Source organism: Zalophus californianus, chromosome 2, assembly GCF_009762305.2.
Source record: "Zalophus californianus isolate mZalCal1 chromosome 2, mZalCal1.pri.v2, whole genome shotgun sequence".
In the NCBI taxonomy this organism is placed as follows: Eukaryota; Metazoa; Chordata; class Mammalia; order Carnivora; family Otariidae; genus Zalophus; species Zalophus californianus.
Genome location: NC_045596.1, coordinates 92870495 through 92942583, shown reverse-complemented (window position 1 = coordinate 92942583; position 72089 = coordinate 92870495).

The window sequence follows — 72089 nt, the reverse complement described above, 5'->3', positions numbered from 1 at the left end:
TAGTAATTAATAAATGAGAAAAAATATGGAGAAATACATAAAGAAATAGTGTAAAAATCATTTTTAGACACCACTAAGAAAATATGTGAATACACATTATTCTATGCAATGGTTTTGTTTAAACGGGACTCCTTTTGCTGAATTCAAATATGTGGAATTTAGGGGCGCCTGGGTGGCTCAGTTGTTAAGCGTCTGCCTTTGGCTCAGGTCATGATCCCAGGGTCCTGGGATCGAGCCCTACATCGGGCTCCCTGCTCAGCGGGACGCCTGCTTCTCCCTCTCCCGCTCTCCCTGCTTGTGTTCCCTCTCTTGCTGTGTCTCTCTCTCTGTCAAATAAATAAAATCTTTTTTAAAAAATGTGGTATTTAGAATCTAAACTCTAGAGGAATCCAAATTAGAGTATATCTAACTAAGGTCACATCTGCATTTTGTTAAGGAAACTGCTTTCCTTTCACTGATATTAAAAGAGGTGAGAGTATATTCAAGTAACTACATACCTGAGTTATTCTTTGTAATATTTCTTTCCATTTTAAATAAGAATAATGAGCCTGAGCCCATCAGGAAAGGCTTCACAATCCCATCAACTAGATTTCTAGACTAAGGCTAGAAAGATTCAGACAAGGGTAGAGAAATGCCTTTTCCTTCCCTGAGCAAGGTGTTCCAAAATGTTGAAAGTACCCCCGGATGGTCACTTCTTTCAATGTCTCTCAAATGAGAAATATATGAGCCAACAGTCATGATCAACAGGGCAGCAATTCTTTCAAGGGGAGCTGACACTTCCTGGAGAAAAATCACCTTCTGTTTCCTCCCTTTTTATCTCCTGATGTGTCAACTACACACAAAAAATTTATCACCCTTGGAGAATAGTCTGAGTAAGTCATGAGCTTAGATATCTAGGCCTGTGTTCTTTAGAAAGGAGAAGGAAAACAAGTGTATTATTTCATTTGTTTTCATTATAATAAAGGCCATTTCCTCATGATAATTTCCAAATTAATTTCCAAATCTAGAAGCTAGAACTTTGATTTCAAAAATAGTCAACACAAGTTTAAAAATAGTTGGTCTCAGTGAACAAACCTGACAAACAGTATTTCAGCCAGATGACTAAGGTTCATGTCAACGGTGGTAAGTTATGTTGATAGCATTACACTTGACATGTTGTAATGAGAATGGCACTTTATTCTCTAATCTTTCTCTCCAAAACATCCAATCCAATCAAATCATGAGAAAAACATCAGACAAATTCCAATGGAGGTATATCCTACAATATACCTAATCAGTACTTCTAAAATTCTCAAAGTCATCAAAACAAGAGAAAACTAAAGAAGTTGCCACAGCCAAGAGAAGACTAAGAAGACATGAGTATATGTCATGTGGTGTCCTGGATGGGATCCTGGAACAGAAAAGGTGCATTAAGTTAAAAACTAAGGAGAGCTCAGTAATAATATAACCAATAACTATAATTAATAATAATTTATTATTAACTGTAAGAAATGTACTATACTTTTGCAAGATGCTAATAATAGGTGAAATGGAGAGGGCAAGGGGGAGATATGAGAATTCTCTACCATCTGCTCAACTTATTTTTTTTTTAAAGATTGTATTTATTTATTTGACAGAGAGAGAGACAGTGAGAGAGGGAACACAAGCAGGGGGAGTAGGAGAGGGAGAAGCAGGCTTCCCGCAGAGCAGGGAGCCCAATGCGGGGCTCGATCCTAGGACCCCAGGACCATGACCCAAGCCAAAAGCAGACGCTAAATGACTGAGCCACCCAGGTGCCCCTCAACTTATTTTTTTAAATAATCTCTACACCCAACATGGGGCTTGAACTCAGAACCCCAAGATCAAGCGTCACATGCTCTACCAACTAAGCCAGCCAGGCATCCCTGCTCAACTTTTCTGTAGACATAAAACTGATCTAACTATAAAGTCTATGAATTTTTTTTAAAAGATTGGCTTCTCCCTTGATGAAATAAGTCAAAATATATTCTTACCTTTTTGATCTATATGTTATGGTTTATAAATTAATACTATGCTTAGATATTAAATATCTGTTCTTTTGAGATACTTGAGAGGGATACACATATTTTCTCTATTACTCCAAAATAGATTAACCAGTTCAAAAAGTAAATACAGAAGGAACTAGCTCTTATATTATTCTTGGAAACAATGAGAATAAAAACCTCTTCCAGAGACAGGAGGCCTAACACCTTCTGGAGAGGCATTCTGCTGCTGCTAACTGAAACACTGAGCAATGGGAATTGCAGTGCATTGGTGTTAGAGGTCCCAAACAGATGTTCAACTCATTGATCAAAAAGATGTGCAGTATGGAAAGCTGAGCATCCATCTGTCCTCTCCCACACAAAGACAGATCATCATCAGTGCATGGAAATTTTTAGGGCTAGAGAGACCCTTAAGAGATCATCTGCTCTAATCCCTTCATTTGCACAGATGAGGAAATTTCAACAGCCAACTCATTTCTGATAAGCATTCCCCTTAATACTTTTTTGAAATGTGAAAAGTAAAGAAACTGATCCTAAGAGTAAAAAAAAAAAAAAATAGGCCTATTTCTTTATAATCATGTATGCAAACAATTTTTGCTTGAGACAAGTGATCTTTTTCACTTGAACTCCTATTATGGAGAAGGGGCCAATGAAAAAAAAGCAAGGATAAAGACATAAATCAGAAGCTTTGAGCAAAGAGGGAGAGAACTGGTAGACTAGGTCAATGAACACAAGGCTCATGGGAAACCCAAGAGAGGGAAGAAACATCTGTCGTGGAGGTTTCTTGAGGCAGATATGGTTTTCATTTTACCTGAGTGAAAACCTGAATAATCAGATCTCTATAGAACTGGCCAGTTCCTCAATGACCAGTCATCAGAGAAGCTCAGGGAGAAGGTCCGGCTATAAGAGAAACAGGACTTGTCAGATAGCTGGAAGAGAACTAATGAGAGGGTGCACTGGAAAAGGGAGACTGAAAAAAGGCTCTCATGATTGAGGAATAATCTTCCCCTGCACTTTAATTGGCCTGTCTGCACATAGTTAATAAGCTGACAGCATCCTTACACTTAGAGGTAAGTGGTTTGTTCTCCTCTACAGAACAGTTTTACTATGAAGTCAGTGATGACTCAGTGGAAGGAGATGCTCTTACGTCAGTGGCCATAGCCATGTTTCCAAGGTTGAAGACAGAGAGGAGAATCTGATAAGGTCTCAGGTTGGTGACAGCAGAAATGACAACCGTATGAGCCCAGCACTTATAAGGTTTTTTTCCCAACCAGCCCCCTAGCAGCAATAACAAACTTGACCGAAAGATCTTTAAAGTCCTTTGTAGTATCTGAGATTAACTAAAGGAGAACTCAAAGGCTGTCTTTCTCTCTTTGGAAAAGAGGGTTACCAGCACCCACACATTCACTCATCCTTTCTGCAAGGAAGGAAAAGGCTTGTATCCCGCTTTCCTCGATCCTTTTTTCTACCCCTTCTCTATCTTCTTCTGTTGAAGTGATTTTACTTTGTTTCCAATGCACATATTTTACCTCTCAAAATTGTTATTTGCTTAGACAAAGCAAAGGGCTTGGCAACAGACTGCATGTAGGAGAAATTCATGTTTGCACTTGAGAATATGTCCCTAGTGAATAAACAACTTGGCTCTAAACAACGTTTTCAGACCATAGTCTATACCACACAAGGGGGAAAAAAAAAAAAAAGATTTTGAAAGTGCATTGTACCTCCTTCCCCTGTAGCTGTAACATGCAAACAACTGAGCTCTCTAAATCACCAATGGACGTTAAGTCGGGGCTTTGCTCCCAAGTCCAGCAATCCTGCTGACCCTTCAAAGCATTCTAACATGAGATCCTTGTGCTCTGCTGGAGTTTGGGCATAGTGGCCTGGCCTGGAGCTGAAGCAGTAGGGTGACAAGAGAACGAGAACAAATGCTTCCATTGTGCAGCCTGCTGGGATGAAATGAGAGTTGGACTCACAGACATAACCCAATTGGGTTGCAACGCAGAGGACACAATGTGCCAACATTGAAACACACACGGTTTAAATGCTTTCACTTTGACACTTACTCTCAGAGTTGAACAGTTTTCTAGCTTGTTTCTGAAATTATTGCCAACCAAGAAAACTATTTTTTTAAAGATTTTTATTTATTTATTTGACAGAGAGAGACAGAGCGAGAGAAGGAACACAAGCAGGAGGAGTGGGAGAGGAAGAAGCCGGCTTCCCGCGGAGCAGGGAGCCCGATGTGGGGCTGGATCCCAGGACCCTGGGATCATGACCTGAGCCAAAGGCAGATGCTTAATGACTGAGCCACCCAGGCGCCCCAAGAGAACTACTTTTAAGCTACTTTTGTTCGTATTTTGATTTTGGAATTCATAAATACTTAGGAAAATAGACTTGATGTCTTATCTTGTTTGTTGTTGCTGTTATTGTTGGCATTTTTTTAAACATAGGAGTCCTGCATTACTCTCTAGTTTGGGAACATATTTAGGGGCAATAGGCAGAATTTCAAAGTAACTGAACTACGCAATGCAGTTGCTTATGAATTAAAAGTGTTCCTTTGGGTTCTTATGATGATTGTATCACCTGTCTGAAAAATACAGAAATGCCAGCATCTGAAAGGTCTGATGCTATGTGAGCATAATAGTTAAAACTGTGACCTCAGTGGGGCAGTTTAAAAATCTATTTAATTTCCCAAAGAATAGATAATGATAACTTGCTGCCACTATGGAGAGAAACTGATGACATTCTTCACCTAGAAGATCATAAAATTGGTGGAGAAAGTAACCTCGATCTTCATTAATAAATGAAAATTCCTTTTGCAAATTCCACTTTGAATGATTTTTTTCTTTTAAATTGAAAATAGGCTTGCCTACTCAAGTCTGTGAAAGAGAGGATTTAAAGTCTTTATGATCAGTGTTATCGATAGCTCCCGAAGTACTCCTGTATTGATGCATCCACTGTGACATTAGGCTAATAAGCCTGTTTTTAGTACCATCTGTATCTTTGCCCAGACAAATGGAATATGATAGCAATGATACTAAGTGGCTCAAAGCTTATCACAATAAAAATCTCCATTAGGAAAATACATTTAAGAGTATTCAGGATAACTAAATTACCATTAGGTCATTTACCAGCACACTGATGCTTCATTTCTAAGCATTTCCTTTGGGAGTGGCCTTATTAAACTATTGCAAAAAAATGTGTCTAATGCACCAGCATCCTGATGTCACCAGTGGTATAATTTGTTCATTAACCCTGCCAGGCATTTAGTGAATTACTTGAAATTTTATCACTTGGTAGTCATGAAGACCCAGGAAAAAAAGAAATATTATACATCAAATCTGGCATTCAGATCATGCAACTTCATCATATCTATGAGTTCTGCTGTTCTAAAGCCTATTTCATTGATGTGACTCAAAGTAACCATGGCTAAAACATGAGTATAACAAACTTCCCTCTTGTTTTCGTTCTTGTGAAGTCATGCTGCAGTAGCTAAGGGATGGTGGAAAAATTGGGGCAGTGAATTAATCCAAGAGAATATCATGCTTCCAATGAAGAATGACATGGATCTTTGAATGTCTGTATTTTACCATGTTTTCCAAATCTAACTCTTAGGCAATTATGGAACATTATATAGCACACTCAGAGAAAATAGTGATTTTATGTCAGTCAATGATTCCAATCTCCTTAAAAATAAAAGACTAGCAGATACCTTCTATCTGTATAAATGCATGGCATCCTCTTTCCCCACTAGACTGAATTTCTCAAAGATAGAGCCAATGTTGTATTCACTTCTGTATTACTGGAGCCTATGACTTACCTGGCACATAGTAGGGCTCAAGAAATGAAATAACTAGGTTTAAAAAAAGAATATGCTTATAGTAGTCAACTAAAAATCTTGAATTGGAACATCACAGAGCCTAGAGAGTAGGAATCAACATGACATGGTAGAAAATGCACAAGCTTTGGGGTCAAACAGGCTTGTGTTTACATTCTGACTTTGCCGTTTCCTAACTGTGTGATGTTGAGTAAATAATTCAATCTCCGTGGAGATTTTCTCCAACTCTAAAAAGAGAAGAATCTGCAAGACCATTACAGAATGGAGACTATATGCAAAATGCAGAGTGATAAATGGTAATTATTATGATAGTATGTCCTGAGGTTCTTTATAGCAAGTTAAGACTTAAAGGTGCATTATTATTTTATTCACAAAATAATAATATCTCACACTGGTGGGTATAATATCCTTTTCTAACCTCCTTATAAAGGTTATTATATTAACCCAGTCAACAACCATGTGAAGTGATACTATCTCCATTTTATACCTGAGAAGATTGAAGTTCAAATTCCTAGGCATATCCACAAGATTAGATTTAGAATATCAGAATGAGCTCTAAGGGAAACACAAAAAATTTTTAATTAAAAAAGAAAAACTTAGACATTTAACCAAAACGTAATGGAAATGAGCATTTGAGGAATATATTATCGGTTTTAATGAATAACTTGCAAAAAATATGAGTAAGATACTTAAAAAGCATGTTAAAATGCACGAAGATTTACCCTCTCCCCACCTTAAAGGCCATTGTCATGGCAGTATTAAGTATATGGAGTCAAACTGTTTTTTCAAAAATTGTAATTAAGCTCAAAAGCACTAAAGCCTCATCCTATGACCTCAGGATTCAAAGGGGTTTAAAAGAAGAGGAATAAAAAGCAATTACGCTTTAAAGTTTAACCTCAATACACTCTTAGCATACACATCAGTCACAACCTTGACTAAATCTTCACTGTTCTGACCATGTGAACACAGAACACCACGATTTCCTCATAGCAGCATACCCAAGGGCCAGGGCTTGGAACTAGGACGATGTCAGCACTCACAGCAAGTCCCTATCTTGTAAAGCACTTTACATTCACAAAGAGCCATCAAATACTTGACTTCAAAATGCTGTGAGTCAGGTATCGTTATGATCCTGAAAAATTATAAAAGCTCTCTTTTGTTTTTACCAAGAACAAACATTATATACGTGCATACACACACATATGCACACACATACTCCGTTCTGATCCTTATGACAGCTCCATAAAGTAAATATTATTATCTCTAGCTCCCAAATATGAAGCAGCTGAGGCTACTTGCCCAAGGGACCTGCCCTTATTCTAGTCTTATTTCAAGGACCAAATTTTCCTGCCACGCCAAAGCTATTTTTCTTTTCCTAGCATACAGTGCCAATAAAATCTTTGTGCAAATAACATTCATCTGAGGGCCTCTTCCATTTCTACCTCTTCCTTCCACCTGGAATCCAGAAGAGTTTCACTGGCGCAGAGCTGTCTGGAACATCTCACATCCACCCCACATCCCATCTGAGATGTCTTCCCAGGAATTCCATGCAATATTTCTCCCACGCAAACTCCCATCCTCCCATTGCCATCATCAGAACTTACCTAACCCATCTCTCTTCTTTTATATCTCTTTGAAATACAAATTATCTTTGTCACACAAATGGATGCTAGTGCATATTCATTTTTTTAAAAAATACTTGTTGAGAACTTATTCTGTAGTACTTCTGGAAAACTAATGGTTTAATTCTAAGAAACAATGAAGCTGTACTTACATTCAAAAAGTCTTTGGATAACACTCAAAGAAAGTACAGTTACAGAAGTCATTTTCTCTCTCTATGTATAACAATAGATAATACCAGGTTTGTACTCTGTTTCAATGATATACATGTATTACCTCATTTAAAACTCATGCTCTTATAAAATAGGTACTAATAATATTATTCCTGTTTTACATGTGAGAAAACGGAGACACTGTGGTGAGGCACTGACAAAAATCATTTGGCTGGTAAACTAGAACCAGGGTTTGAACTTAGCTCCGTCACAAAAGCTGCTATTCCTTTTGTCTCTGTTTTTGCTTTTGTTTTATAACTAGGACATGTATGCATCCTAATTTGCCAGGGATACTTCTGGTATAAGCCTGTTTTTCCAGAATAATTACTAGCACCCCTTTCACTCCTACACTGTTTCTTTGAAGAAGAAATTAAATTTTCACCCTATTTCCAATAAAAGAGTGATGGTTAACCAGGCATGGCTGGGATAGAAAACAATAAAACAAGATTATTAATTTAGTAGATTTTATTGAACCGGATAGAGCCATGCTAACAATTCTATAACATATTCACTGGGACATAAAGGGAATATGAAAAGGAAGGAAAAACAAAAGACTAGTAGTTGAAAGAAATTGATTCAAGACCAGGCTCTGCTAACCAGTTAGTTGTATGTCATCAGGCAGGTCACATAACCTCTCTGCATCTCCATTAATCTTATCTGTAACATAGAGTTAAAAACCCTAACTCCCACAGCTGTGGTGAAAAGCAAATAGATTACATAGGAAAAGTACCTGGGACAGTAAATTTACACCTGGTACATACAAGATCTCAAAAAAAATAGCTGTTCCGTTATTCTTTGGAACACAGCTTCTCTTATACTATACATGCTTTTTTCCACTGCAAATGAAAATGGGTTCTTAGAGGGATTAAACAGCCTTTGGATAGGCGCCTAACATTACGGGGCCAATAGAAATTTATAGCATTAATTCTCACTACAATCTTTATTCTTCAGAGTGATAGCATTGGGAATTATGTATGAAAACAAATCCATCTCATAACGCATTCCTTCAAGGCCACGTAATATTCTATGGCCCAAGTATCTAGTCATTGTAGGTGGTCTTACCACGTAGGTTGAAGTAACAAAACCACACCATGCTTTGTATACTTATTTTCATTCTTATTTATTTGGATATTTATTTAATCTAAGACTTCAAAGACCAAGGAGCCAAATTTTAAGACTCGTTTTGAGGGAAGAAGAGAGGAAATCCCAGAGCAGCAAGGTAGGATAAAGCTCTTTCCTTTTCTCCCACTGTGAAAGAGCAAAACTATTTGGCAAGGAACAGTATGTGTGTACCTCCTTGTGCTGTGTTTAAAGGAAGAAAAAGAGGTGAGAAAGGATGGAGGGGGTCTGAATATATTGTAAACTACTCAATATTATTAGTTTAACATTTCCTAAGCCTATTTAATTGTTTATTTCATCTTTTAAGTAGTCTTTCTTCATAGCATGGCTCTTTTAGGTAGTAATGAGGCAAGATGCTAAAGAATGATGTGTTTTCACTTAACAAGCTATAAAACAAGAAATAAACTTAAAACGGCACTCAACTAAGAAAACATCACAGTTCCGCAGACCTTTGCAACCCTGAATCCTTGAAGAATGTGGATTCATCCAACACTGGCTAACGTTACATTGTGGGGTGACTGTGCTTCTTTAAACTCAAATAATTCATGCCAATTAAATAACTCATGCAACTCCCCCTGGATTTAGTAATTCCCTAACAGCTGGGATGTGAAATAAAGACCATAAACTTGGTTCTTTCCAAGGACAAATTAAAACATAAACCTATTGAATCATGACATGCTTTACTAGTAAATAAAACATCACAGTGTACTTTCATTTCTCACATTAATTTTGTAAAGTAGAAATTGGTTATTTAAAAAAAAAGAAAGGAAACCAATCAGGAACCCACAAGAAGAGAAGGAAAAAACATAAAGAAAGATCTAAAAAATATATGATAGCCAAAAAATCTAAAGTAGGACATCTAATGTAAAGGTGAGATACGTTTATTCTAATCTACTCAGTGTAGCTGTACAGAATTGTGGGCTACATGGTACCTAGAAAGATTAAGATAGGCTGTGTGGCACAGACATCCCTAAACGCGTATCATAGTCTTTAGTATTCTATTATTAAAAAAAAAAAAAAAATCACGCCTCCTCACCACAGTGAGAAAAGAGGGCAAAATCTCCCACAAAAGAGATGAGTATAGGGGCGCCTGGGTGGCTCAGTCGTTGGGCCTCTGCCTTTGGCTCAGGTCATGGTCCCAGGGTCCTGGGATTGAGCTCCGCATCGGGCTCCCTGCTCCGCGGGAAGCCTGCTTCTCCCTCTCCCACTCCCCCTGCTTGTGTTCCCTCTTTCGCTGTCTCTCTCTCACTGTCCAATAAATAAATAAAATCTTAAAAAAGAGAGAGAGACGACTATAGGCACAGTGTTCAAGTGGATTTCAAGTTTATCTTTTTGAATGAGTACTTCAAGCGAAACAGCTCTCATAGAATTCAAGAACTGTTAAGTGAAATAGTTTCCATTAAACAAGCTTAATAAACTGGGGGAAATATTTATTTTAAGGAAACCTTCGTAAATTGGCATTTCAAGGAGAAGAAAAACATGTCATTGATAGGGGAGTTAGAAATTGCAATTCACAATTTTGTAACACCACTTGATGTTATCTAGTTGATAAATGACATAATCTAGGGGACCAAATGTAATGTGGAGTTGATGCCCGGATTTCTTTTTTCCACCACAATTAACAGGCCTTCCAGGAAACCACCAGAGTTAATAAGGTTCAGTGTACCCGGGTCAGCATTCTGAATCATCCTCTTCTTTGTTTGGCTGTCCTGACATGATACATGTTGGTACCACAACAATGACAGCTGACAACTGCTTTTCCCATTTGAAAAGACTTTACCATTCAACTTGGACCAAAAACATTTGTCATGTTGTAGGCAGTGGATTAGCTCTAATCAAACCAAGCCAGTAGTAGTGCCAGTGCCAGATTGAAAGAATCTAGTAGAACAAAGGCTGGATTTATCTCTTTGAGCATTGCTGGTTTGTTTCTTTTTTGGGGGGTGGGAGGGTGAGAGGTTAGAAAACAAATAGGGCTCCCTTTCTGTAGAGTCAAAAGAAAATATCAAAATTAACTTAGAGCTTACATCACTAAAAGTTCAGAGTTTACATTGCTAAAACTTTCCCCAAAAAATCTGCTTTGATATTGGGTATTTATCTTAGTTGTATTTTAAAAAATGCAAACTTCTGTGTATTTTCAGAATGCAAAAAAAAATCTCAGATTTTTTTGTTTGAAAAATTTTTATTAATTATACAAAATATCAACTCATTCTGACTCTGTGAACCATTCTCTATAACTTTCTGGAACTCATTTTTCATCATCTCTAGTGATTAGATGATCTCTAGGGTCCATTTCAGCTTCAAAATATGATGACATTAACATTCTATTAACCACTTCCATCCTCTATATAACTAGACAATTCCACACCAATTGATTTTTTTTTAACTTATGAGTTGTTATCAAAGGGACAGTAAAAATACTGTCAGTGTGATATGTATAATTAACAATAAAATGTACAGGTAAGGGGCGCCTGGCTGGTTCAGTCGGCTAAATATCCGACTCTCAGTTTCGGCTCAGGTCATGATCTCATGGCTGGTGGGATCGAGCCCTGCCTTGGGCTCCCTGCTCAGTGGGGAGTCTGCTTGAAGATTCTCTCCCTCTGCCCCTCCCCTCACTCTCTCTCAAATAAATAAATAAATAAATCTTTTTTTTTTTTAATGTACAGCTAAAACCATCTTGAAACTAAGTAACAAAGGAAAAGACTACTTATCTTAAATTTTGTTAAAATATAGATTTTAGTTAATATTACAAGTTTAGTTATATTACAAGTAAAATTTCTGAGAAAAATTATTTTAAAACTCTGAAAGCTTTTCCCGCTGAGCGTGGAGCCCAACACGGGGCTTGATCTCACAGCCCTGAGATCATTACCTCAGCCGAAATCAAGAGTTGGAGGCTTAACCTACTAAGCCACCCAGGCACCCCAAAAGCTTTTTGTTTGACACTCAACTGGTTTAAGATAAATTATCATGAAATAATAAAATGTCTATCATATTTATCAAACTTTGGCCAAATACTAGCCAATGTTAGACATCTAATAAATATTTGCTAAGCTTTTACTATGTGCCAGAAATTGATGAAAATAGAGAAGATACAAAACAAAGTTTCTATTCCCAAAGAGCTTGCATTCTAGTGGAGAGATAGACATACATTTATATTCAATATTCTGGGATAAAAACAATAAACAATTACTTTTTCCATTTATACAACGGGAGAAAAGACCAATCGCTTCACCCTGCTAATTTGTGGAAACCTCTATAAAAACTCATGATCCATGATAACATTGAGGATTTTCCATTCACATAGAGCTGTACATGAGTAAATACAAAACACAAAAATTTCAAAAGGTGAACATTTTTTAAACAACAGTATATAGAACACATACATCTTTTACTCATATATTCAAAAGTAATTACTGAGTGCTTACTATATGATTTTGGTGGGCAAATCCATTAGTGACTAAAAAGATTTAAAGAACACAAACAGGAGCGCCTGGGTGGCTCAGTTGGTTAAGCATCTGCCTTCGGCTCATGTCATGATCCCAGGGTCCTGGGTTGGGAGCCCTGAGTTGGGCTTCCTGCTCAGCAGGGAGCCTGCTTCTCCCTCTCCCTGTGCCCTGCCCCCTGCTTGTGCTCTCTCTGTGTCTCTGTCTCTCTCAAATAATAAAATCTTTAAAATAAATAAATGAAAATTTAAAAAAGTAAAAACAAAAACAAAAAACCCGACCTCAACCAGGAAAAAAAAGTATGTATGGAGGTAAAAATAATATAATATAATGTAATATAATATAATAAGGTACCCTTGGAAGAGACATAAACCAGTGAGAAGTCAAAAAAGAAATAAATTATTTCAAGTTGGAGGAATTCAGAGAAGCCTCTTGAAAAACTCCTACCATTTGAATAGGAACTTGAAGGATATAAATAACAACAAAAAGGAAAAAACATGGAAAAAGACCTACAGACTTTTTGTGGGATGGCAATATCTGGGTCATCTCAGGTACTGCTGTTATTGACTAACTTTTTTTTCTTGATTATGGGTCTCGTTGTTCTGCTTCTTTGCATAAATAGTAATTTTTTATTGTATGGTGAACATTGTGGGTAATACATGGTAGGAAGTCTAGATTACGTCATCTTCCTATAAGTGTGTTGAGCATTTTTCTGAAAGGCAATGAAATTACTGACAGATTTGTTTGGTCCCATCAGAATCAGCTTTGCAGGGGCGCCTGGGTGGCTCATATGGTTAAGCATCTGCCTTCGGCTCAGGTCATGATCTCCAGGTCCTGGGATCAAGTCCCAGGTCATGCTCCCTGCTCAGCGGGAGTCGGCTTGGGATTCTCTCTCTCCCCCTCCCTCTGCCCCTCCCCCCACACACATGTTTCTCTCTCTCTCTCTCTCTCTCTAAAATAATAAATAAATCCTTTAAAAAAAATCAAAACCACATCTCTGAAATAATAATAATAATAAATTAATTCATGCTAATCAGGTGAAAGAGACTGAAGTTACTTAAAAGAATTTGGTGGCAAGGGCGACCAAAGGGCCAAAGGGTCTGGGAAATTATGAGGGAGACAGAGGAATTCAGCTGATTTTCGATTAAAGATAGAACAGAAGACATTCCATGTAAAAAGAAAAATGAGCAAAAAAATGTGTAAGCAGTTATGAACACAATGTGTTTCTGTAATACTAACACAACCTGATTAGAAGGTTGTGAGGAAGGTAATGGTGTATAACTAGAATGAGGTCTAGGTCAGGGGTTGGCAAATAAGGCCCTGAAGGCCAAATCCAGCCTGCCATATGATTTTTACAGCCTGTGAGCTAAAAATGGTTCTTAAATATTGAAATGGTTGAAAAAAAATGTAAACAAGACTAATATTTCATGACCTGTGGAAACCATATGAAATTCAAATTTCAATGCCCACAAATGGTTTTATTGGGATACAGCCATACTGATTCATTTACACATTGTCTACACTTTGGGTACAAGAGCAGAATTGAGTAGTGACTATATGATCTACAAAGCCAAAAATATTTACTATCTAACCCTGTAAAAAAAAAAAAAATGCAATCCCTGGTCTAAATAACCAAATTCATGATCTATTCTATTATTCACAGACTAACAAGTTTAATAATTAAAGTCAAAATCGGCCCATTTGTTTCATTTTTGTGATAAGACTACTTAAGAGAATTTTAAAGGCTACAAATTTGTATTGTTGAGTATCACTTTTTTGAAAACCTTTTATCAGGATTTTTTTAAGTTTTTCTATAAGTACCAAACATATTAATACATCTAAGTAATATTTTCATACTCACTCAGGGGAATTTATAAAATGAGACTACATTTAGTTGAACCTTCATGGCTTTATTTTTTAAATCTCTATGGGAAAACAATTACTCTTCTATCTCTTTATCTAGAGCAATCAGGCCCAGGTGTTGATTATAAATTGAAAAACTTAGAAATGAGAAACATAAAAAAGATATATAAATAACTTAAACATTTTAAGTTCACTGGAAGTACGTTTACTTACTATTTTATTTAGTAGGGCCAAAGCCCATTGTTTGATCGCATGTTTGCAAGACGTAGTCCAAGTCTTCTTCCTTGCAATGTCCTATTCCAAATTTCAGCTTCTTTAAGTGGAGGGAAAGTATCAAGCCAAGTGAGAAGCAATTTGAATACGGATCTTTCAAGATTTTTGATGAATTTCTCCCTAATCTTTTCAGTTTCGTAGCCCACCTTTATTCACCTTTATCACCTGACAAAGCATGCCATTTTTGATAGAAATAACTTTTTTTAAACAAGTTTCATCTGCCTATGTAATACTTAACTAAATTGCATAATTATGATAACAAATACAAGTGAAAGGAAACATACGTGACTGTGAGTAGGCGCCCACCTCCCAGGCAAACCAGAAAGTACTCACTAGCTACATACATTCAGCATATTATGGCTCCATTCAATGTGTTCTCCATGGGAAAGAAGATACAGGCTGATCCAGATGGGTGACTTTGCAAGCACTTCCACTGTATTTTGTTACAGGCTAATAAAGGTTTGGATCCTTCATAAAAGACACTGTAACTTTCATGGAATTTACCGAGAAATATTTTAGGGTTCTAACTTTATTAAATATTATCTGCTTATATTAAGGAATGAAATCAACAGAACCTAGGTTTTTTTGTTCTGTTTTTTAATCTTTTTTAAAGATTTTTAAGATTTTATTTACCTATTTTCCAGAGAGAGCAAGCACAAGCAGAGGGAGTGGCAGGCAGACAGAGAGGGAGAAGCAGCCTCCCCGCTGAGCAGGGAGCCTGGAGGGACTCGATTCCAGGACCCTGGGATCATGACCTGAGCCAAAGGCAGACGCCTAACCAACTGAGCCACCCAGGCGTCCCATGTTTTTTAATCTTTTATTTATTGATGCATTAGACGAGGTATTCTTGCTTAATTCAAATTTGGACAGTTTCATTTTGCCTACATAAAGTTTCAATTAGATATGCCATCCTGTGATCCTGACTCTACACCAACATTCTCATTGTTCTGAACCATTCAACAGCTGCCACATTCCATTCCTCAGATCAGGTTTCCAACCGTTGAAAATTAGTAAACGTCATTCAGAATTTGAGATGGAAAACACATTTTAAACTAAATAACAAATACTTCAGCAACTAAAAAACGATTTAATTTTTCTTCTTTTGTAAACTGGTAATCTTGACTCTAAAATTGCTGGGAATTACTTCTGTGTATTTTTCCCTATATATGAGACTATGAAAACAATTCAAGGGTCAAAGGCTTAAAGGAGAAAAAAAAGGTCTTTATTCACAGCAGCTGAGGCATTCAAATATTCATTAAACAACAGTATACACTTCCATTAGTTATTTAAAGTTGTGCTACAAAACATATTTGATAACATAATATACTCCTGATTTAGTAACTAACATAAGACTTAAAATATATTTATGCAGTAATTTTCATTTTTATAAAAGTGAATGAAAATTCTGTTCACACTAAAATATTAAGTAATTTCTGTGTGATTAAGCAGTCATGATTTTTACTCTCTTCTTTTAACTTATTTGTACATCTAATTTTAAGAATAAAATTTTGTAACAAGAAACAAAGAATTGGAGCTATTCTTTAAGAAAAGACTGTATTATTCCATTTTTCCCTCAGTATAGGACTCCAAATGAAGGAGTAAGGAACCAGGTAAGACCCTTCCTAATTCCATCAACTTCTTTGAAGGATTTATGGGGAATTTACTAAGCCTGTTATAAATAAGCAAACAAAGAGAAAAGGAAAAGGAAACAGGATCAGAAGATACAGATATAGGATGCTCTGGTCAAATTTGTATCTGATAATTAAATGGAAGGAACATGGGGTGCCTGGGTGGCGCAGTCGGTTAAGCATCTGCTTTCAGCTCAGGTCATGATCCCAGGGATGGAGCCCCACACCAGGCTCCCTGCTCATCGGGGAGTCTGCTTCTCCCTTCCCCTCTACTGCTCTCCCTGCTTGTGCTCTCTCTCTCTCTCTCTCTCTCTCTCTCTCTCTCTCTCAAATAAATAAATAAAATCTTTAAAAAAATAAAAATAAATGGAAGGAACAAGTTCTATTTTTCCCCTACTTCAATCAAAGACTACAAACTTCTCTCTCAACCTATAAAGTTAACTTTTCGAATTATAGTCAGGAGCTAGTTTCCTAGAGGAATATGATATTTTGCTCTTGGCATTCACACTGCACAATGGTATAATCTTGATATACCTCAGCTGATCTGGCAGATAGATCTCTAGAACCCAAGAACTATCTCATCAACAGCTGTCGACAGATAGAATTGTTCTCCTGCACTACTAGCTTCCGACACTCATGGGCTTTGTAAACAACCACTATATTAACTACAGCAAAACAAAATATGGTATTCTTTACACACCTTAGACAAGCACTTTCCAACAGAACTTTCTGTAATAACGGAAATATTCTATAATCTGTCCAGATGAGCAGTTTGGGGCAGAAGGGATGAGGTAAGAGGGAGGGAAAGACTACAAAGAGGACTGGAGGAAACTTTTAAGCATAATGTTCACTATCTTGACTGCAGTAATGGCTTCAAAATTTATTTTAAATTGATCAAAGTGTACTCTTTAAATATGTACTGTCTATTGTATTTTAATTATACCTCTATAAAACTGTGTGTGTGTGTGTGTCCCACTGTGCTAGAAACATGTAGGGGATATCCCTTTTGTTAAAAAGTGCTTTAGGGTATACAGCTGGAGTTTCAATTCAAGAACCTGATCTTTGGTAATCCTGGAATTCAGAAATGTCAGAACAATGATAGAAGTCCAGGGGAACCAGCCCTCAGTGTCTCTTGGCTGGAGATGCTGGAGAGGGCAGCAAGGGCCAGAGCCCATAGACTGGGTAGGTAAGTACATGGCATCCTAAATGTAAAGGGAAACCATTGGAGGATTTAGGCAGGGATTGTATTTTCAGAGCTCCCTTTGTAGTTCTATTGCTGTGTTTATATAGATAACACATTTCCATGGTTTAAAAGTGTTAACACCTATAAAAATGGATACAAGGAAAAGCCCTCTTCATTAGTTATCTATTGCTGAGTAACAAATTACCCCAAAACTTGCATCAACACATAGAGCCAGGATGACACACATCTGAAGGTTTGCCTGGGGCAGAGGATCTGCATCTAAGAAGGGGCACTCACATGGCTCTTGTATGGAGGCCTCAGTTAATCAAAAGATGGACCTCTCCACAGAGCTGTTTGCCCCACACCATGGAAAGTGGCTTCCTCTAAAACTAGTGGTCCAAGAGAACAAGATAGAAGCCCAATATCTTTCATAACCCAGCCTCAGACGTCCAACTTCATTATTTCAGCAAAGTCCTGTATGCTCTACAGGTCAGCCCCATTCAGGAGGTTGGTATCATTGGAGGCCATCTTAGATGTTGACTACCACAATCACATCCATTTTTTTTTCTTTTTTTTAAATAACATTTTATCTTTTATGCAACTTCTGTCTCACTTTGATCTTTGCACATTAACTCAACTTTCAAGTCTTATTTCAGGCTTGAAATCCTTCCTAAACTCCTTACATTGGTCAGAAAATATAAATTCTCCCTCAAAAAAAAAAAAAAAAGAAAAGAAAATATAATTTCTCCATTAATTTCTCCTAGTATTTTGTGCCTAGACATGCCATTAAAAATAAGAACCACAGAGAAGCAGAAAGTTTGGAGTAAGAAATGGTAATAAGTTTGGTTTTGGACATACTGAATTTGAAATATCAACTGATCAGCCAGGTGAAAATATCTCAGAGGGAGTAAATATATATATATTTGTGTGTGTGTGTGTGTGTGTGTGTGTGTGTGTGTGTGTGTAAAGTTAAGGGAAGACCTAGATATAGAGATTGTGAGGTCACCAGTTTACACATAAACCTGGAGGAATTAACTAGGACGAAGGTATGGAGTAAATGACAAGAGAGGATCCTAAGAATCCAATGAGCAGGAGTCCAAGAATGGTCATTCACTCATTCCACAAATAATTTTCCAGCAAAGACAATGAATGGAAGGAAGATGGGAATATAGAGGAAGATTAAGTTAAAGCAAAAAGTTTAAAATAAGAACTGAAAGATACCTACTGATTTTAGCTAGGTGGTGATCTTATGTGGCATTAAGAAGGAGGAAAAAGATAGCCTGCGGTGGGTTGGGAGGCGAATGGGAATTCAGTAAGTAGAAATGAAGCATAGAGACCCAGAGCCGGCTTCATGCTGGCACCACCTATGCAGTCACATAGGGCCCCAGAGCCCACACCTGGTTTAATACTCTGCTGTTGCCATCTAGAAATTCTTAATAATTTTGAATAAGCAGCCTTGCATTTTCAGTTGGCGCTGAGTTCTGCCAATTCTGTAGCCAGTTCTGTATAGACCATACTTTCTTTTTTTTTAAGATTTTATTTATTCATTTGACAGACAGAGAGACAGCAAGAGAGGGAACACAAGCAAGGGGAGTGGGAGAGGGAGAAGCAGGCTTCCCGTGGAGCAGGGAGCCCGATGCGGGGCTCGATCCCAGGACCCTGGAATCACGACCCGAGCTGAAGGCAGACGCTTAACGACTGAGCCACCCAGGCGCCCCAGACCATACTTTTAAAAAGCTTGACTAAACAAGGAAAGAGAGATAAAGCAGTAAGCAATAAGATTGATACGCAAACAGCAGAGAATTCTTCCATTATTGTGGTTATTCTAGTTGTTATTTTTTATTTTAGGTTATTCTGGCTGTTGTTATTTTTTATTTTAGGATGAGAAAGACTTACAGGGGGGCACCTGGGTGACTGTCAGTTAAGCGTCTGCCTTCAGCTCAGGTCATGAACCCAGGGTCCTGGGATCAGCCCCACATCAGATTCCCTGCTCAGTGGAGAGTCTGCTTCTCCCTCTCCTTCTGACCCCTCCCCCTGCTCGTGCTCTCTCTCCATCACTCTCTCTCTCTCTCTCAAATAAATAAATAAAATCTTTTTAAAAAAGAAAGAAAGAAAGATTTACAGGCTTAGGGAAATAAGGCAATGGTGGGAAGAGGTTGAAGGTTCAAAAGAAAGAGGAGATGGGTGATAGAGTAAAACAGCAATGAGAAAGAAGGGAATGAGAACAGAGAGCAGGTGGACATCTCATCCCTGAGACTAGAGGAGTTAAAGTGAAAACGGAAAAAAGAACAGAGTTCTGGAATGAAGGTCTTATTTATCTTGATGAAGGAAAAAAAAAAAAAGTCATCCATTCAGAGAAAGGTGGAAAAGACTGTTGACTAGAAAACTTGGTAAGAAAAAGATTAACACCATAAAGAACCGGAAAGAACGTTCATCAAAAGGAGGTGAAAGGGTTGAATGTTAAACTGAGAGCCCAACTAATATTTTAATATTTTACACAGATGAATCTCAAAATAATTATGGTGAGTATAAAAAATTCAATGAAAAAAGTAGATACTGTATAATTCCATTTATAGAATGCAAACACACATCAATCTATAGTGACAACAAGCCTGGGGGTAAGGGAAGGGCGGGAGAGGGAGATGACGCAACAGGGTATGGGGAAACTCCTGCGGTGATGGATTTATTCACCACCTGGTCTGTGCTAATGATGTCATGGTTGTTTGCTTATGTCGAAACTTATCAAATGCTACATATTAAATATAATGCACATAATTCCATAAAACTATTAAAAAATTATGGATTGAGTAAATGGCTCTGTGTTATTTGTAGCTGTTGGTACAACTATACTACCCTTTTCGTATGTCCAGTGCAACAGATAGTCTCTGCTAGTGGGGACAAGGGTACAAGAGTGATTTGGGATAATGCATTATGTGGTATCTGATGTGTAGGTTCATGGGGAGATAAACAGTAACCCTAATGTAGACCTGTTTATGGGTCATATTTTTCTGCAGTGAGAAAATTACTCTGTTTGGCTAGAACATGAAGATACCATCTCCCCCTCACCAGCCAACAGGCCTTGTGCAATCAGTAAGAATCCAAGACAAGAACTCTAGCCTTGTCCCAGACTCGCAACATACACTTTCCCATCACATTTTGGCTCCATGTATCCATTTCCACAACTGTTTGTTTAGTCCTTTCCTGCTGGGCTGGAGGAAGTGGTACATCTCATTTCAAAGTTAAAGCCTATACCTGTACCCTCCATCCCCCACATGTTTTTCTTGCTTTTAAAATATCTTGCATTCCCCTGGTTTCCTCCTCCTCTTCAGTTACCTCTGTAAATAGTTTCAACATAAATAAAACCTCCTTAATTTATCCTGTTTCGAGTGCGCCAGCTACTTTTTGTCAGAATCCTGACTGATAATGCTGCACAATCTCTCAAAATGCCCCCACAATATATGCAAAATTGCACTGATTTAAATTAACATGCTTCAAAGCACATAGAAACTCCAAGCAGTATTCCCTCTTTTAAAGAAGAGATACTGTGAGGGCGCCTGGGTGGCTCAGTCGTTAAGCGTCTGCCTTCGGCTCAGGTCATGATCCCAGGGTACGGGGATCGAGCCCCGCATCAGGCTCCCTGCTCAGCGGGAAGCCTGCTTCTCCCTCTCCCACTCCCCCTGCTTGTGTTCCCTCTCTCGCTGTGTCTCTGTCAAAAAAAATAAACAAAATCTTTAAAAAATAATAATAATGATAAACACAAGGAAAAATACACTAAAAGTTTACACCACTGTTAACATCAAAAAGTAACTGTTAACTTCTGGTGGTTGGATGATAAGTGAACTTTATTACCTGCAGTTTGCTTATTTGTGTTCTGTTAAAGTTTTATCACTTTTTTGCAAGAACCAAGTCATTTAAGAATAAAAAAGAACAATGCTATACATTAATCTTAGTTTGTTATGTAAATATATCTGTGTTTAAGGTACCTTGAAGAATACTCAACTTCATATCATTCTTATTCTGCAGTTTGGGTTTAGTCAATCTTTTTTTTTTTAAGATTTATTTACTTATTTGAGAGAGAGAGAGAGCATGAACTGGGGAAGGGCAGAGGGGGAGAAAGAAGCAGACTCCCCGTTGGGCACGGAGCCTAACTCGGGGCTAGGCTAGATCCCAGGACGCTGAGGTCATGACCTGAACTGTAATTAAGAGTCAACCCTCTATCTGACTGAGCCTCCCAGATGCCCCAGTCACTTGATCTCCTTACTGTCATTATATAATGTCACATAAATGGTTCCCTCTATTACAACCCAGATTTGGTTGTTCTTACCTACCAGCTGGACAAGGAGCAGCCATTGTATTATGCTGCTTTAAAGATTTCCCTGCTAGGGACGCCTGAGTGGCTCAGTCGGTTAGGCGGCTGCCTTCGCTCAGGTCATGATCCCAGGGTCCTAGGATCGAGTCCCGCATCGGGCTCCTTGCTACACAGCCAGCCTGCTTTCTCCCTCTGCCTGCCACTCCCCCTGCTTGCGCTTGCTCTCTGTCTCTCCCTCTCTCTCTGACAAATAAATAAGTAAAATCTTTTTTTTTAAGATTTTATTTATTTTTCAACAGAGAGAGAGGGAACACAAGCAGGGGGAGTGGGAGAGAGAGAAGCAGGTTCCCGTGGGGCAGGGAGCCCGATGCAGGGCTCGATCCCAGGACCCTGGGATCATGACCTGAGCTGAAGGCAGACACTTAACGACTGAGCCACCCAGGCACCTCAATAAATAAAATCTTAAAAGATTTTCCTGTCTAGGTTCACAGGAGGTGGGAAAAACATAAACTACAGTCACAAAGTGCATGCCCAATAACTGACAGTTAAGAATACTTAATTCTCCAAAAAGTATGTTCCCTTGCTACGCAATATACTGCACCCAAACTAAAAATTGGTTATGGCTGGTACTTAGAAAAACTGCAGGGCTGACTCTTATTAAAATAGAATGTTTCATAAATGTAGCAAAATGATCCACCAAAGAGTTAAAGGCCAAATGTGTGTGTTTGTATGTCCATGTGTGTAATTAATCTTATTTTCCTACAAAACATTATTAGACAATTGAAACACACATTGCTGTGGAAAATAATAGGGTACTTAATTTCTTTAAAATTTGGAGCAATGCAGGGGCCTGGGTGCTCAGTCAGTTAAGCGTGGGACTCTTGATTTCCACTCAGGTCGTGATCTCAGTGTCTTAAGATCGAGCTGCACATCCAGCTGTGTGCGGGATGTGGAGCCTACTTAAGATTGGCTCTCCCTCTCCCTCTGCCCTCCCCCACCCACCATGCAGGTGCATCCACGCACTTGCGCTCTCTCTTAAGAGTGGGGCGCCTGGGTGGCTCAGATGGTTAAGCGTCTGCCTTCGGCTCGGGTCATGATCCCAGGGTCCTGGGATCGAGTCCCGCGTCGGGCTCCCTGCTCCTTGGGAGCCTGCTTCTCCCTCTGCCTCTCTCTCTCTCTGTCTTTCATGAATAAATAAATAAAAATCTTTTTTAAAAAAGTAAATAAATAAAAACAAGCTGGAGAGATGATTATTTTGGAATGAATACATAAGAACCTACTAGACCATCCCTACCAATAGTAGATCTTTATAAAATCCCAAAGAAATTTGTGAAACTCATCCATCTTCAGCATTTCAAGTACATGTGTCAGGAAATAAATCTTAGGTAAATGACAATATTTCCATTTTTTAAGGTTATAGTATACAATTAGATTAGTTATCTTGTATTTTCTATCATCGCATGGTTTATAAATTCTAGTTGCCACAAAACTTCATTCATACAATTCATCATGTTCCTCACCGCCACACCCCCTTACCACATTTTGTTTTGCCCTAACCATTTTATAAGTAGTTTATTCATCTATTTTTCATAGGTGAAACCAGCAGCAAATAGAGTGAGATTACTGCAATATATATATATCCTTTTCGTGTGGCACAGTAATGCTTTCTTATATACTCAGAAAATCTGAATTAAAAATCATACACAAACATCCTCATTGAGACCTTTTGCAGTTGTGAATTTGGTATAAACCAAAATTCATTGTAATTGCAGTAACAGCTTTCAAAGAGTTGGGAGAAAATGAAAGATGGGAAGGTTATTTTATATACAGCAATTTAAAAATCTCTCCACATCAAGTTTCATGACTCTCTATATTGCTTTTGGGAATTAATGACTTAAAATGTGAGTAAGAGTTCTCCACATTACTTTGACAGCAAACAGAATGCCCATAGCATTGGGTGGATTACAGTAATTACAATGCACAGGCCTTCACCAGTGTCATTTTGAAGGCTAATGGATCCCTAGTTTCTACTCTTAACAGCCACTCAAATCAAAGTGACATCAGCATAGCACTTGGTGCTTTTATATGATTTCCAAACACAGTATGAGTTAATGAACCACTTTTGGCCAAGTACACATTAAAGAAAAAAAAAAAACTTGGAGGTGCAGACTCCCAGCTCTGTAATCACCTGTTGAACGTCTGTCATTTTCCCTTTTCCAAAGCCCTCCTAAAAGGTACTGCCTGTTTTTTGTATTTATAGGCAGTATCTAATGGCAACAGTCACAAATGAGAAATTTAATTGCCTCAAACTATTAACCTATAAAATCAGCCCATATGGCAAAGTCATCTTAAAGAGGCAGAGTGGCAGAAGTTAAAATAGAGAGGGTCCTCGAGACCCATGGGATCAGGGATTTTTATCTGTGTTGTTCACTAGTATATTCCCCCTGCCCTGATCAGTGCCTGGTACCTAATAGGATCTCAACAAATATTTGTTGAGTAAATGAGTGACAGTTTGTAAGATCATTAGCACTCTGAGGCCTCATTGACCATATAAACACACCTAAAGTAAAAATGTGCTATTTCAAATTGGAATTTATCAGTAGTGGAGGAACACAAAAGGCAAAGTCATAGATGCAGATGTTGGCAGTGCCCTTCTTAAAAAAACCTTTTTTTAAAATCCTTACCAGTATGTTAATTAACTAGATGGGGTCATCCCTTTACAATGTACACATACATTAAATCACCAAGGTGTGCACTGTAAATATCTTACAATTTTATTATGTGTCAATTATACCTCAATAAAGTTGATCTAAAAAACATCCTTACTATTTAATGAGAAATTTTACTGGTCCTTCCCAAATGTCATAATGTCATAATGATAGGATATGACACTGAGAACCAGTGATATGTATTGGTAGGGGATAGCTTGATCCCACCTGGAACCAAATCTTTGTTGAATGCTAAATGAATGAAATATGGCCATGAATTAACCAGAACGCTTATTTTAGTCCTTTCTTATTATTTCAAATCTGTTTTCTTCTCTCTACAAATAATTTTTGGCTCTTCTCCATAACACCTTGTCTAATCCTTGCTGCATCTTCCCATGACCTCGACACTGAGACAGTTTTTCTGTTTGCATGTATTCCCACATACATGTAAGGCTCTTGGGGACCCTGACTGTACCGCTTTTTATCTTTTTTATTAATTCTTTCAATAGCCATTTTATCATTTAGTTTTTTATCTCCTTTTGTTTATAAACACTTCATTATTTTCCTCATAATACATAAAATGGAGTTGACCAGTTATAGCCAAAACCATATCAAAATAATATAAAGATACTTTAAAGTCAGGTATTTTCCCTAATGAGTTAAGAAACACAAGATTTTGTAATTTTTAAGATAATGCTGAAATCTCAGGCTGTTAAACTTATTACATCTTACATAAAGTCAGAAATTATGATTTTTTTTAATTTAGCAGTATACGTGGTCATTAAAATTTGTTAAATAAAAATATTTGAGGAGCACCTGGGTGGCTCAGTCGTTAAGTGTCTGCCTTCGGCTCAGGTCATGATCCCGGGGCCCTGGGATCAAGGCCCACATTGGGCTCCCTGCTCTGCGGGGAGCCTGCTTCTCCCTCTCACTCTCCCTCTGTGCTCTCTCTCTCTCAAATAAATAAATAAAATCTTTTTAAAAAAATTTGAAAGATAAAAAACTTTAAACCACCAACATTTCCGTGACCCACATATTGCCACTGTTGCTTCTAGTCTTTTTCTCTACTGAAAAACCATTTAGATTTTCACGGTTATAATCATACAGACTATATAGAAATTATTATCTCAAAAATCATTTTTTCAAAAGTAAAATATAGCATGTTTTGAGAAAAGAAATAAGATAACTTCCTAGCCTTTTGTTCAAGAAAAAAACATAGATTAGAATAAATTTATGAAATGGCAAGGCATTTGATAAATTCCAAAAACTTTACTTTGTCACCAAAGGTACGTGTGATATTTTACATACAAAAACTCTGTTTACAGGAAAAGTCAAACTCTGGAATTCCCTGAATCCTCTAGAGTAAATGGTTCTCATTTAATTTTTTATCCATAGGAAAAACATGTATCTCATGCCTTAAAAATGCTTTCTAAGTCAAATATATAAAATAATTACAAAGAGAAAAACTAATTAATCTAACAATAGTTATAAGCCATAAGACCTCATATTTGCGTATTTGATTGACTAGTTTTTATTGCCATCTAATTTGAAGAGAACTAATCCTCTGCAAGCGATTTAGACTCAAACCAGAGTCCTAAACATTGTTCCCACTAGTTTTGTTTCTGTGCTTTAAAAAAAAAAAAAAAAAAAAAAATCCCATAAAAACAACTGGGATTCTGGAATACAGCTGCCCTTGTTAGCATTCCAAAAATTAAAACTCTGATCTGCCTTGGCCAGGAACACTCCAGAAATAATGAAGCCCAGCTTTCACATGGAAGATTAGCATGTTTAAAAATGTTGCTTAGCACTGTTTTCATTGGACAAACCCATCTCTATCTCTTTATGAAATCAAAAAGTAGTAAGTGCATGCTAAAACATAATGAAATTAATGTACTTTGAGGGAAAGCATTGTTCCTTAAATCTGTCATTGTTCCTTAAATCTGTTCTTATTTTTGCAAGTTGAGGGTTCAGCATTTTAATGCCTGCGGCAGAGGTAACGATGGTGACTTTTACTGGGTACTGAGTATGTGCCAGATATTTTCTTTACGTCCTTTATTTCCCTATATCTTCACAACACCTGATTAGTACTGTGATCCTCACCATTTTTAGATGAGGACACTAAGGCAAAGAAATGAAATGACTTGCCCCACTCCGTTAATAAGGGGCACACTCTAGATTTCAACCTGGGGGTCAAGACTTGAGCTCAGTGCCAAGTTCTTGCTGCTCTTAAAGGTAAGGAAGCATTTTCTTAGCTACGTTCTCCACCTAGCTGAGTCCTGCTCCCGTTCATTCCTCTTTTTCTCTTACCATCGTTTTGTTTGCTTATATTTAACAAAGAAGAATTATCTCAGTTCATGTTTACAATAAAATATTGTCACCATGAGAGCCACATTTTAAACATAATACCAAGTAAGAATGAGGAGCCCAATCAGGTTGCTTGGGACACTAACAATGCCATTAAATTTTATTTAATCCTCTCAATAACCCTGTACATACCCCAGTTTAGACCTAAACTCTAGTAATTCAAGTAACTACCCTCAAAGCAAATAGCTATTTAGTGTACAGCTGAGATTCTGTACGGCTGAATCGGAAACCCAACTATTATCTACTTTGGAGTTTATGTTCTTTAATAGGCTAAAACATGTGCTACCTACCAAGCCTGCAGTAAAGAAGATATTTAAGACAACCCTCAGTCAATCAGAGTAATCACGTATTTAGTTTGGGTCTCAATCTAAAACCTAATTAGGCGAACACACACAGCCTTTGCAAGAATCCTGTATTCCTCAGAAATGGACTTAAGTTCCAAATTTCAAGGAATTCCAACCTAATGAGTACTCCATATACAATATCAACCTCGCCTTTCCCTAATAAGATATAAATCCAAGAGCCTGAGTGTAGCCCAGCTAATTAGGTCTTTGTCAAACAATAGGCCTTTTCTTTAAATCTGTGCCTTCTCACCCGGATGATAAAAAGCTATTTCAGCTCAAGACTTGTACTTAATTGGTTTGCACCCTCACAGGGACCTCCCGGGCCCTTCCAGCATATCCCCACACCAGAGTGTAGGGGGAATGCTTTGCCTCCCAGGAAAGCACAGCTCCTCTAAGATTTATGCGAGGCTTTCATGTTCACCCACTGAATTAAATCGAAAGTCTTTGCTTCTTTTAGCTTCAACTACCTTCCCTAAGCACAGTTTTGGAAACTTGTGCATGTCAAAGGAAGTTTGTTTACCGCTAGAAAAGTCCAGGAGAATTAACAGTGAAGCAATTCTTTTGTACCCTTTGGCAGCCCCTAGGGCTGGGGACCCCAAATCACAATAGCCCCAGTCACCCAAGCTCAGAAGGCAAGACTTATATATGAAAAATAGTCATTGTAAAGTCTTTCCACTTTGAAATGTTAACTTCTTATATATTCTACTGGTATTTAGGAAACTCATGTAATGAAGCAGGTCCCTAATTTAGCAAGTATTGCCTTGTTTTGTAAAATATACGATAGAATTTTAGACCTAAAGACATCAGAAATCATTTTTTCCAACCACTTCATTTTTCCTGATACTTAATCTAAGGTCCAGAGGGTTCAAGTGTCTTTTCCAGTTAGTAGCAGGGTGGATCCAAAGCCCAGATCTTTTCGATTGTTTTCTAGTGTTCAAATAAAAACTTCAAACAAACAAACAAGCAACAACAACAACAACAACAACAAAAACCCTAGGTGGCTGGTTCAGTCAGAAGAGCATGTGACTCTCGATCTCGGGGTCATGAGTTCGAGCCCCATGTTGGGTATAGAAATTACTTAAATAAACTTTAAAAAAAAATTCCAACCACCATTTTAAAAAAAAAAGAAAAGAAAAGAACCTCTGTTAAAAAAACTTGGGTCACACTAAATGGTAAATCTGGCTCCAAGAAACCGTGTGGATTAGAAAGTGACCGGGAAGAGAAGTTCGGTAAATAGCACGTAAGCAAATAGATGTTTTATTGTGTGAGCGATAGAACACTATAAAGATAAAACATGGACATGAGTCCTCCTTTCACTAGAGCCATTCGTCCCCATAGGATGGATCAGATTTGCTGGTATGTACCACCCTACAAGACGGAACAAGGCCCCCTTATTTTGCAGAGAATGGTTGCTCTAGTATTGGCAGAACCTCAATCAGCCAGTATATTCACATCTGTTAGGTAGCAAACAAACATCATGGAAACCAGGACAATTTAGTAAGCAACTAAAATTTCATCTTTTTATGATTTTTTTCAAGAAATAAAGGTCATCAGTTCAAGAAAACGAATCCCTTGATGCTAGCCCTCTTAATGATCTAACTTGAAACCAGCCAGGTGAGAGAGAGCCCCAGAAAGGGCTTGGGGTCCAGGCAGGGTGGTCCCAGCTGCCCCCAAGACTTTTGCACACGTACTTGCTCTTCAGCAGAGACTTTATTAAAGAGACTTCAGGCAGTGGAACAAAATTCTCTGGCTTCCAGCCCTATAAGCTGGCAGCAAATAAGAGGCCATGGAAGGGTACAAGCTTCAGCCAAAAGAGTTCTCCCCTGAGGGCTGGAGCCTTCCTGGACAAAAAGGAGGATCCTGCTGAGGCCGGATAATCTGGAAAGACAGACATCTAACTGGGCCTAGCTCTCTTTATCCTTTCCCCAAATCCAGAAAGCACAAAGTAAGAGTACCAGGAGTTTAAAATTCATGGTATTTTAATGTAAATATTGAAACAGATGATCATAATTATCTTATGTAAAACTATAATTCTTGGCGAGACTACAACTAAGAAACAACACTAAGTTCTCTCCTTTGCGTTGTCCAGGAACTGTTTAGCCCTTGGTGAGGCCTATGTGTCTGTCACTTACTTCAAAAGACATCAGGGTAGGCAAGTGCATTGTACACTGGTTTCAATCCACACCCTGAGGACAGTTAAGTCACGTTTTCCTGGGGTGTTGTTGGCGTTGGACAAACCCCAGGGGGAAACCAGACTCCCAAGGCTGCTTGGGCAAACACTTTGAGCATCCCCATCTCAATCTGTGCAAGAGAGGTTATTAATTAACACAAGGGTCTTAGATGTCATCCATTACAGGTAAATGGGTGCTGTCCATGCAGTGGAGACTGGCTGGAAACACTGAACGGATGGCTCTGCCCTGCACGGTGAGCAGCCTAGCCTCACTGCCTAACAACTCTGAGGTAGCTTTTGTAATTAGAACTTCATGTGTTCCTGTGTCTGTAACATAGCAACGGGTTCTGGCACCTGATCCAACCACAAGGTTAGGAACCCTATTGCCAGAACATCGGAACATTTGCCTCCGATGAACCTTCCATATGCTGGTGATTGCAGGAATGCAGAAAAGACAGGGGAGACCAGAAGTGGCCTTCCAGGTTGTATGACTGCTTTTGTGCTTGCTCAGGATCAAATATATGTTCATGGGATACATGCCTTTGTTGTATCAGATTACAAGGTACTGAGGTTGTGGACTGGACAGAAGACAGCTCCCAATCACCTCCACCACTCATAGAGGCTACTACGTGCACCGAAAAGAACCTGAGAACCGCGAATGACCACACTTTCCAGAGAGATGGGCCACTGGACCCCACTACTGCCCACATCTATCTGTGTTTGTTTTTCCCAAACAGACTGGAAATTGATGGGAAATTACCCATACCATGTCCCTCTCTAGAATGAGGTACTATAAAAATTGTCACTGTTGCATTTACTTCTATAATCGCCAGGTTTGTTAGCAAAATGATAAACTAGGAAAGAAAAGGATGATATACAAGGCTGATGTTGGTAGCCATACATGGGTCAATCCCACTGACTGCTGACAGGATGGGCACCGTGGGATCCGGGGGTGACTGGAGGCACAACCTCTGAAGGGTTGGTAAGCTGTGAATAACATGTAATTTTCAGTAAATAGGATCCTTCACGCCCCTTGCTTTTGGTTTTGTTCTCAGGCCTTCTCAGCTTATACATCAAAGGTTTTTCTGCTGCTTTTTACAAGAACCCACTTCTGTGAAGAAGAAAAAAATTATGCTGCATATTATGCTGCCAGTGTGGTAATTCACTGAAAATACTTGTATGTGTTAATTTTTAATCCATTCTTTAGAAGTGATTGGTTAGCATTTGTAGTATGTACTTGTGAACCAATACTGCACAGGAGGTTTCTTAAGCATTTCAAATATCCTTCTTACAATCTAACCCAGAAGGCTTGTCAATTAATACAAACGAGGTTTGAAATAATTTTTCCTTGTAAAATGAATGGAGACTTGCTTGAGCCCCACTGCCCTATCTGGATAGCACACTCAACATTTGGAATCCCATTGGTACTCACTCGCTCCCCTTCTAGGAGGGCTTGGCCACCTCATCTCCCACAAGCTTAGCTGGTCCTGTCATGGGAATTTCTTGTGTTTTCCTGAGAGTGAGGTTTTCATAAGAAGTTCTGAAAAAAGGGCAGAGTTCTGAGGACAGAGATTGGGGCAAACTCCAGTAACAAGTTCTATAACACTTCTAGTCTTCTTACTCATGTAGGAATTTGACCTGAGACTTGCTTTCATTTTAACATAAAGGTTTTATGGACGAGATCCATAGCCCCCATAACATTAACCAACAGAAGCTACTGAGAGTACTTTCCAAAACAACCTGAAAATTGTTGACTGGCCAAATAGCTCTGCACTGTATGCATCACTCAATCCAAAGGCAGGAAAGAAGATTACCTACAATGTGGAGAAAAGGTCAAGAAAAGAGACATATTATTTTATTTTTTTAAAGATTTTATTTATCTATTTATCTATCTATTTATTTATTTATTTGAGAGAGAGAGAACACGAGTGGGGGTGGAGGGGCAGAGGGAGAGGGAGAAGCAGACTCTCTGCTGAGCAGGGAGCCCAACTCGGGCTCGATTCCAGGACCCTGAGATCATGACCTGAGCTGAAGGCAGATGCCTAACGACTGAACCACCCAGGTCCCCCGAAAAGAGACATTTTAAAGGGAGAAAAGAAGAGACTAAACATTCAAAGATGTTACAGCCATAGACTTAGAATCAATTTGCCAAGCTGGTCTTCTTTTCTAATTTTCCCTTTGTTTCAGTCAATACATGAACTAAGATGGATTATGAGGAATAGAATTGTCCTGGGAGAATAAGGGACTTTGATATTATTCCTATTACTACTATCAGGTTTGCTCTTATAGATGAGACACAATTTTGGAGTCAAGCAGATCTGAGTTCAAACTTCTCTTCTGTCACTTGCAGCTACCTTAATTCTCTCAACTATGGTTTCCTCATCCATCAATCAAAACATATTTAATAATAGCTATTTTGCAAGGTCATTATAAGGACTTACAAAGATATTATAGAAAGAGCACCTAGAAAAAATGCCTAGCACATAGTCTGTGCTCAATATATGACAGTTTTGTTAGTTTTGTTACTGATGTTATTTTTATGAATAATAATATTGTCACTCATTAGGAGCTTGTATCCATAAAAATACATTTTTTTTCTCCTCCTAACAAAGGACCCTAGAACTGAGGAAGCAGTGATATCTATAAATAATGCACTATCTTTCCATGAAATAACAGTCATCTTCACTGCCTGTAAATAATTTACAATTCTGATTTTCTTCACCATCTGACAAGAATATGATGGGCATCAAAATATGCCACCCAAAATATGCCACTTTGGCATAAGGACTATTTTGAACTGAAGGCAATTAAAAAGCAGCAAATGTAGAAAAGGTCTTTGCTTTCCCCCTATCTTCCTAAAAACAGGACACAAAAATCCCTTTGTGAAGGCGTTCCCCCTTCGCTTGTCTATTAGGAGGAAGAAAACAGTGATTATCACTGGAGACAGAAAGACAATGCTGAGATGGGTCTGCACAAGCAAAGCTTACTAAAACAACCCTTCTATTCGATCAGTTTTCCCCATATATTTACCTTCCCACAATTTACTGCCCTTAGGAGCCCAAACACCTTTTCTTTTGTTTAATCACTTCTCCAGGGTGTATCACCCTTTGTTAAAATGATATAAAGGTTCTCAAGCCAAACTGCTTCTTTGAATTTTCATTTCATTTAGGAAGGCTTCTGTGCACAAAAAAAAAAATTAAAATATTAACATCAAATAAAATGTGTATACCTTATCTGTTAACAATCTTTTGTCAGTTCAATTTGCACATTCTATTAAAAAAACATAAAAGAGTAGAGGACATTTTTTATCTCCCTCCCTTACAAGTGTATATATGTGTTCTGAAACTAGGAACTACCTCTTCTAATTTTAGAGGAAAGAAAAGTAAATAAATAGCTCAAAAGAGCAATTTAATGCTTTTCCTTTGGAGTTAGATCTTTGCTACTCATCTGAGTGAGGAATCAGCATCATCTGGGAGCCTGATAGAAATACAAAATCTGCGGCACCTGGGTGGCTCAGTCGTTAAGTGTCTGCCTTCCGCTCAGGTCATTATCCCCAGGGTCCTGGGATTGAGCCCCCATATCGGGCTCCTGCATCAAGCCCCCCCATCGAGCCCAGGCATCGAGGCCCTCCATTGAACCCCCGCATCAAGCCCCCTGCATCGGGCTCCCTGCTCCATAGGAAGCATGCTTCTCCCTCTCCCACTCCCCCTGCTTGTGTTCCCTCTCTCGCTGTCTCTCTATCAAATAAATAAAATAAAATCTTTAAAAAAAAAAAAGAAATGCAAAATCTTTGCTTGTACCCTGGATCTATTGAATCAGAATCTGCATGTTAATAAGATCCCAAGTGATTTGTATACATATTAAAGTTTGCCAAACACTGGATCTCTCATTATCCATATCTCCCCACTTGTATATTTAATGACACTTCAAGCCCAGCCAACTCAGAGTGGTAGCACTTTGTTATTTTCTTTCCCATCAGTAAGAGGTGATTAAGTAAATCATTGCAGCACAGTAACATATTATTTCTTTGTTGAAAAACCCACTTAGAGCCTTATACAATGTGGAAAAGACTTGGAATATCCATGGTGCCAAAATCTGGGCAAATATATTCTTGTAAACTTACAAAAGGACACACAAAAGAATACTAGATGAGTATTTCCTAATGTTTTTTCAGCGTGCCTAAACCACGTCATGAGCATCTGCCCTTGGTGCTATGGCCTGTGTAGGACTGAGTATATTTTTAATAATGTACAATGGCGAACTCAGAAGGTAGACTATCTTACATATGTTAAAAACTCATTTCATCCACAAGTCCTCTTTTTTAACTTTTTTAAACTCCTTTTCTTTTTGTATATTGCATATTCTTTTGCATATTTTTGCATTTTCTCTCTTTAAACAGACTTTTAGACAGGTTTCTCTGGGCCCTTTCCTCAGCTAAGCCTCCATTTTGGCCCCCCTCCTTGATGGGCTTGGATAGCCAAATTTTAGCAAGAATCCTGCTAAGACAGTTTATAAAGAATCCCTCATTCTCAATTATCTGATCAAATTCCTCATCTCTCACCCTGTATATCTGGTTACCCTGGCTTGTCCTCAGAAAGAATCCTGTTAAGTCAGTTTGGAAAGAATCCCCCTTCCTTGATGTCTCTCCCTACTAATTTCCCACCCACTGACCTCCTTACTCTGTTCCTTGGCTGTAAATCTCCAGGTGTCTTTGCTGTGTTTGGAGTGCAGCTCCATCTCTCCCTCCTATTACAAACTCTCTCTCCTATTACAATAGTCTTGACACCTTTCACAATAGTCCTGAATAGTCTTCCTTGCCATTTTTGCAAGTGTCAGAATAATTTTTTTCTCTAGTAATACACTTCCTTAAAAATTCTTATTAAGAGGCAGCCAGAGCACAGAAAAACATGGGCAAGAAGTATAGCTTATCCATAGAGAGCTATAAAACATTGGGAACAGTTTGTTTGAATAAAATATATTTTATTAAAAGTAGACTTGGGACTATTTAGCTTACCAAAGGCAAGCTAAGTTATGTAAGGCTGTAATTTCATCCAGAATGCTAGACAGGGATACTCAAAAGAAAATCAAACATCTAAACGACACTCCAAAAATGGGAAGTCCCAAAATATTAACGATCTATTTCTGTTTGGAGTCTGGATAGAAATGAGCAAGCTGAATAGAGGTACAGTGATTCTGCATTAACTCACATCTTGGTCAGGCACCCACATCTAAGTTTCACTCACACTGTTCATGAAACTTAAATTAAGTCCCAGGAAAATGATTCCATGAGACCTCTCATATCCCTCCAAAGGGACCTCTCATATCCATCCAAATGGCCACAAGGATGTAAGAACCAAAGATAGGCAGTCAATTCCCAAAGAGCTGGATACTCTAGGTAATACTGCCCCATCACATCAAGCTATTGCATCCCCACTGAAGACATTCTTGAATAGACTTCTAAATACTCTGAAGTCTGAAAATTAGCAAAATAGGTCAAAGTAGATGCAGTCATTAAAATGTGGATAGATGATAAGACAATTCCAGGACACTTTCATAGGGATCTCTTGGTTGTGTGTTTCTTTATCCACATCCATGTTTCCCAAAGCCATGTTCTGCAGAACATTAGCCAATGAGATGCTCTCCAAAAAAATGGTTCCTTGATCAAATACATTTGGGAAATAATGCATACTCAATCCTCCCTATTTAAAGGTGTGTTCATTTGCATGTAAAAAATTCTAAATCACTAACTATAGAGAATAAACTGATGGTTACAAGTGGTGGGGGGGTGGTCAGTTAAATGGGTGATGGGCATTACAGAGGGCACTGGTTGTGATGAGCAGTGGGCGTTGTATGTAAATGATGAATCACTAAATTCTGAAACTAAATTACACTGTATGTTAACTGACTGGAATTTAAAAGAAAACTTTTAAAAAATTCTAAATCACATTAGCATTTAATGGTTCTGAAAAATCTGAAAAAAAAAAAAAAGAAATGGAGCCTGAGTAACTTTGTTTAATCCAGGGTTTTCCCAAAGGCAATTGCCACAGTACTCTTTTATTTTTTTTTTAAGATTTTATTTATTTATTTCACAGAGACACAGCGAGAGAGGGAACACAAGCAGGGGGAGTGGGAGAGGGAGAAGCAGGCTTCCCGCCGGGCAGGGAGCCCGATGCGGGGCTCCATCCTAGGACCCTGGGATCATGACCTGAGCCAAAGGCAGACGCTTAACGACTGAGCCACCCAGGCGCCCCGCCACAGTACTCTTTTAAATCTCACATTGTGGGCGCCTGGGTGGCTCAGATGGTTAAGCGTCTGCCTTCGGCCCAGGTCATGATCCCAGAGTCCTGGGATCGAGTCCCGCATCGGGCTCCCTGCTCCTTGGGAGCCTGCTTCTCCCTCTGCCTCTCTCTCGCTCTCTCTCTCTGTGTCTCTCATGAATAAATAAATAAAAATCTTCAAAAAAAAAAAATCTCACATTGTGCATTGCTAGGTGAAAAGTGCTGAACCTTACAGTAAGGGCTTCATCATCTTAGGGGAAGAAAAGCAGGAGATGGGAAGGGAAGGGTATGTTTCATCAGTGAAGCTTATAAAGGAAAGAATTAAGGTATGGCATTCACAACCACTCCGTGCGCGCGCACACACACACACACACACACACACACACACACACACACACACACACCCCACCACCACCACTACCACCACCACCATCACCACCTTCTCAACGCTCAGGAAACAGGATAATAGGGAAATCTGCTTTTCTGTTGAGGGTGGAGAGCGCAGAGGGAGAGTGCAGCAGTCTAGAAGAGCCCCTACTGGCCACGCGGTCACAAAGTGGGACAAGAGTCCTGCTGAGACACCCAAGGAAGATGAGCAGCATTTCCACCAGCCTATGGAGCGGGGGGCAGGGGGAGACGGGGGGTGGCCACCCCTGCAGCCCATGGGGCCAGGACAGCCCACACTGCCTGAAGCCGTTCGCAGATCATTCCCATTTATTCAGAATGATGAAACACGATCACTGAGGGTACTGGAAAAATGGGAGGACCAGAGAAAGCAAAGATTGGGAAGGGTAATAGAGGCGATCATTGTATCCATTGCTATTCACCATTTGCCATTTCACTGAAGAAATAAGTAACACAGTGGTTAAAGTCATGGACTCTGGAGCCAGACTGCCTTGAATCTGAACCCTGGCTCTGTCTCTCTCCAGATGTGGGATCTTGCATAAGTCATCTAACTCCTGCGCCTCTAGTTTTCTTTCCTATAAGCATACTACCTGGTTGGTTGTTGTTTTGAAGTTAGTATATGTAATTGACTTAGGGTAATGCCTGGCACATAGTAATAGATAAGTATTAGTTATCACCTTTACAGGTATTTCTGCTATAGTTTGATACATACGTTCTCCAAAACTGTGCTCTAAAAATACAGGGCTGAAGAGGGCAAGAGGGGACAGAATAGAGGTACCTCTCAAAAACTATATAACCTGTCCTCAGAAAACTGTACGTAAACAGTATAGCTTAACTGTCCGGGCAGGCAACTTAATATAGCTGCAAATTGTCCCAGCAGATGTTTATTTTTTTATTTTATTTTATTTATTTATTTGATAGAGAGATAGAGATGGAGCACAAGTGGGCAGAGTGGTAGGCAGAGGCAGAGGGGGAAGCAGGCTCCGCCGCCGAACAGGGAGCTCCTGGGATCATGACCGGAGCCAAAGGCAGACGCTTAACTGACTGAGCCACTCAGGCGCCCCCCAGCAGATGTTTAAAATGCACAATGACAATGGAGTAGAAATGCTGGTAGCACCTCAGTCTGAGCAAGCTGATGGTTGCTGAGAGAAGGCAGATGGATACAGAGCTTTGGGCCAGTGGTGCAGCTGCTGAGGGGATCCCAGGAGGCAGTGCCACCCACCAGGACTTTGCACACAGCCAGGGGTGTGTCTCTCTGGAAGATGGCCCCAGGTCCACACACTTGTTTTTAATTTTCACAAAATACAGCAGAAAGTGCTCCTGCTAATAATGCAATTTATCTACTCCAAGGTCTCTCTGAGAGAAAGCAAATATTAGGAAGCTTCCTGTTTCCACACATCTAAGCCACCTCCTTCCAGAGAGCTTTTTTCCGTACTAAAGTTAGTACTTTGCTGTCCATTTGCCTGAGTCCTTGTCATTCTCAATTAATTTATAACTCCCGGGGAAAAGAAAAGTATTATACATTAGCTCCCTAGTGAATAAAGTTTTCCACTTTAAAAATGAGGAAACTGAGGAAAGAATAATTAACTTGCCTGATGTCATATCGCCAATGCAGAACCCATGTTCAGGGTCCATACCCAGAGAGTACACAGTATGTCTTAACCAACGTATTTGTAGGATTAAGCAAGGAAACAACAAAGTCAATACTTGTGTCATTAGGAGCTTAATATTTAGAAACAAAGTCTTTTTTGCTGTTTGGCAATATGTGCTCAACCTAAGTCTCTAATAACCAATCAGAAACACAAATAATATAGGAATGTAAATAACCAAAATCAAATCACAGCAAATCACCTTTCATTCTACACCACTCCTCCCACATTGAGCCCCATCTCAGCACAGTGGTCCTCCCTCCCATTCCCTTTCCTCACCTCAGCCCCCATCTCTGTACCATGAGTCCCAAACTGAACCGTCAAGACACAGGTCCAATATGAACTCAGAGTTTTACTCCTGAGACCCTTCTTCCTCCTATAAGACCCTTCCTCCTCCTCTCTTAAGCCAGAACTCCCTAGGGGTGTCTGGGTGACTCAGTCATTAAGCGTCTGCCTTCCGCTCAGGTCACGATCCCAGAGTCCTGGGATGGAGCCCCGCATCAGGCTCCCTGCTCCGCATCAGGCTCCCTGCTCCGTGGGAAGCCTGCTTCTCCCTCTCCCACTCCCCCTGCTTGTGTTCCCTCTCTCACTGTGACTCTCTCTGTCACATAAGTAAAATCTAAAAAACAAAAAAGTGACTTCCCTAAAATACAAACTCACCAAGGAAGGCATGTCAGGCCGTGTGGTTATCCAGCCTGCAATATCTACAGTCTCCTACTGTGTGTCTTAATCATAATCAACTGCTTAAAATTCCTTAAATATGCCAGACTGGTTCTTACATTTTTGGTCCTTCATTCATGTATCTCCCTCTATTTCCAGGCACCATCTCCTCCAATTCTGCAATCTATATAAGCTACTTCCTAATAACTCCCTCCCAGGTTTATAAGATTCTGTTTAAGAAGCATTTCCTCTCTGATGCCTTTCCAAACCCACCCCCTAACATCTATAGAAGTGTCCATTTCTTCCTTTGGGTCCCCATTCTTTGCCATTTATAGCTCAACATCACCCCTGTAACACTCTACTGTCCTTTTCTTACAGGTAGACCTTCCTCAATTAGACTCTAGCCTCCTTGAGGACAGGAACCATATACAAATCATTTCAGTAAAGATACTAAAGATACTGCCTCACATTATTCCAGGTATGTAGTTGGGGATTATTAAATACTTGTTCACTGAATGAATGAATGACATTTATGAATGCTTAGGTATTTATTTCTACACCATCTTGTGGCCGTTCCTAGACATGGCATCTTCTCCAAAATACTAAATCCCATCCATTAAGAAACACTCCCAATTTCTCCTAGATGTCCCCTTATCCCCAATTGTCCTAAATACTCATGAAGATGGAAGACTCAATTGATTAGCTAATTTTTAATATGGTTCTTCTAATATTAAAAGGAAAACATTTTTTAATAATTGAAATTCAAGAAAAATAAAAGCTCAGGGAATCAACCTCTCTCCAGTTGTTCTGTATTTATTAAAGGAAACAATTTGTGTGGATGTAAGACAAAAGTTTCTTCTTTTAAGAGTTCCTTTTTAGGGCGCCTGGGTGGCTCAGTCAGTTAAGACTCTGATTCTTTTTTTTTTTAAGATTTTATTTACTTATTTGATAGAGAGAGACAGCGAGAGAGGGAACACAGCAGAGGGAGTGGGAGAGGGAGAAGCAGGCTTCCCGCTTGAGCAGGGAGCCCGATGCAGGGCTCGATCCCAGGACACTGGGATCATGATCTGAGCCGAAGGCAGACGCTTAACGACTGGGCCACCCAGGTGCTCAAGACTCAGATTCTTGATTTCAGCTCAGGTCATGATCTCAGGGTTATGAGATTAAGCCCCTCAGTGGGGCTCCGCACTCAGCAGGAAGTCTGCTTCTCTCCCTCTTTCTCTCCCTCTGCCCCTCCCCCCTGCTCATTCTCTCTCTCTCACTCTAAAATAATAAATAAATAGGGGCGCCTGTTCTCTGCTCCACGGGAAGTCTGCTTCTCCCTCTCCCACTCCCCCTGCTTGTGTTCCCTCTCTCGCTATGTCTCTCTCTGTCAAATAAATAAAATCTTTAAAAATAATAATAAATTTAAATAATAAAATTGAATTAAATAAATAAAAATTTAAAAAAGAGTTCCTTTAGGAAACTAAATTCTAGTAGATATTTCTAGAGTGCTTGTTGGCCTTCAAATCATGTTTTATCCTGTTGTGCAAAATCAATTCAAATTTACCATTATACACATCAGACACAAACTGGAGTCACTATAAATAAATAACTTATTTTATTTTCCAAGAAGAGGGGTCTACAAAATGGATTTAGATATTACATGCACCCAAATGTTTTCTTTTAAAAGCAATGAGCCCAGATGACAATATGTCTTTTCTCCAAATGCCTGCTTAATTTCTTCCAATGCTTTCTTGATTGAGGCCATGTGTTATCTTGAGAGGTTTTCTTTTTCTTTCCCGTCAGTATTCCATTCCAATACTCTTACTTGGGATTCACCAAAGAAAAGGGTCCTATTATCCCACAAGAAATGCATCAGAAGAATTTTAAATAGGACACATGCAAATGCCTATTCATTTATAGAAATTTCTAACTAGGAAATATGGGAGAAATTTTGTTGTTGTTTTTGATGTTTTTCATAAAAGGCTCACATGTTAGCCTAGAAATTTAACCTTTAAACATATTAAATAATATGCTATTCTAACTTTCTATACTGATCAATTTCATTGATTATTTACTATGAGTTTAGTTTATACTTTAGGGGCATAGGGGAGGGGTGGGCAGATATTCAAGTACAGGGTTTTCTATACTTCCATACAAATTAGTTGGAAAGATTAAGTATACTAACAGAGATGTAGACCAGAGTACAAAGAGAGATATCTGGGAGAAATGGAAGTTGAATTGGAAATTTAGGAATATGGAAGGTCAAGAAGCTGTTCTCAGGCACAGTTGTCCACTTGGGCAAAGGTGCAATAGGAATGAGCATGATGTGTTTCAAAAACATCTTTCCTAAAGCACTGTTTGTATGCTGAAGTATATTATAAAAGAATGTCATGTGTTAGGGCAGTGGAGAGACACTTAAATGCCAGTTTGCATCTAATCCAAAATGCCACAGATTTATGAACAATCTTTAGGAAGCAAACCAGAAGCAAAGACGAAGACTTACATATCGGGCATATCTATTCAAGGATGCTAAAGGTTTGTCACAAGCTAGTGGTAGCAATATTGGAGAACAAACAAATAAAAGAAGCATTTTAAAGAAAAACAATGATATTATATATTCAACTTTGTAGCATAAGAGGACAGTCAAGTCAAAGCTGACTCAGTGTTCTAGTGTAAAAAGAGCAGTTGGGGAGGAGGGATGTCTTGAAGGTGGATATGATGAACATGGATTTAAAGTGATAGCAGGATATCTGAATAAAGATATATGTGGGGCAGAGGGCAGAGGAGAAATATTCTTTCCACTCCCAATGTTTCCTCCATTTTGGCAAATGTCCAGTAGTGTAGCCACCTTGGCCCCACTCCACCTCACTCACTCTTTCCTACGTAAGGGTAATTGGGGAAGTTGGGAGCAAAAGCTGAACACGTATAGATAGTATTGCTCCTCCTTCTTCTCTTTATTTTGGGGTGGCAACCATCAATAGGCAGGGGATTCTGTTCTACCCCACCTGTTTAAGTTTTAAAGTGGACTAAAGTGGACTATGTCCAGTATTAGCAGGTCAATTTTCACAACTATAAACCACACTTTCCATGTGTAGCTCTATTAGTGATAAAGATCATATTTTGGTATTATCCGTCTTACTCCTAGTCTATCCCCTAACTGGCTCAGATCTTGGCTGTGAAGGAGGAAAGCTATTCTTTGGTCCCATAAAACTTCAGTAATGTCCTTCAGGCAAAGAGATCATACACAGAGATGCTGATTTGAGAAATATCAACATTTAGGTCTCAGTTGAAGCTGAACTCTCTAGGAGTGAGCGTAAAGAAATAAGAGCAGAAGATGGCAGGCAGACAAATGGATGACCAAAGAAGAGTCACTAAAGGATTCCAATATATTTCAAGCAAAAAAGAGTAGTACAATCAATGTCAGGAAGTTATGTGGCAATATGAGAAAAAAACAACTAACCCTGCTTGACGAAACTATAAAGTATTTGTAGGTAATGAGAAAAAGGAACAAAAGATAAAGCAAGAAAGGTAGGTTAGAGCCCAATTTTAGAGAAATTTAGACATTTCTGGAGAACAATGAAGAAAGTTTAAATATTCCTAATGACTTAGACTATTCCTTAAGATGCATAAACCAAAGACAGCATATTTACTAGTTTGGAAAGGTAAGAGATACCAAACAAGCAGAAGAGAGAGAAATTCAGAGTGGGGTGATAAACTAGGTGTGTGCAATGGAATGCGAGTGGGGAGAGAGAATGAATAAAGGTGATGACTATACAGACTTGAGGGGTCTTAGGCAACTTTTAACTATAGGATCTGAGAGAGAAATAATTTCAAGATTTCAAAGCTGCATAACATAAAGACTCGTCATTAAACGTCATTAAAAGAAACAGAAAGGTTGGATATGACACCAAAAGCACAGGCAACAAAATAAAAAATAGACAAATGGCACTACATCAAACTTAAAAACTTCTGCACATCAAAGGAAACAATCAACAAAGTGAAAAAGCAACCTATAGAATATGAGAAAATAATTGTAAATCATATATCTGATAGGGGGTTATTATTTAGAATATATAAGAAACTTCTACAATTCAACAACATCAACAAAAACCCAAATAATCCAACTATGAAATGAGCAAAGGATTCAATAAACATTTCTCAAAAAAAAAAAGACATACAAATAGCCAATAAGCACATGAAAAGATGCTCACCACCACTAATGAATAGGGAAATGCAAATCAAAACCCTATGAGATATCATTCCACACTTCTCAAGATGACTACTGTCAAAAGAACAGAAAATAACAAGTGTTGGTGAGAATGAGACTTTGGAACAATTGTGCACTATTGGTGGGAATGCAAAATGGTACCGCCATTATTGAAAATAGTATGAAGTCCCTTAAAAAAATGAAAACTAGAATTACCGTATGACCCACCTTTGCATATTTATCCAAAAGAATTCACAGCAGGATCTTGAAGAGATAATTGCATACCCATGTTCATCAGAGTATTAATCACAATAGCCAAGAGATGGAAATAACCCAACTGTCCATTTACTGATGAACAAAGAAAATATGGTATATACATACCATGGAATATTACATAGCTTTAAAAGAGAAGGAAATCCTGTAACATGCTACATCATGGATGAACCCCAAGGACATTATGCTAAGCAAAATAAGCCAGTCATAAAAGAACAAACACAGTACAATTCCACTCATATGAAGTATCTAAAGTAGTCAAAATCAGAAATAGAATGTTAAAGGTGGTTGTCAAGGGCAGGGGGACGATGCAAGGGAAAATGAGTGTTTAATGGGTATAGAATTTCAGTGTTACAAGATGAAAAAGTTCTAGAGATCTGTTGCACAATAATGGGGACATACTTAATACCACTAAACTATTCACTTCAAAATGGTCATAATGATATATTTAATGTCACGTATTTTTTTAAACCACATTAAAAAAAATAGAGAAAAAAAGAAAAATTTACTTGTTTGGGGTGGGGAGGTTATATTGGGCTTGACTTGTCACATATATACACACTCTGCAACTAGTGCCAAAAATGCCCTCTATAAAAATAGCAGATTATGTTGTCAACTCTGAATGCTTGAATACATCAATTTGTCTTACATGTCACTTTTTTGGGACTGTGCCCCACTTTAACTTTGGCCTCCATACAGATGCTCATGTAAATCCCTTACATGGTTCAATAAATATGGACTATGAAACAACATTCTACCCTACTGATGCCAAAACAAAACACTCCAGGATAAATGCAATTTTGCAGATTGTTTCATAGTCCAGCAGTTGCTATTTCATGTTCAGAATCAGAAGATTGCTCCTTTTTATTATAAAACAGCATATGCACATCCATCAAACTCTTGCTCCATTCCTTATGGGGAGGGTGAGTCAGAGCCAAGGAAACTGGATGACCTTTATTTTTCTACCATAAATCCATTTCGATTCAATTCAGTGCAATTGAATTTAACATTTACTTCATGTCTATTTTTGCCAGGCACTAAGGATCAAAGTGGAGTGAGTCAGGACTCCTCCTTCAAAGAGCTGAAAGTCCAGCAGGTATGACAAGCACATACATACGTAAATATAATAATTAAAGGTATCTAATAGAAGCTTTATCAAATCATATGAAAACATCAATTGAGGAAAACTACTTCTTCCTGCGATGTTCCCAAAAAATACAGAAGTGAGAGTTGAGAAAGAGATGGAAAGAATTGACATCTTGAGCTCCCAGTAATGGCCTGTGTACTTTATGTAGATTCTCTTATTAAATCCATTTTTCCAGTGAGAAGACTAGGACTCAACTGAGCTCCTAATCCAAGTCTGCCTAGCTCCAAAGCTCATGCTCTTTCAGATGAGTAATGATGTGCCCAGGGAAAAATAGGAAAAAAATTTTATTTTTTTTAAAAAAACACTACTCATGACTGAAGGAACAAGAGTGAACACAGACCCATGAATGCCTGCCACAAGTGAGAGGAGTGATTAATGCCATGTGACTAGAGCAGAGAAGATGATGGGAATACTAGCTAAAAATACATTTGGGGAAAGTCAGCTGGTACTGGATTGTGAAGGGCGTTCTAATCATTAGCAAGTAATCTGAATTAAAATTCTGTAGGCCAGCAATTCCAAACTACACTCTAAGGACAATGCCCATACAAGAAGTTCTCCATTTTTTAATATTGGGTAATTTGTTGTAGGATTTTTTTTTCTAGAAAAAGAAAAAGTGTTCTATTTCTAAAAATCACATTTAAAGAAGACCCATAGTAGCAAATGGAGGGTCATTACAGACTTTTAAGAATGAAAATGGGGACTCCTGGTTGGCTCAGTCGGTTAAGCCTCCGACTCTTGATTTTGGCTTAGGTCATGATTTCAGGGTTTTGAGATCCAGCCCCATGTTGGGCTCTGCACTCAGCTGGAAATCTGCTTCTCTCCCTGTCCCCGTGCCCCTCCCCCTGCTCACAGGCGCCCGAGCAGGGACACACGCGATTTCCCTCTCTCTAAAATAAATAAATAAATCCTTAAAAAAAAAGACCTGAGCTGAAATCAAGAGCCGGACACTTAACCAACTGAGCCACCCGGGTGCCCCTATTTTTACTTTTTTAAAAATAAACTCTATACACAATATGGGGCTTGAACTCACAACCCCAAAATCAAGAGTCTCATGTTCTATCAACTGAGCAGAGGGGGCACAAAGCTGTTTTTTTTTTAATTATTTTAAAGATTTATTTATTTATTTTGTTGAGGGAGAGAGAATGAGAGTGAGAGTGTGCATGAGTGGGGGAGGAGCAGAGGGAGAGGGAGAGGCAAACACCCCACTGAGCAGGACCCAGGAACCAGGGATCATGACCTAAACCAAAGGCAGATGCTTAACCGACTGAGCCACCCAAGCCCCACAAAGCTGTTATTTTTTTTTTAAGTATAATGAGCCTTTAAAAAAAGCAGAAGACATCACAAAGTAGACAGATCTATGAATCTGGAAAATCAAAGAGTAGGTCTGAAGGTATTTTAGCAGAGACCATTACTTTTGCCCCCATATCCCTTCTCTCATTCTTCCTCACAGTTATCAAAACTGACAGTTTTTATTGGGGCCCCTAGGTGGTGCAGTCGGTTCAGCATCTGACTTTTGATTTCAGCTCAGGTCCTAATCTCAGGGTCCTGAGCTCAAGCCCCACATCAGGCTCCGAACCCAGCATGGAGTTCTCTTGAGTTTCTCTCTCCCTCCCCCTCTGCCCTCTCCTGCCCCACACTCTCTCCATCTCTCTCTAAAACAAACAAATAAATCTTAAAAAAAAAAAAAAAAAACTGACAGTTTTTTACAGAATACATAGCCACTCATTTCCCAGCCCCCCTTGAAGCTATATGTGGTCGGGTAACTGCATCCTCAGCAATATAATTTGAGCAGAATGTCATGTATGACTTTTTTATCACTTCCTTACAGGGAAATTGTTACCTTCAATTCCTGGATGTTGGAACACAGACACGGTGCTACTGAGCTACTTTTTGATTGTGCAGATAATGACAACACCTTAGGGGATGGTAGAGCAACAAGAGAGAAGAAAATTGCATTCCTGGGTGACCTCATGGAGCAGAATCACCTACCTACCTTTTTGTTACAGCAGCTCAGCCTCACTCTGACTAATGCAGGAGTCATCTGCACATAGTTGAAACCTCAGGGTGAACGAGATCAGCCAGGAAAAGAAGGAAAGAAAACTTAGAGGAGCACAATTATAAACAACAATCTGTAAAAAGTGAGGAAAGTTCCATTCATGAGACTAAAAAGAAATAGCCACAGAGGCAGGAGGAGATTGAGAGAGGAGAATGCTTCAGACAAGAAGGCCGGCTGAGAAATGTAAACAGGGGAAGGGAAAACTAGAAGGGAGATTCAAAAGAAGCTAATGGATTTGGTGACTTCTGCCAGAATAAAGTCAGTAAAGTTGTAGGGCCAGATGGCCTATTAAGAGTTAACAGGAAGGGGGGCGCCTGGGTGACTCAGTCGGTTAAGGGTCCCACTCTGGATTTCGGCTCAGGTCATGATCTCAGGGTCATGAGATTGAGCCCCAGGTCGGGTTCCTCGCTGGGCATGGAGCCTGCTTAAGATTCTCTCTGCCCCTCCCCCACCCTAAAAAAAAAAAGAGTTACTAGGAAGGAAAGAAGCAGACACAATTGAGGAAGACTACTGTTTTGCTTTTTTTTTAAGATTTTATTTATTTATTTGACAGAGAGAGAGAGCAAGAGTGGGAACACAAGCAGGGGGCGTGGGAGAGGGAGAAGCAGGCTTCCCGCGGAGCAGGGAGCCCGATACGGGGCTCGATCCCAGGACCCTGGGATCATGACCTGAGCCCAAGGCAGACACTTAACGACTGAGCCACCCAGGCGCCCAAGAGTAATGTTTCAAGAAGTAAAGGGAAGAAGAGAGATGGGGGAAAAAAAGTATTTTGCAGGTCAGGATTACAATTTCTTATACAGACTTAACAAAACCCTTAAATGTGAGTCAGTGTAAAGTCATGGTGACTCAAAGGAATTAGAAACCAAGTAAGAAGCCTTATTTGCCATCCTCGATCTGGCTGGACACCCTTATCAGCCCCAACACCAGAAGTTAGGTCAAGGAGGTCAGGGCAAGTTTTTATCCTAGCCTCAGAACCTCCAGTGTTAAGACAACATTCCAGGAAAATTCCAAGATTTAAAAATAACTTTTGGGAATCCCACATTCTTATAAACTCTTTTCATTAAATTGATGGATGTTGACAGGTATTTCCAAACCGACCCCGGTGGTACCTCTGTGACATGCTGGCAGTTTCCAATCCAAACAGGCACATAAGAAGGGGAGTGCATGTCAGTTAATTTCCCAGAAGACGTGCTATTTCCATTTATCACATCCCTGCAGTTACAACACTTCCATCCAACTTTCCCTTTCCCTAGAGAGGGCTCCAGGTGCCTGCCCTTCTTTAATTGGTTTCTATTCTCACACCTTCCTTTTAAGTCATCATTTTCTGGGATAATTGGTATCTGTGAATTCTCACTAGAGTCAGTTTCCTTCTACTGAAAAGGAACTTAAATTGCAACCTAAGGAAGAAATATATTCTATGTTTAACTGACTTTTCCCTGTTGCTTAACAACTAGTCTGATTTGTTGCACTCTGTAGTATTTTATACAGAGAAAAGGCAAAAAACACCTTAAGTAAATGATGGTCACCAATATTTGAGCCCCCCCTTCAGATAATTGATTATAAAGACTGATTACGATTTATTTATTCTAACAATTAGGCAAGAGATGTTTCATTATTCCATATGAGTTTCTTTTCCCTGCTAGTGAAATTTTATACCCACATTAATTGCTAATTAGAGATTTTGGGGAACAAAAAAGTTTGATAGCTGTTTTGCAATTTTGTTAGCATAACAGGAGTTCATGAACCACTGTTTATCCCTTTCTACAGCTGTACTCCTTATTTGGTTATGCCATGATGGTGGGGATGCTATCAGTATAAACCAAGGGTAATATAAGAAATTCTCTCTGAAATGCATTGCTGTGTTTAGTGTAAAGATGAGTTGAATGCAATATTCTTCATATTATACAGTAAACTCCTCCCAATATCTCATGGGAAGAATTTCTCTCTGATCCTCATTCTAGGGATAGTTATGTTTAATGTCAGCAACTGACATTAAAATTATCTAGATACTGAAAATCAAAAAAACAACTTCTTCCTTCATAAGCTCTCTTAGTAAGCTTGGCCCCAAATTAATGTTCTCCCCTTACAAATGCATTAGATTTTATGGCATATGTCTTTCAGAACTAGGCTCACTCCTAAATCCATTTTACTTTCTAACTTTTATCCTTCCTTTGCCTTAGTTATCTTACCTATTATTATTAATTTAGCTTTTTCCTTACTTTATATATATCTTTGTGAGTTTCCCCAAATTGTACTGTGATTGTAGTACACACCTGATATTTCCATCCTAAGTTAATGCATTCATTCATTCACTGAATCATCCATTGACAAACATTGTTCCAGTTCCTACAAAGAGGAAAGCACTGAGCCAGGCACCATGAGGAATATAGCGATGGCTCCTACCCTTAAGAACTTTACTTTGGGCATATAAGCCATAACACGCACGTAACTAACAAAGTATCAGAAAATATAATCAATGTCCTAAGAAGAGACAAAGAAAGTGCAATGAAAGTCTTATCTTGTGGGGTGCCTGGCTGCCTCAGTCAGTAGAGCATGCAACTCTTGATCTTGGGGGTCATGAGTTCAAGTCTTACCTTTAAAAAGTAGGCTGACTTTCAAAAGCTTACTTAAAAAAAAAAAAGTCTTATCTGGCAAAGATTGAACTGCCAAAAACCTATGTTAAGGGCTATCTGACCACGAACCAAACAGAGGAGGCTAAAGATGTCTTCACACCATTGTGGGGAGCTCTGAGGTGAACCAGCATTCGTTATGAAGTGCCACTGTGGACCACGTTAGAGGAAATATCTTCCCAAAATAGGAAAAGGATAAATACAATTTTTTAAAGAAGTTCATGTGTGTCAGTCCTGTGATTCTGAGAGTCACAACAGTACATTTTTCTACACACCTTGAAAAACATTGACATTATCTTACTTTTCAAAACAATTTTGCTTGTGCTGGCATAGTCACAAGATTTTTGCTTGTGTGTAATATTAGTCAAATTTATTTCTAGAAATATAAAGCTATTCTTAACCTTAATTCAAATTATGAAAGTTGGCTGCTTTCAAGTCTAAAGAAACTAAGTTCAACATAGGTAGTAGAGAAAGAAGATAAAATAGGAAAGATGCCATTTAGGAGATATTTAGAGTCACCTTAAATATACCCTTTTATTTTATTTATTTTTTCAGGGCAATATAGTAAAGTTTTAGAATGAAAGGTGCATTAAGGACATTTCCCAAACATAAAACATTGCTTTCTTTGAGAAGATCATTAATAGACATTCTTTTAAAAAAGAAAGGAAAGAGGGGCGCCTGGGTGGCTCAGTCATTAAGCCTCTGCCTTTGGCTCAGGTCATGATCCCAGGACCTTGGGATCAAGCCCCACGTCGGGCTCCCTGTTCAGCGGGAGGCCTGCTTCTCCCTCTCCCACTCCCACGCCCCCTGCTTGTGTTCCCTCTCTCGCTGTGTCTCTCTCTGTCAAATAAATAAATAAAATCTTTAAAAAAAAAGAAATAAAAGATTTCATTATAAAATACATGTGGAATCACAGACAATAGCAAGAATTCTCAGGACCTTTCTCAAAGCTAATATATATTAAAGATGAAAGTGTGTGGGATGGAGCATGCAATGTTTTTAAATCTTATTTGATGCAGAACACTTTTTAACATAGAGTATCTCTTAACATTTCATGCACCACGAGAGCTTCAATTTGGAAAATGTTGCTCTAGGACACTCTTCACATCACTGTCAGGTATTCTCAGATAAATCAAATCTAAGACCATAATGGAGCTTCTGGTATTTGGATGAAAACAGAAAGAAAAGTTGAAGAAGAAGTGCTAATTTAATATGAATTTCTCCCATACAAAATCCCTTAGCAACGAGTTATGCAACTCTACAGTAGGCTTGATAATGCCCTCTCCCCAAAGACATCCACATCTTAATTCTTGGAACCTGTGAATGTTACCACATATGGCAAAAGGGACTTCTCTAATGTGATTAAACTAAGGATTCTTGACGTGGAAAGATCATCCAGGTAGGATTCTTATAAGAGGGAGACAAGAGGGTCAACAAGGAAGAAAGCCACATAGTGACAGAACCAGAGGCTGAAGTGATGTTCTTTGGATATGGAGGGTGGGGTCAGGAGCCAAGAAATGCAGGTAACATTTACAATTTGGAAAAGGCAAGGAAACAAAACCTCTCCTACAATCTTCAGAGGAACCACAGCCCTGCCAACATCTTGGTTTCAGCCCAGTGAATGAAACCCATTAGGGGACTTCTGATCTCCAGAATATAAAGTCATATTTTTGTGTTGGCCACTAAATTTTTGGAAATTTGTTACAGGAGCAATAAGAAACTAATATAATCTCTGAGTAGTTAAAAGTAAAGAAATTACTCAGGAATCACAACTCTAGTTTTCACAAGTTGAAACTATTGCTTTCTTCAGTTGGAATGTTATTTTAAAAGAAGCACCAGATATCTGTTGACACTGAAAATAATTTGAGGGTCATTCACCTTTTACTTCAAACATGTCTCGATCTATTGGATTTTCTTATAAGCAGCACATACTAGGGGCGCCTGGGTGGCTCAGTTGTTAAGCGTCTGCCTTGGGCTCAGGTCATGATCCCAGTGTCCTGGGATCAAGCCCCACATTGGGCTCCCTGCACCAAGGGAAGCCTGCTTCTCCCTCTCCCACTCCCCTTGCTTGTGTTCCCTCTCTCTCTGTGTCTCTCTCTGTCAAATAAATAAATAAAATCTTTTAAAAAAAGCACATACTATTTTTTAAAGATTTTATTTTTTTTGAGAGAGAGAGAAAATGAGTGGGTGGAGGGGAAGAGGAAGAAGCAAGACTCCTTGCAGAGCAGGGAGCCTGACGGGGGACTCCATCCCAGGACCCTGGAATCATGACCTGAGCCAAAAGCAGACGCTTAGCCGACTGAGCCACCCAGGAGCCCATGAAGCACATAGTATTTTTAATCAAAAAGAATTAGATTTAAACTAGTGAAAATCATTGGATATTCAGTGGAATCTATAGTGATTCCTGATTTATAAGAGGTTTATGCATCTTTTCATAGCCAGAAATAGCCATGCCCTTCGGTAAATCTATCAGTGCTAGCACAGGTAGGCAAGGGTATTGGCTGAGTGAACGAGTAAGTGTTTATGCAACAAACCTAAACCTGAGAATGATTCGGTCGGTAAAATAACGTTTTGTGGATGTAGCTCTTTCAACAAGGAGACCAGGAAAAAAAGTTAAGTTGCCAGGCCACTGGAGCAAAATTTCAAAAAAGAGAGACATCTCGTAGTTCACTGACTTGCTTCTGATTCAGGACATCTTTAGATCAGTTTATAAACCGGGTCTCAGTCATCTGGTACAATATGCAAAAAGTTAAATAGCTCCTGAAAAAGAATTCAAGTTAAATAACTCTTCATGTCAGAAGTTCAAACGCAGTTAAAAATGTCTTCTTCCTTGTTACCATTTTTTATATTTGTTAATAATTACCACATTATTGAACGCACACACAAAAGCCTTTAGATACCCAATCCGATATTAAAATCAAATTTAAAAAACTGAAAAGTTGTTTATCCTTCTAAATAGGGCCTGCAAAATTTTTTTTATATCACACACTGGCTTAAAGGCTAAGATGTTGTGGGTTTGTCTCTAAAAATAGTGCAGCCAGTCTTCACTCCAGGCAGTGAAATGAAGGACGAGATCTACTGTAAAGGGGATTTTCACAGGCATCTAGATTATAAGGTAACAACAAAAAGAAGCATGTCATTTCTTCTCTAAAACTGAAGAAACCAGGCTTGAAGGCATTTAAGAGGGCAGTTGTCAGGGTTTCCACAAATGTTCTTTGTGTGGCCCATGAGGGAGGATGGGTATTATTTGGTGACAAGCTGAAAGAAGTCTCAAGTAGAACATTATGAAAGGTGTATACTTCTGCTTTTACCATTTCCAGCGACGATGCTTCTGAGAGGCAGTGGCTACAGTAGTGACGAGATTATGTTCTGCTCCACAGCTATCTGTGTTGAAATCCTGGCTCTGCTGAAGGACTTTGAATATTACATAACCTCTCTGTTTCTTCATTTGTAAAACGAAGATGCGAGGACTGGCACCTACCTCATAAAATTGTTGTTAGTATTGAATGAATTAACATATATAAAGTACTTGGAACAGAAGCTAGGAATAGCAAGGCACTGTATATGTGTTAGCTCTTATAGTTTTATGTCTGCATTTTTCTCTCCTTAAATGAATCCTCACAACATTAGCTGTTACCTGTATTCTCCCCCTTGGACACTGTAGGAACAAAATTATGAATCCTCTTGGGATCCAAATCCTTGGCCCTTATCCTCCCAACCTAACCCAAATCACTACCCCTCACTCCAGGACCATGACTTTCTGAAAGAATTCACACCATTCCCAGAAGCCTTTCTACTAATCCTTCAGCCTGCCTCCTCCAGGGGAAGCTCCTTCGAGCCAGGAAGGCGTTTCCCTCCTGAGGAGCCACCCAGAAATATTAATGCTGAGTAGAAAGCTCTCTCTAAAAGAAGCAATCCGTGGCACGCTAGCTGCCCCTCTTCCCCTTCCCATGAACCACCTGACTCCTACCATGCTCTGGGCCAATGCCTAAGACTCAGATTCCTGAGCCTATCCCAAGATTCTTACTCAACAGCTGAGGTGGGGCCCCAGGAGAGACCACAGAGCACACTCAGGGAACCCAGTTGGTGCCAGGCAGAGATGCTTGATCTAGCGCCAGCCGTGACACCGGGACCATGTGTTCCTCATCTTTGTGCCTGCAGCATGAGGCACCAGACCTAGCACCTAAGAGTCGCTTAATAAATTGTTGTTGAGTGAATATGTGAGAGCAAGAGGAAAACTACTTTCCTTCATAGGTTGTCAACAACAACCCGTTGCCCAACATGCAAGGAGGAGTGCAAAACCAGCAGAGAAAGATCAGAAATAGGCATGGTTTAACAGGTTTTTCCCCCTGAAGCAGTCACAGGTACAGCGAATGAGCAAGACAAAATTTCAACTACAACATAAAATTCTTTTAAGTCATTCTTCAATTAAAAGAAAATAATCTCTATACCCAAGACAAAGAGCACACATGGATCACTATTAAAGCTGGTCATTGAAATCTGAACTAACTCGTCATGGGTTAATTGTAAGATAATTGAAAAAATAAGCAGCCTTCCTGTTCTTGATGTCTTTTTCTGCTTTATACTGTAACTTTTTACTTAAGTAGTGCCATTCTGTGGAGTTTGTGATGCTCCAAATCTTAATTAATTCACCACATAGTATTTATCCTTTTTTTAAGATTGATTGATTGATTGATTGATTGATTTAAGAGAGAGATTGGGTGGGGGAGACAGAGGGAGAGAGAGAGAGAGAATCTTAAGCAGGCTCCACACTAAGCTCGGGGCTCAATCTCATGACCTGAGTCGAAATCAAAAGTCAGACATTTAACTGACTGAGCCACCCAGGTGCCCCCAAATAGCATTTATCTTAACCAAACCACCCTTTAATACTGAAGAAGTCATTCAGATTTGTCAAAATATGTAGTATCTTGGGGCTCCTGTGTGGCTCAGTCGTTAAGCGTCTGCCTTCAGCTCAGGTCATGATCCTAGGGTCCTGGGATCGAGCCCCTCATCGGGCTCCCTGCTCAGCGGGAAACCTGCCTCTCCCTCTCCCACTCCCCCTGCTTGTGTTCCCTCTCTCACTGTCTCTCTCTCTGTCAAATAAATAAATAAAATCTTTTTTAAAAATGTAGTATCTTAAATATATATATATATATACATAGTCTCATTACTCTTTAAAGACTCAGCCCATGTTCATGATATCCATCTATCAAAATAGATAGAAAGAGTATCATTAAAATGATGGGGCTGTTACTAAAATATGTATGTGCCCCTTCAGCAGATTTCACTGAAACACAGCGTGATCCTGAGCATCAGGGAGCCAAGTGGTTTTTCCAGTCTGCAATGCTGGCTCTATGTTACTATCTTCAACACATCTTTTCAAATTACTTATCCATTTTGCATTCTGCATATCTAAAAACTTGGGATCAGTGAACAGAAGTACAGTGCTTGTCAGGTATTACATAGGAACACAGGAAAAAGAAATAAGGTAATGACAAGAAATCCCAGCTTTATCAATCACACAGATAAGGAGGAGTGGTGGAAAGTGTTTCCTTACTTCACAGACACATGGTGCTTCTAAGATTGAAAGGTTATAGGATGAAGGCAGAAAGTGAGAAGAGGGGCTGCTAGAAGCCTGAAGTCCATCGGGGAAAGAGGAAAGACTGGCCATGATTTGATAGAGGAAAGTGGAAGAGTAAAGCCAGGGCCTTAAGATATTACAAAGATGAGGAATATATGGAAGAGAGAAATACCAAGAGAGCAGAAGAAATAGTAATTCTCATGAGTTGCTAGAAAAAAAATAAATCAGCTTTCAACTTTCAGGCAAATGCCATTTATTCTAAAGTTTGATGGGAAGATTAATTTATCATGATTCTATTTGTTTTTTTTTAAGTAATCTCCACACCCAACGTGGGGTTCAAACTCACAACCCCAAGATCAAGAGTCGCACGCTCCACTGACTGAACCAGCCGAGTGCCCCAATTCTATTTAGTTTTAATTCCCACACTGAGTTTAGACAGAGCACAGGGAATAAAACAGAGTTACATCAAGCTAACTCTTTAATCCTAAAACTGAGATGGAAACCATGGATGAGGCAGGGAAGGCAAGGCAGAGAAGAGGAACGGTATTTCCACAGCTCAAAGTTAAAATGCAGTGTTGTTTGCATTCTACCTGGTCCTTTCTGGACTGAGATGGCCTGAAAATTAGCATTTCTCAGTATGCAAGATGGCTTCCTGGGATAGGGAGCTGTGACCCAAAAAAGCCCTGGTGGGTCTCCAGAAAGGCTAATAGCAGAATTACAGAATGATCTCTTTCAGCCAAAATTTGCTCAGGGCAGCTGACATCTTTTTTTTTTTTTAAGATTTTATTTATTTATTTGACAGAGAGAGCAAGTGCACACAAGCAGGGGGAGCAGCAGAGGGAGAGGAAGAAGCAGGCTCCCTGCTCAGCCCTCAAGACTCAGGGCTCAATCCCAGACCCTGGGATCATGACCTGAGCCGAATGCAGACGCTTACCCGACTGAGCCACCCAGGTGCACTGGGGCAGTTGACATCTTTTTTTTTTTTTTTTTTTTCAAATTCCTGAAAACAATCAGGAGAAAAGAATAATCTTCATTACTGGGGGAAAACTGAAGAAAGGGAAAAGAGTAGCCCTATTTATTGAACATCTATTTCTCAGGTCCTGTACAATGGATTTTGCATATGTTATTTCATTTAATCCTCAAATATTAAGAAATAGTTCATCCTGGGGCGCCTGGGTGGCTCAGATGGTTAAGCGTCTGCCTTCGGCTCAGGTCATGATCCCAGGGTCCTGGGATCAAGTCCCACATCGGGCTCCCTGCTCCTTGGCCTGCTTCTCCCTCTGCCTCTCTCTTTCTGTCTCTCATGAATAAATAAATAAAATCTTTGAAAAAAAAAAAAGGAAAAGTTCATCTTATTCAACACACTGTATGATAGGCACTATACCAAGCATTTTGATAGATTATTTTATTTACTCCTTAAAACAATCAAGGAGTCAGATATTATTATTATTATTATTCCCAGTATATAAGGCTTAGAAAGAATAAGTAACTTGCCAAAGTTCCTACGATTAATAAGTGATCCAGGGTCAAAATAAGGTCTGTCTGACTCTAACTCTCATATTTACACTAAACTAAAATGCAGAAAGTAAAAATCCAATAATTTTTCAATTAAAATATAACTCTCTTAAAATTCCATAGTTTACCCTTCACTATAAATACATAAGTATATGAGGTCATACAATAAGAAAAAATATTTAAATAAAGAAATAGCAAAAGAAACATTCTAAGGGGTGCCTGGCTGGTTCAGTCAGTAGAGCATATGACTCTTGATTTTGGGGTCATCAGTTTGAGCCCCACATTGGCGGTTACTTAAAAAAATTCTAAATATCCAAAAATAGGGGACCAGTTAAATTATGGTACAATAAAATGCCATATGGTCTTTAAAAAGAATAAACCAACTCTTTTTAGGCTAATCAAAAAGTTGATGAGGGAAATGTCTTTGTTGAACAATCCCAGGTAATAAATGCAAAATGAATGGAAGAATTAGAAAATCAATTTACAACACTTAATGGAATAATGGACTAAAGCAAAGAGAATCACTGGATGCCAAAAACATTAGATGAAAACGTTAATGGGAAACTTTATACAGGCAGATCAGGCTGATACCACCCAAATCTTTTGCTCAATCTTCGAATCACTCACAGTGAAACATGAGATGTATGAGCCTCCCGAGGTGATACAGCAAGAACACAAGAACCACTTAGAAAGAATTCTTGCCAAAAATATTCAACATGAACTTCTTCAAGCCTCAAATACAAGGAATAGAGGAACAAGTGGAATAGCACCTGGAGGAGACCATCAAATCCAGAAAAGTGGGGTCTTCTACAGGATAAAAATCTAGTTTTTTAAATAAATGAATGACTTCTTAAGGAAAAGAAATATTAAAGTTTAAAAGAGTTTTAATGGATGTCATGCGGACCCAATTTAACTCCTTATTCAAACAAAACAACTATAAAAAGATACTTTTGAGAAAATGAGGGAAACTGGAAAATAGACTGGATTCTGGGTTATATTAAGAATTATTGTTGTGGCGCCTAGGTAGCTCAGTAGGTCAAGTGGCCGACTCTTGTTTTCAGCTCAGGTCATGATGTCAGGGTCCTGGGATGGAGCTCCAAAGCAGGCTTTGAGCTCAGCGGGGAGTCTGCTGGAGGATTCTCTCTCTCCCTCTCCCTCTGCCCCTCCTCCCTGCTCACATGCATGCTCTCTCTCCCTCTCTTTCTCTAAAATAAATATATAAATCTTTTTTAAAAAAGAATTACTGTTAATTTTCTGAGATGTGACAATGGTCGTATGATTTTTTTAAGTCCTTATGTCTTAGAAATACATACTGAAATATTTATGGGTAAAATCACATGGTATCTAGGATTTATTTTAAAATACTCCAGGGGCACCTGGGTGGCTCAGATGGTTAAGTGTCTGCCTTCGACTCGGGCTGTGATCCCAGGGTCCTGGGATTGAGCCCCATGTTGGGCTCTCTGCTCAGCGGGAGGCCTGCTTCTCCCTCTCCCTCTGCCTCTCCCCCTGGTTGTGTTCTGTCTCTGTCTCTCTTTCAAATAAATAAATAAAATATTAATAAATAAATAAATAAATAAATAAAATACTCCAGAGAAAAAGGCGGACCTATAGATGAAACCATATTAGCAAATGTATTTATTACTATGGAATTATTCCAACATACACAATAGCAGAGAAATAATGAATTTTCATTCATCCAACTTCAACATTTTGCCAATCTTAGTTCAAGTTGTTCCTCCCACACATATTTTTTTCTTCTGGTATATTTTATTTTTAAAAAGTATTTTATTTGGGGCACCTGGGTGGCTCAGTCGTTAGGCGTCTGCCTTCGGCTCAGGTTATGATCCCAGGGTCCTGGGATCGAGCCCCGCATTGGGCTCCCTGCTTGACGGAAGCCTGCTTCTCCTTCTCCCACTCCCCCTGCTTGTGTTCCCTCTCTCGCTGTGTCTCTCTCTGTCAAATAAATAAACAAAATCTTAAAAAAAAAAAAGTAAGTTGGCATTAATTCAAACCTAATTTAAATATATATATATATATATTTTTTTTTTTTTTTTGAGAGAGAGAAGGAAAATGAGCAAGCTCGAGTGAGAGGGCAGGAACAGAGGGGCAGAGGGAGAGGGAAAAGCAGGCTCACCAATGAGCAGGGAGTCTGATGTGGGGCTGGATCCCGGGATGCTGGGATCATGATCCGAGCTGAAGGCAGACACTTAATGAACTGAACCACCCAGAAGCCCCGCTTCCGGTATATTTTAAAGTAAATCTCAACCAGCACACACTGTATCATTTCACTCGGAAATATATCAGCATGCATCTCTAATTGATAAGGAAATTCTTTCTCAATATAACTACTAGGCTACAATCACACCTAACAAAATTAATGATAAATCCCTTAATATTGTCTAATACACAGTAAGATTGTCAAAATATTTATATGTCTATTGAGGCTGGGTAATAGATACCTGGGTGTTCATTATACAATCTAATTTTATATATGTTTTAAATTTTTCACAATAAGGTATTTGTTTCAAGAAGAAGTTAACTTTGGGAGCACCTGGGTGACTTAGTCGGTTAAGTGACCAACTCTCAATTTCAGCTCCAGTCATGATCTCAGGGTCAGGCTCCACACTCAGCAGGGAGTCTGCTCGGGATTCTCTCTTTTCCCTTTGTTCTTCCCCTCACTTGTGCGCTCCCTCTCTCTCAAATAAATAAATCTTAAAAAAAAAAAAAAAGGTAGCTTTGTATGTACTGATATGGAACGATATCAAGACAGCAGGATAGGGGCGCCTGGGTGGCTCAGTCGTTAAGCGTCTGCCTTCAGCTCAGGTCATGATCCCAGGGTCCTGGGATCGAGTCCCACATCGGGCTCCCTGCTCGGCAGGAAGGCTGCTTCTCCCTCTCCCACTCCCCCTGCTTGTGTTCCCTCTCTCATTGTCTCTCTCTCTGTCAAATAAATAAATAAAATCTTAAAAAAAAAGACTGCAGGATAGTGTATATAATATGCTACTACTATGCTACTACTAAACTATACTGTTTAACAAGATATGTATAGATATATGTATATAAAGTCAAGGAAAATAACCAGAAGATACACATAGAACTAAAAACAGCAGTTTCTCTGTGGAGGGGAACTGGAGTACGAGGGAAGAAGAAAAACTTATTTGTTGTTTTGTATCTTTTGAATCTGGGATAATATATTGTGTATTCAAAAACAATAAATCATTCACAAAAGAAAAAACAAAAAGTACAGCCGCCTGGATGCATCATGTATCACCAAAACTAATCATTAACTGTGATTATCAGTCACAGCTTCAACTAATCTAACTTTGGTGTCCTACCAGATTTATAATGGAAAATTGCCCTGATATCACTAAAATCAGAAATCGTCAGCCATCTATCCAACCAATATTCTAGTGTTCTGGGTTTTAGTGCTACTGTGGTCTAAAAGATTGCCACTTCAGGAGCACCTGGATGGCTCAGTCGTTGAGCGTCTGCCTTCAGCTCAGGTCATGATCCCAGGGTCCTGAGCTCGAGCCCCGCATCGAGCTCCCTGCTCAGCAGGAAGCCTGCTTCTCCCTCTCCCACTCCCCCTGCTGGTGTTCCCTCTCTCGCTGTGTCTCTCTCTGTCAAGTAAATAAATAAAATCTTTAAAAAAAAAAAAAAGAAAAGATTGCCACTTCAGCTTCTTGTCATCTCTTCTTACCTACTACTTCATGTTTGGCTTATTCTGGTTCAAACCTTTTCTATTTCTGTATTTCAAAACTTTCTTCAGTAGAGCAAAGGCTCTCTCTATTGAATCCTCTGGTGACTCAAGCTGAAAATAAGACCACCTTTCAAAACTGTCCCATGTCCAAATGAGACTTGCTTTACAATGTAGGGTGCTACAGGTCATTTTCTGTCCTTCCAGCCTACTTGGTCTAGCTAAGTACTGATTAACTAACATATACTGTGCTAGCTATTTTTAGGGAGATTTGCCTTTTTCTAAATCAAATTTTAAATAATTTAAACAGGTTAGTGCCTAAACAGAAGTATATAGTTGTCTCTTTACAGCAACAATGTAGATTTAACTGAGGCAGCATATGGGGAGCTTATAAAGCACCAATACATTTCCTTTTAAAATATTTCTTCTAAATGTCCTCTTTTCAATCCCAAATGAAAACAAAGCAAAAATGCATAACAAGTAGAAAACCATGGAATGTTATTCCCTGTGTGAGATTTTAGACCAACAATTATTTTTAGTAACATCTGAGCCAAATGTTCTTACAGAATTTAGTTTATTTTGAAATTGAATACCATACAATATCAGAATGAGGTGTTTAAAATTCTACAGTATTATTCTACAAGTAACTTTACAACTAAAAAGAATATGTTTTATATATGGATACCAAAAAAGTTTTAGTAAGCATAAATGTACAATGTGAAGGAACAATAGTCCTTTCTGAGCAAAACAAAATAATTGTGTGACTATAAAATGATGCAAAATCTACTTTCAACACAGCTTCATTCTTCATTAGGGATGGTTTAATGTTTCCGTTATTATAAAACCCAATGACAGGGGCGCCTGGGTGGGTCAGTCAGTTAGGCATCTGACTTTGGCTCGGGTCATGATTCCAGGGTCCTGGGACTGAGCCCTGGTACCCTGCTCAGCGGGGAGTCTGCTTCTCCCTCTTCCTCTGTGTACTTGCTCTCTTTCTCTCTTTCCCTCTCTCTCTAATAAATAAATAAATAAAATTTAAAAAACTTTTAATAAAAAATAAGTAAAATTAAAAAAAAATAATGATATTAAGATATGAGGAAAAGTTACAAATTGCAGCATTGATATTCCAACACCAAGATGAGAAAAGATCTAATCATATGAAACTTTTGGAGGCTACTTTTTCATTAGCACTTGAATACCACATTCAAGGGTATACTTTTAAGTGTCACAAACAAAAACCCCAACAATGGATATTCTGAATGACTAGCATGAAAGGATTTGTGAAATTGCTTTGCTAAAAAACAAGACACAAGCAGTTCAGTTTGGATTACTTACATTTTGTTTTCTGTTTTTTGTTTTGTTTTTCCACAGTGTGTTCTCTTAAAATGTCAAAGAAATCCTACTTGGAGTTTCAACCACTAAACTTACACCTTTAGAGAGGTGGGCCTTGTGGTAGATGGCAATTTTGTGAATAAAGAACATCCTACCAGTCACTGTGGCTGGGAAGACAAAGATAAAACAGCCCTTCTCTAAAAGAGCATAAAGAAGCCTGAGATAAGTGGGCAATTAACTACTCAAGTTAGGGAACATGAACTGACGTGCAAAAGGAAAAAACATAACAAATATGATAATGTGCTTTTTCAGACTTCTAGTAATATTGTTTTGTGAAATATTTTTATTAGGGCATTAAGTTACACTGATCACCTTTAGGAAGTCCTTAATCATTTCACTGCAAGTTAAACTGCCTACAAAGCTACCATGTTTTGGATAAAGTCGAAAGAACTATGCTTTTAAGAATAAGGTCCAGGGGGTGTCTGGGTGGCTCAGTTGGTTGGGCGACTGCCTTCGGCTCGGGTCATGATCCTGGAGTTCCAGAATCGAGTCCCGCATGGGGCTCCCTGCTCGGCGGGGAGTCTGCTTCTCCCTCTGACCCTCCCCCCTCTCATGCTCTCTCTATCTCATTCCCTCTTTCAAACAAACAAATAAAATCGTAAAAAAAAAAAGAATAAGGTCCAGGACCACAAATTTTTATCAAATTATGACATTCTCATTAGGAACCTGCTGTGGGGACTGTCTTCTAGATACTTACAGTAGAACTAATAAGAGGTAATTATCACTCCTAAGCATTTGCCCTATCTTTTAACCATATCACACCCACAATTTATTAAAACAATGAAATCTTATCCAAAATAAAGGCATTCCCTCCTCAGCTATAAGTCAACACCCCCCTCCCCAAATCTGTGCGTTGTTTATAGATTTTTAAAAAGTCTTTAGGGGAACCTGGGTGGCTCAGTCAGTTGAGCATCTGCTCAGGTCATGATCCCAGGGTCCTGGATGGAGCCCCGTATCAGGCTCCCTACTCAAGGGGAGCCTGCTTCTCCCTCTGCCTACCACTCCCCCTGCTTGTGCTCCCCCCGCCCATCAAATAGATAAATAAAATCTTTTTTTAAAAAAATATCTTTATCACAACCTTTATGTTTGTGTGCACAACTCTACAGAAATCTATACTTGAAATAATTGCATAAGTTATAAGAGATGGAGCTTTAGACTTAGAAAGACCTGGTTGGAATCTGAGCTGACAAGTCATGTGTCTTAGTGCAAGTTCACCTTCCCAACTGTGAAATGTCCATAAATAAATGAAATGTTAGTGAAGGGTCTAGCATACGGGAAGTGCTCAGCATATGGCAGTTGCTACTGTTGTTGATATTATTATTACTTACAATACTTCCTCAAAAACCAGCTTAATCTCATACGAAAGGCACAAATCAAATTAAGATTAAGGAATAAAAATCTAACAATGTCTACAAAACCCAATACTGAGTCTTAAATGATGGAATTTTCTTTCTGACTGAGGACAGTGGATAATCTTTTCCTAAATCATTATACACAGAACTATTATTCTACCAAATCTTCTCAAAAGTTGTAGTGGTATTTTCAAGTGCAGTGTTATGCAACAGAACTTCATGACTTCTTTTCCATGCTCAAGACAAAGGACAAAAAATATGCTGAAGACCTACATCAAACCCAAAGATCCAAAAGATAAATAAATAAACACAGTTTTCATGAGGAAGCCCTCCATCTAAACAGTTTAGACAGTTGGGTGTAAATTAAGTTTAAGAGATTGTTCTAAAAAATCAGCATTAATCAAAACAGACCGGAGTGCAGGAGCTTAAATTCATGATCAAAGAAATCAATCTATAACTTCCATTGACCCCAAACAGAAATCTCAGATTTCACATTGAAGCTGGCAAAGTTACTAGCACAGTAAACAGTAGCATCTGGCTCTCATGTGGGATGGTGTATACAATGGGCTGATCCATAACTTTAGTCTACTTTAGACATTTAGATGGATGGGCTAAGAGCCCAGTGTGTTATAATAACCCTGAAAAGCTTTTGGCTCTGGCTGTGAACACATTAGCATTAACTTAAATCTGTTGCTTTGTTTACAACAAGAGATATTCGCTTGTGCTTTCTGCCTAAATGGAACCAGTTAAAGGCATCCAAGACCTTAAAGAGTGGAATTTACAACAAGGACAGCAGCTATTCACTGTATTGAGGCTCTCCTGACCATAGTTTTTGCATTTCCTCTTAGTTAGAACTGTTTAAAATAAGTGGTATCCTTAATTGAAGTCTTTGTCTCTCCGTATTAAAAATATTAATGCCCAACTTCCCTTTTTTTGTTTTCTTTTTTTCCCAACATAACCTGAATTTAAAATAAGAAATCAGCCAGAGGGTTCCTTGAGGATGTGACCATTTAGAAATGTCACACATGCAGCCATTTGTTTCTGAGCTAGAGAGTGCAGGCTCTTTGGAACAGTGTTCCAATTATTCTTGTTGAAACCACTCAAAGCCTAATATATCACTATAGTTTAATGTCTAGAATGAAAACATGCCCTCACTAGACCAGTAGAAACTGATTATTACACATTAAGGATATAATCAGAGGTCCTCTGTATTATAGTCAAGGTTTCTAAAAAATGTAATTGAACCACACCCAATCTAATGATGTGTTTGTTGCTTTTGCAAATAGCATTAGCATAGATGAATTACACATGACATTTATTCATATTTATATTGATTTCAAACAAATATGTGAATCTCACTCTGACCAAATCTAGACCAAGTAATTAGCAGATGGATATTCTAATACCATTATGGAAGAGCATAACATTGCATTACCTTTTAAATCTCAATATACTCATAAGCAGGCACTGTAATGGCCTGTATATTCTATCATTCAATCAACAAGTATTTTTTGAAAATCTCTTTTAGGTCTAGCAGCAATCTAAAGAGAGTAAGTTAAGGCGAAACATCTCTTAAATGGTCTTAAATATGTCACCATGAGTAGGCCCTGCATAAAGAAAGAACATTAATATGACTCAGAAAACTACTCAGGGGCGCCTAGCTGGCTTAGTCGGTAGAGCGTGTGACTCTTGATCTCAGGGTTGTGAGTTCGAGCCCCATGTTGGATGCAGAGAGTACTTAAAATCTTTAAAAAAAAGAAAGAAAAAGAAAACTACCCAAATCGGAAGAAGGTTCTCAGTGTTATTGTGGTATTTGTTTGCCATAATTGAATAATGATTTCTTTACCAATTAAAGTGGTCCACATTACCAGTAAGGCAAGATTGGAAAACTAATAATCAGGTATTTGCGATCTCATCACATGACCCACAAAGAACACTCTACTCCCCTAAGAAAATAAAACTTAATTTTCTCTTTAGGGACTTTCCAACCTAGTCCAAGATATTCTTAGGAAAGAAAAGTGCAATTGTAGTGATTTTACTATTCCAGTAGTACCACAGCTAAATAAAATGAAAAATAACCTAAAATTGGGGGGGAATAAAAGGCACCTAATTTTGTAGGAAAATGCTTTCTCCTTAAGGTATGTGATTGGGGGGCGCCTGGGTGGCTCAGTTGTTAAGCGTCTGCCTTCAGCTCAAGTCATGATCCCAGGGTCCTGGGATTGAGCCCTGCATTGTGCTCCCTGCTCATCAGGGAGCCTGCTTCTCCCTCTCCCACTCCCCCTGCTTGTGTTCCCTCTCTCGTTGTGTCTCTCTCTGTCAAATAAATATATACAATCTTTAAAAAAAAAAAAAGTTATGTGATTGGGAAAGGTGCACTGAGTCAGGAGAACCGGGTTCCGGTCCTGATTCTGTCACTCAATCATGTATAACTCGGGCCAGTCTCCCCTCTGTAAAATGAGGGGATGAACTGTCAGTCCTTACGGTCTGTTCCAGTTCTAACTCCCTAACTGCATAAGCCTTTCCTGAAAAGTAGAAATCTGGGGTGTAGATGCCCCCCGTGCATTAATCATAGCCTGCTGAAAGTGACGATTAAAACACGAAGAAAACAAAGACACTAGGCAGAGCTTTTGTGAGATGGGGAAATGCGTAATTTTCTTCCATTTCTTTTCATACTAATGTATTAATTTCTGAAGAAAAGAAATTCTAAAACTCCCACAAACTGCCATCTGTACCCTGAGAAGCAGGTAGTGTGAGCCTGCAGAGATGAGGGTTCCTTGGTTTTATAACCAAAGAATCAATGTGCCAAAGCATGGGCATCAGTTCATCAGGCTTCCCTACACAGAGATACTGTGTTTGGCATGTAGCCAAAAAAGGGGGTGTGGTCTGGGCTGGGTCAGTAAGAGTACCTCTGAAAACATTTCTCACACTCTGTTCATCTCCTCCAACAAGTACCAGGTGCATATCCTATACCCTTTGTCAGCTCTTCTGAAATGGCTAACAAAATTACAAACAGTAATAAGGACCCTTTGCAGCATAAATCTCACTTGACTCAACAATATGGAGGGAGAACAAGACGGGGTGGGGCAGGAAAGAGGGAATCTTCATTTTTCTATGGCTTCATTTTATTTGGCTTGTACTCCGTTTCACGGGGCTCAAATGATGAATTAGAACCTTCTCTGCACTTAGTGCTTATGCAGTTCATTGGAATAAAATGACAAGTGAATAATCCATGTTCACAGCACTATGGGTGGGGCAAGCTGTTGTCTGTTGTTTGATATTCTGTGACTCAAGTCATCTATTGCAAAAGCCTATAAAAAAGAATAGATCTCATCTAAGCATACTCTCTTTGCTCCCATCCCACCATCTTTCCCACCCAAAAGTTTCTTCAATGCCTAAATGTTTCTAGAATCAGGCTTTGCAAAGCTTACAGTTTGTGCAGAGACTCAAAGAAAAGACTAGGGTTATTCCTAAAACAAAAACAAAAAAAAAAAGAATAAATATTTTCTGATGCTTAACAACATAGCCTAATTATTTATTTGCTTATATCTTTCAAGTGGACATCCTCCACCTTGACCTCAAACTCTGTCAAGTGTTCACAGAAAGTGCCAAGGCAAATAAATAATCTCTTCCCCTGATTTTCCCTCTATAGCCCCTTCCAGCCACACTTATTTTCAGTCTCTAAAACAAATTTAGTGTTATATGCCCAGAAGGAACAATAAGATGTTACTGCATGTATTCCCTTGCTCTCCAAAAAGGCCACACCTAAACATCACCAAGGTGAGGATCTCTCCTGATGCATGAGTGTAGGAATGTGATGCTTGTTACCAGCAAAACAACAAAAAACTGTGCTTAGAAATCTGCACTGCTTGCACTTTTCACCACTCTTTAACAGAGCCTTGAACGCAGGAAAAACAATCTGCTTGCTGGGAAAAGGGAGAGAGAACTCCATCATCCTTCCCCTACTGACACCTGTTCTACCACTTAACATGACCTAATATACAACAGACCACTAAAAAGCAATATATTAAAAGCATTTCAGTTTACCAATAATTCCTCAAATCTACATGCTCCTCACTGCTGGTTCACCCTGCTTTCTTTTCCATCACCTACTTACCCAAAACAAGAAAGAGGCAGCAATCACTAAATATTTCTCCTTCACAGACACAGCCAGTATCTTAACATAAACAGTGATTCTGACTAAGAGAGACACCACCCTTTCTCCCCTCTCCCTGCTTACCATACAGAGAACGCCAAGACCACTCAAGGGTCTGAGGATCTGAAATCCATTCACTTTAACTAGATCTCGCAAATCTATCCTACAATTGCAAAAATAGAAAATGCAGTTCAGGAAAACACATCCCGTGGAGAACAAACCGAAATCAGGGCTGGGGGACGTGTGCACATCACCGCTGCCTATCAACTCCGGGATGGCATGGAAAGCCATGCTGCCCAGCCCAGATCCTGGGAGAGTGTTCTACAAAGGGCTTCCAGTAACCCCCATCCACACCCACACTTCCTCCCCGCTTCCAGAATGCTCTGAATAAAGATCTTCTTTAAGGACTTACTGGGAGCAGCGGCTTCTCTCTGCAATGTGTCTGTGAGTCCCACAGCAGGAGGGGCCCCAGAGCAGGGCAAATCCGAAAGCCCCCAGCTGCCCTGCCGGCTGGTGTCTATGAGACAGCAGCCCAGGAGTCGACTTTCCCATTACAGCCTCAGACTGTAATCCATGTGCTTTCGGCGGGCCAGTCCCAGCGGCCCGCAGAGCACCACATGATCTGCTCTGACATCAGATCAGCCAAACGTGACAGCCCATCCACCAGCCTCTTCTACACTCATGGGTTGCATCATTTGGGTGCCTTTGGCTTACATTTAAGCAGGTGGTACACAGTAAGGAACTGTTGTTGTCTCACAAAATATTTTTTTCTGCCCGATTCCTTCTGTTTCTAACAGAAGGAAAAAATAAGCAAGAAAAGCACTTGGATTTGTTTGCAGCCAGAATTTATCAGATATAGGGAAGTAACTGGAGTTCCACGCCTAGTTCAGGGAAGGTGAAAAATGAGCGACTGTCAAGATGCCAATAACTATGGGAGTAATTTCATCTGCAAATCACTACTACCTCCCCCACCTTTCTGTAGACTATATATGTATATATAAATCCATAAAATATTGGTGGGTTTTGTGTGAATTTTATTTAAGCTAGTTACCAGTGGCTTTAATTCATGGAATTTCTCAGGGAGGTAACCACTAGATTCAGTGCCATGTGTAGTAATTCCACTATGAGGAGCCTCACATTCAGTGCAACAGAAATAGACCTATAGACCTAGACAGACAGATAAGCAGGCAGAAACTCAGAATCATCTATTCATGTTTGCATTCATTCATTCAATAACCATTTATTGATCACCTACTAGGCACCTAGAACAAAGCAGGGATATTAGATTTGGAAGTGCATGGTTTCAAATAAGATTTCTTTTTATTTGGCACAGGGCTTCCAATTTTCTTTCTGTGATAAGTCAAAGTAGTAATAGCTTTATCAAGGCTCCTTATAAAATGTTCTGTGTCTAATACTAAATCTGAAGGCTAGTAACAGAGCCATGTTTCATTCTGGTTTCATTATGATAAATGGTAATAAATGTAACATTTAAGGTAAGAATAACCAAACTTATTAAGCTTTTATGAAGCAAAATCATAGCCAAATAAGGAGGAGTGATCAGAAGTGTAATTCTTCCCTGGCCAAGAGGAGAATTCACTTTGTCTACTTTAACTGTGTTACTTCTATAACTGTGTTACTTACTGAATTTAGTTTATCAACTGTATTTCAGATATTTATGTAGAAACAGGATCTCTCTAATCAGCTTATAAATCCATTGAATGTCATGCACCTTTGTATTATTTACAGTGACATAAATAAGTGTTAAGCACAGTAGGTGTTCAACAAGTAGTGAGAATAAATTAACTGACTTAGTTTTATTCCTTATATGGGTTATTCCCAATAGAAAACAAAAGGACATTAGCTGCTTCATGGAATCTCATATTGAATTCTTTAGTCACAAGCAACCTGGTCATCTTTTCAGGAGAAAATATCACATGCTTGATACAAAACAAACAGATGACTTAAATATTATACATAAAATTACAGGTTATTAGATTAATAATCGTATAGCTTAATAGATCATCATTAGATTAAATTATTTCCATAACAAAGAGGATATATAGATACTACTTAAATACTGATATTATAGATTTAGTAAATACATACAAAAATAGTGTAATCCACTTTAAATGTAAGGAATGAAGACAAAATAATGAAATCTAAGGTTTTCAGGGACGCCTGGGTTGCTCAGTCTTTAAACGTCTGCCTTCGGCTCAGGTCATGATCCCATCGGGCTCCCTGCTTGGCAGGAAGCCTGCTTTTCCCTCTCCCGCTCAGAGGGAGAAGCAGCAGGCTCCCTGAGTAGCAGGGAGCCTGAGGCAGGACTCGATCCCAGCACCCTGGGATCATGACCTGAGCCAAAGGCAGCCGCTTAACCAACTGAGCCACCCAGGCATCCCTAACTTTGAACATTTTAAAAATAACACTCCAGGTATATGTCTGTACCAACACCCCACTTAGTGATCTTTTGCCATTATCTCTTATCATATGGGCTAAGTAAAGTGGGAAATTTGGCCTCACAGATAAAATGCTCCTTCCAAAATCCATACAGCTAATAAAAGTTTAATATTCAATCGACTATCCTCCTACTGCTAAAACCCTAGTTCAAACTACCATCATCATTCATCTCCTGGACTAGGGCAACTGTTTTCACCCTGTCCTCCAAACAGCAAGCAGAATATTCTTAAACTGAATCACTCTTTTACTCAAAACCCTCCACTGGTTTCCACCTCATTTAATTCCTTCCATGGCCTCTAAAACACTCCGATAATATGTATAGATATTTCTCCAGTGATTTTCCTCTCTAGTAAATAAAACTGAACATTACTCTCCTGTTAAGTAATTAACATATTTTCTCCAATTGACTTATTTCATTAAAATATATTACCAGAAACAGAATTATTGAATCAAAGGATGTGGTCCTCTTCCTAAGTAACAGTGTTTAAGCTAGATATATAGTTCCTGTCTAAAGACTGCAGCTCCCAGCCTCCCTTCCAGCTAGATGTGGCCTTAACAAGCAGCATTCTACCTCTAGCTTAAGAGAATATTGCTTGTCCTAGACTTCTTTCTCTCCCCTTCATGCAAGCTGGAACCCAGACTTGCTTGTGATCTACCTTCAACCACACAACTAAAGCACTTAGGAAATGGCAAAGCAAGAGAGTGGAAAGAACCAGGACCCTAAATGACCACAGAAAGCAGAGCTGCCCTTCCAGCCTGGACTACTCACTCTCAACCTGTTGTGTGAGAGAAAAAAATTTTGTTTTAATTTTAAGACACTTCATTTTGTATCTCTTTGTCACAGTATCTTAGGCTCTATCCCAGCTACTTTTTAATATTGCAAATCGTTGCAACTTTTTAATATTGCAGCATTATTCATACGGTCCAATTACTTAGCAGAAAGCCAAAAAATCAAGTGGCATTGCCACCAATGTGTACAAGATTACATTTTTACTGCATTCTTGTCAATATTGAAGCTCCTTTTATTTATTTATTATTTTATTTATTTGATACAGAGAGAGTGAGAGAGAGTACGAGTGGAGGGGAGTGGCAGAGGGAGAAGGAGAAGCAGACTCCCTGCTGAGCAGGGAGCCCGATTGTGGGGCTCGATTCCAGGACACTGGGATCATGACCTGAGCCAAAGACAGACGCTTAACTGACTAAGCCACGCAGAAGTGCTCCAGAAGCTTATTTCTTTTAAAGAAAATCTAATTAATTTGATAAAGGAAAAATAGTATATATTCTATTTTTTAGTACAAGTTGAACATGATTCAATATTTATTATCCATAGGCATTCCATCTTTTGAGAGTTGCTTGTTCGTGTTTAGTTTTTAAGTAATCTCTACACCCAACGTGGGGCTTAAAGTCACAACCCTGAGATTAATAGTGACTCTAGTTCTAGACTCTAGTTCTAGATCAACATGCTCCAGTGACTGAGCCAGCCAGGCAACCCCTGTTCATGTTTTTATTTTTGTTAGAATTGTATTACTTTTCTTGTCCATTCTGTTGACCTTCACAGTTTGTCTTTCAATTTTGCTTTCCCGAAACATGTTGAAATGTTTTATTATCATCAAGTTTGTAATTTTTCTATTGAAATTTGTTCTTTGAAAGCTTTCTTAATGCCCACATTTTGAACCCGGAATACCATTTCCCACTAAAAAGAACCAGGACTCTTTGGGGAAAAGGCTGATTTCAGATCTGGAGACAGAAAAAATATAAGGGGAGCTTAAGACATCATTCTGTGCCAGAAAGTAAGGAAACTATTGAAGAGCATAGGCATCATACCAAAGGCCATGGGAATCAATTTGGGGAGGCTCCTACAGGCCAGCTTCATCTAGTTACTGTGACTATGCAAAACACCACGCCAAACTTCACTTAAAACAACACTTATTTTACAAAAAAATATAAAGAAAGAACAACACTTATTATTCTCTCAAATTTTCAGTGCGGGCAGAGTTCAGTGGGTCAGCTGGCATCCACTGTACTTGGCATCAACTGAGCATCTCAGAAGCTAGAGGCTGAGATCTTCTGAAGGCTCACTCACTCATTCATATGTTTGTTGCCTGGCCTGGAAGAGGTAAGGGACAGAACAATTAGGATTCCTTAATCATCTCTCTCTATCTCTATGTTCTCTTTCCATATGCTTTCTCTTCTCCAATGTGGTTGGTGGCTTCAGGGTGGTTGGATTTCACTGAAAGCACATATCCCAAGAGAGGGCTGGGCAGAAATAATGGAGAAGTGTCAATATCACATTGTAAGAAGAACATTTGGGACCAAACAGATTAGTGTACCCTTCTGAGGTAAATACAATCTGTGACACCATCATAAAAAATACTATAACTGATTAATGTACTTGAATATATAAAAACCCTTATAATAGTTTAACACAAAAAGAAAAAAACACCTTTGTCACTAATTGGGATGACAGTTATACCAATTCCTTACTCAAATATTGTAAAAGAGAGAGATTTAAGTATTATTTCTTTACCACATGGAACTCTATTTCAGAGTAACAATTGGCTCTAGTTGATGAGGGGAAGCTCTTCTTGACAGAAGAATCCCAATTAGTGAATGCAAAAGGATGGACAAAATTAGAAAAGTCACCATCTTGCAATCTATAATGGAATAACTGGTTCAGGCAAGAATCAGCAATCAGTACTAAAAGCATTGAGTATAGGGATGCCTGGCAGTCTCAGTTGGTAGAACATGTGACCCTTGATCTTGAGGTCATGAGTTCAAGCCCCACACTGGGTGTAAAGATTACTTAAAAAAAAAAAAGCATTGAGTATAAGGTTGACAAGGACTGGATAATAATCTGTTGCCAAGTTGTCAACACACAGAATATTTACTTGTCTCAAGAGGAAAACTCGTAACTTCCCAATGGAGTGATGGTGGCAGTTTTCACATTAACCATGAATCCAATGATGGAAGATAACATCATAAGGGCAACTAGTAGTATGAGACTCCTGATATGATTCAGCATCACTCATGAAATATTCTTGACAAGAATGTTTTACCTGAAACCGCACTTTAGTCACAACTTTAGACAGAAATGTCCAGTTTACCAGAAATACAGTGGAGAATAAAATTTCAATGAAAGTAAACAATCAGAAATCCAGAAGGTAGAATTCTACCAGAAAATTGACCCAGTCTCTTCAGCAAGAAAATAGAATGAGGTTCTGGTTCAAGATGGCAAGATAGGAAGATACTGAACTCATCCTACAGATTCGCCAAATTCTATAGCTATATATGGAACAATTTCCTCTGGAAAAAAGAAAAAAAAAAAAAAAAAACTAAAAACTGGCAAACAAGTACCCCTGGTGAGAAAACCCACCGTCAGGAGGGAACTTGAAACAAGAGCTTCTCCCTAAAGAGTGAAGGGTTTTGCCCTACATCAGACACCCTAACTTTTAAGACCAGCACCTGAGAGACGAGCCCCCAGAACACCTGACTTTGAAGACCAATGGGGCTTGTGCTCACGAGATCCTGGAGCTATGTCAAAGTGAGGAAAGCTCTTAAAGGGCCTGTGTATACACTCACCCACTACA